Raw genomic sequence first — 72,089 nt, 5'->3', positions numbered from 1 at the left:
AGATTGTCGATTTTGTTGTCTGCTGCTTTCGCCTCTGAGTGTGCAGCTTTCTCTGGTTCATCAAATAGCCGAATGTACTCTTCAAACAAGTTGGATATAGGAACCGAGACTTGTCCTGATTCAGGAAATATTTCCCCCAAGGCACTTTCGCTCCTTTGAACTTTCTTCATGTAATTATCTTCAAAGGTCACATAGTATGTTTCTTCGATTCATTTAGAGCGTTTGTTCAAAACTCTGTATGCCTTTGAAGTGAGTGAATAACCCAGAAAAATTATCTCATCAGCTTTGACGTCAAACTTGTTTCGATTCTCTTTGGAATTGAAGATGAAACACCTCGAACCGAACACGTGGAAAAATTTGACGTTGGGCTTTCGATTGTTCAGAATCTCATATGGAGTGATTGAAAATCGTTTGTTGAGCAAGGACCGGTTCTGAGTATAACACGATGTGGCAACTACATCAGCCCAGAAATATAGCGGAAGAGAAGCGAAGCTTAGCATGGTTCGGGCTGCCTCACACAAAGAACGGTTTCGTCTTTCAACAATTCTGTTCTGCTGTGGAGTATAGGGGGCCGAAAAGTTGTGAGAGATCCCCTTGTCAGCCAGAAAATCCTCAAAATCTTTATTCTTGAATTCCAGCCCATTGTCACTTCTTATATTCCTCACTAGCTTTCTCAGCTGCACTTCCACTTGCTTGATGAACGTCTTCAACTTGGGAGTAGCGTCTGATTTCTGTTTAAGAAAGAAAACTCAGGTGAAGCGTGAAAAATAATCTACTATGACAAGAATGAACTTACTACCACCGAAGCTTTCGATAGCCGAAGGTCCACATAAGTCAATGTGCAGAAGTTCAAGAGCTTCAACAATCTTTGTATTGATTCATGTAGGATGGCTCTTTCTGCTTTGTTTGCCCATCTCACACGCTGCACACAGATGTTCTTTATCAAACTTGAGAAGAGGAAGGCCTCGAACGTGATCACCAAGCACCAACTTATTAATGTCTTTGAAGTTCAGGTGCGATAGGCGTCGATGCCACAGCCAGCTTTCATCAGTGTTCGCCTTTGATAGCAGGCATATTGCTGGTTTTCCTCGAATTGGGTTTAGATTTAAAGGATACATCTCTCCCTTGCGTTCAGACTTCAACATAACCTTTTTAGTTTGCTTCTCAACTATTTCTGAGCCCTCATCATAAAATGAAACCTTCAAACCTGTTCCCACAACTAATTGTGACACACTGATGAGGTTATGCTTCAATCCTTCCACATACGCTACTTTTCGAATCGAGAAGTCTCCGTTGGTTATCATACCATATCCTTTGATTGTGTCATACGAGTTATTGCCATACTTCACACATCCACCATCCTTTAGGGACCGAAACTCCCTCAGCTCTTCCTTCCTTCCTATCATGTGACGCGAGCAGCCACTGTCTATATACCATTCATCATCGAACTGCTCGTCACTAATCACCTTCAAATTCAAGCAGATTTAGGAACCCAAAGTTTCTTGGGTCCTAGTGAGTCTTTCACAGAAAAAGGAATTGCAGTAGAAATATCAACCAAATAAGTTCTTTTTATTAGAGTTGATTGATCTTTTCTTTTGATGGTGTACACCTTGATTTTAGTTTCATTTTGTTTAAATTTTGGTGTATTCGATGGTGTGTTGTTAGATGGTTTTGGTGTTTTCTTTTGAATCCTAGGGTTAGCTGACTTTTTCTTATTATTGAAATTAGAATCAGAATCAAGCTTTCCCTTTCCTTTGACGTCCTTTACTGAATTCGATTTTCTTTGGGAGTTGGAAGGACTGAAACTAGACTTGGGACCGAAAGTAGACGTTCGGTTGTTAGCCTTGACGTATGGACCGAAACTAGACGTTCGGTTCTGCGCGCCAGTTTTGGAACCGAAAGTAGACATTCGGTTATGAGCTTTGGAATAGTAGGTATTTGGACTGAAATTTTCTTTTCCTTTTAGCTTTTCCTTTTCTTTGGCAATTGGCTCTCTCTTAGAAGGAACGTAGTTGGGGTTTTGAGATTGTCAATAACGTCTTCGCTCATTCATATTTTTCATGTATCTTTGATTTCTTTGGCGTTTCTGTTCAGCTAACTCCTTCTGAGATTTGTGGATATTGAAGCTAGCCTTTGGCTTTTCCTTTTGAGTTTCGGTTGTCTTAGTAGGAACAATCGGTGTTCTCTTTGGTTCTTCGGGGATCTCTTTTGTTCCACTTGTGCTCGGTTTGTCGAAACTCGAGGGTTTGTTGATAGGTTTTTCAGGGATCTCTTTTGTTCCACTTGTGCTTGGTTTGACGAAACTCGAGGGTTTGTTGATAGGTTCAGCAACATATTTTCCTTTTACCCTCCAGGAGGTTTGCTCAGATAAGCCGATGGTTTCGTCTGCGTTATCAATAGGGGTTGACCAGAAATAATCGTCGCACCCTTCAGCATTGTCTTTGTCAACCAAGATTTTCAGTTCTGCTGTTTGTTTTGCAATGACCCCTGTAGCAGCATATACCTGATTCGGCACAGTTTGAACCTTATGATAAACCATTGCTTTCTCTTTGAGTTTCTGTGGCTTGTCCTTTGACAGGCGAGCGTATTCAACCGAATTTTCAGAAATGAGGGGTTTCTCATTCTCGGTTTCGCTCTTCATAAACTCAGAGCAATCAACCTCGTCTTCAACTGAGATTTCGCTCATCTCGCTTTCCTCATCAAATTCAGACGAATTTTCTATGTTCATTTTATGTTCTGCGTTAGACGAGTCAAATGATTGAATGGTTTCGGACTTAATTTTTAACCTATCATTTTCATCTATAAGATTTTTGAGCATACATTTATGTTCCTTAGAGTCGATGAAGGTTTCTATTTTGTCCAGTCCGATTTTATAAGCAATGGATGTTTCTTCTAAGGACATAATTGATTCACATTCAGCGATGACCTCATCCTCCTTAAATTCAAGGAAGGGTAAAATCATCTTATGAATCTTTTTCCCTATTTCACAACTTAAATGCAATTGAGCAATATTAGTATATAAGCGCTTAGCAATTAAACAAAAAACATTCCTTTGTTTCAAAAAATTTAAATTGTCTCGTTGCAAATAAATACTTTCATCCCTAGCCCTATTTAACTCCGTCTCCTTCAGCTCAATCCACATCCTTCTCTCTTCACTTTTTGAAGACACCCTGCTGAGTTGGTCAGTTAGGTTAGAATTCGCTAAGCGAGTTTGCATGAGACTACCACTTAAGTTAGAAAATTTAAATTTTAATTCTTTTAATTCTTCTTCATAATCTGTTACTGGAACTTTAAGTGATTCAAGGATGGATTGTACCTTTGTGATCAACCGATCACAGTCGTTGATCTTCTCGCTCACGGGCTTGGCTGCAAAGCTTTTGTCCTCAGTTAGGTTCGGCTCCTTACTTGCACTTTCGGTTGATCCACCAGCTGTGACCATCAAACATCTTCCAGCCGAACCTGCATCCTTTGCCACATAAGCTCTTCCATGAGTGGGCTTTCTCACCTCTTCATCCTCATAATCGGTTGACCGGACTTCAACGCCACCGAACTCATCTTCATCTACATTTTCCTGCACAATCAAGGCATTCATTGAACTGTTAGCTGCCTTCTTTTTCTTGATCTGTTCCAACTTTCGCATGTAATACGCCTCATCGTCTTCACCATCTCTTTTCTCAGCCATCTTCCTCAGCATGCAATCTTTGGCAAAGTGGTTCTTGCCATGACAGTAATTACAGTCGAATCCAGAGTCTCCTGCAAGTTTGCTCTCCTTCTTGTCTTCATCTTTTAGAGAAGTATTCTTCGCTTCATCCTTCACCTTCTCAGAGCTGTAACTTCCCTGCCAGTTTCGGTTCTTATTGACAGGAAATTTTCTTCATGCAAACTTCTTTGGATTGGTGACCATCATAGCATATTCTTCGCTTGTAAGGTCACACTCAGACATATCCGACTCCTCTTCTTCTTCTGCAATACTTTTTCCTTTTGAGACAAGGGCCAACGATCCCACACCCGAAACTACCTTCGCCTCCTTGGTTACCACACTCTCATGGGACTTAAGAATTCTCATAAGTTTCGCTAGTGAGTAAGATTTAAACTGCTCATGTGCTTTCACTGTTGAAACCACAACCATCCATTCTGGTCTTAAACCATTCATGAATGTTACCTTTTGTTCGATCAACTTCCTTTCTATTCCATGCTTGATCATCTTACTTAGGAGATGATTGAACCGATCGAAAGTTTGTATCAGTTTTTCTTCAGGTTTCTGTTCGAAAACTCCAAATTCTGAGAGCAACAAGGTTTGAATAGAGTGTTCTAGATCTTCATCGGTTGAGTAAAGTTCTTTCAACCTATCCCAAATTTCTTTGGCCGTCGTGCATGAACCAACTAACCGAAAAGTGTCAGATTGCAAGGCGAATCTGATCATTCTCATGGCCTTCACATTACACAGCAACTTGTCCTTCTCATCTTGTGGCATCTTGTCTACGTCCGCCACCAGCTTGTTATATTCTTTTTGGGTCTTAACAGTCGTGTTCGTTCCAGAATGAACAAACGGCCCAAGCGTGATGGCTTCCCAAATGAGATAACCATTATCTTCAGATCCGACCACATAATCTTCAAAGTGATGCGCCCATACTTCATAGTCTTGAGTGTAAAGAATGGGAATCCTGGTAGTGGATCCAATGCTGTTAGAGATGTTGATGGGATTTGTTTGAGAATCTTCGTGAGACATGGTGAGCCGCTAGAATCAGACCTGTAAACTTGAGATTAGGGTTTTATCAGAAACAAGAGTTACCGTCGACAGGAAGAAGACGGCTTCTTTATATTCGATAAAAGCGGAAACCCTAAAGAATTCTTAACACAGAAGGGATGTGTATTGATCATACAGTCTCCTGCTCAGATACCAATTGTTAGAACAATGTTCTATTAGGATCGATAGCATATTCTTCGCTTGTAAGGTCACACTCAGACATATCCGACTCCTCTTCTTCTTCTGCAATACTTTTTCCTTTTGAGACAAGGGCCAACGATCCCACACCCGAAACTACCTTCGCCTCCTTGGTTACCACACTCTCATGGGACTTAAGTATTCCCATAAGTTTCGCTAGTGAGTAAGATTTAAACTGCTCATGTGCTTTCACTGTTGGAACCACAGCCATCCATTCTGGTCTCAAACCATTCATGAATGTTACCTTTTGTTCGATCAACTTCCTTTCTATTCCATGCTTGATCATCTTACTTAGGAGATGATTGAACCGATCGAAAGTTTGTATCAGTTTTTCTTCAGGTTTCTGTTCGAAAACTCCAAATTCTGAGAGCAACAAGGTTTGAATAGAGTGTTCTAGATCTTCATCGGTTGAGTAAAGTTCTTTCAACCTATCCCAGATTTCTTTGGCCATCATGCATGAACCAACTAACCGAAAAGTGTCAGATTGCAAGGCGAATCTGATCATTCTCATGGCCTTCACATTACACAGAAACTTGTCCTTCTCATCTTGTGGCATCTTGTCTACGTCCGCCACCAGCTTGTTATATTCTTTTTGGGTCTTAACAGTCGTGTTCGTTCCAGAATGAACAAACGGCCCAAGCGTGATGGCTTCCCAAATGAGATAACCATTATCTTCAGATCCGACCACATAATCTTCAAAGTGATGCGCCCATACTTCATAGTCTTGAGTGTAAAGAATGGGAATCCTGGTAGTGGATCCAATGTTGTTAGAGATGTTGATGGGATTTGTTTGAGAATCTTCGTGAGACATGGTGAGCCGCTAGAATCAGACCTGTAAACTTGAGATTAGGGTTTTATCAGAAACAAGAGTTACCGTCGACAGGAAGAAGACGGCTTCTTTATATTCGATAAAAGCGGAAACCCTAAAGAATTCTTAACACAGAAGGGATGTGTATTGATCACACAGTCTCCTGCTCAGATACCAATTGTTAGAACAATGTTCTATTAGGATCGATAGATTCTATGCAGGCAAACAATTAAGGACGTAAATATGAACACAAGAATGGCTTTAAAGATGTTGTATGATTAAAACGTTAACACCTCAGAAGAGCTCGATTAAGAACTTCGACTGTAGAGGTGCTTAGGGTTACAAAACAATAATCAATGATAATCAATAACGTATCTAATGCATACATGCATGCACTATTTATAACATAACCCTACTAGATAATCACGGATGGACAGGCCCAATCCGGATATACAAAATAAGCCCATGACGCAACACAATAAGACCCAACACAATTCTAATCAATATCTCATTCTTACACAAGCTTCTCTTTCTACTCTTATCTTGGGTAAAATTCCATTTTACCCTTCTCACAACTATGGTTGGCCAACACCCTAAAGTCAGCCCAAAGTCAACTCATGTCACAGGCATGACTCGTCGAGTACACTCGTGTGACTCGCCAAGTCTGATCGATCCTCTGAGTCCTTGGAAACGATTCAACTCGTCGAGTTACCCTAACTCGTCGAGTTATGGCATCGTCAACTCAGACAGGGAAAACCCTAACCGACTCGTCGAGTCAGCCCCTTGACTCGGCGAGTCTATTCAGACTCTTTTCTTATTCAGACGATTTCAACACGGGGAGATCACCCAAACCTTAGATCTATATTCCTTAAGCCCCTTTTTCAAGTAAAGGTGCAACCTTTACTTCTCATGCATGGCATTAATGGCTCAAAATGCCAAATCTCACCTTAATAAAGGCTTTTCTCTCAAGTCACTCACCATGAGTGAGTAAAGCAGGGACATCTGGACTCTAGAGTCTCTATTTGGTCCAGATCTAAGTTATCACTCTCTATGAACTCCTAAATCAACATAGATTTACATAAGAGGGAAAGAGGGAAAACCCTAGGATTCAAAATCTCAAGATCTATATGAAAGGGTTGAAATGGAGAAGTAGAATACCTCTAAATGATGCTCTGGAGTGTACTAGCCTCAGATCCACTCCTTCTTCTTGCTCCTAAGTTGAATCCTTCCTTCCTCTTACTAAAAATCACCAAAATGAATCACTCACACACTCTCACAGCTAAAAACTCGTTTAGGGTTTTCTCTCCAGGGTATGCAGCCGCAAGGAGGCCATAAAGGGTCTTTAAATAGGCCAGAGGCCCAGAAATTTAGGGTTTCTGCCGTCAGCGCTGACTCGTCGAGTCGTCTCATCGACTCGTCGAGTCAGTTCACTAATACACGTCACCAGGTCGCGACTCTACTCGACGAGTCCAGGCACCGACTCGTCGAGTCACTCTTAAAATTCTCAAATTAAATAATGAATATTAATATACCTGGAAACCGGATGTTACAATTCTCCCCCACTAGAATTAGACTTCGCCCTCGAAGTCTCGCCCCACAAACAACTCGGGATGTTGCTCTCGCATCTCCAGCTCCGGCTCCCAAGTCAAATCAGAGCCCCTCCGATGCTGCCACTGGACTTGGACCAGAGGCATCTCCTTGTTCCGTAGAACCTTTACCTTCCGATCTAAAATCGCGATCGGCCTCTCTACGTAATTCAAACTCTCATCAATCTGAATATCTCCCAATGGTACTACTGCCGTCTCATCGTCCACACACTTCCTCAACTGGGACACATGGAAGGTGTTATGAATCTGACTCAACTCCTCAGGTAGCTCCAACTGGTAAGCTACCCTGCCTACTCTGGCGATCACCTTAAAAGGTCTGATGTATCGGGGTCCCAACTTTCCCCGCTTCCTGAATCTGATCACCCCTTTCCATGGGGAAACCTTCAGGAGTACAAAATCTCCGACCTGAAACTCTAACTCAGACCGCCGCCTGTCCGCGTAACTCTTCTGACGACTCTGGGCCGTCAGCAGCCTCTGCCTGACCTTCTGAATCTGTTCGGTTGTCTTCAACACTATCTCAGTGCTGCCCATAACTCTCTGCCTCACCTCTCCCCAACAAATAGGAGTCCAACACCTTCTCCTGTATAGAAGCTCAAAGGGAGGCATACGAATGCTGGAATGATGACTGTTGTTGTAAGAAAACTCAGCCAAAGGTAGGTATGTGTCCCAACTTCCACCGAATTCCATAACACATGCTCGAAGCATGTCCTCAAGTGTCTGAATTGTCCGCTCACTCTGTCCATCTGTCTGGGGATGGTAGGCTGTACTAAAGTGTAATCGTGTCCCCAACTCCTCATGGAACTTCTTCCAGAACCTGGAAGTAAAACGCACATCCCGATCAGATACTATAGATGTCGGCACCCCATGCCGAGCTATCACCTCTCTCACATAAATCTCTGCCAGCTTTTCCGCAGAAGAATTCTCACTGATAGCAAGAAAGTGAGCGCTCTTCGTCAACCGGTCCACAATCACCCAAATTGCTTCCACACCCCGCGTGGTTCTCGGCAACTTGGTGATAAAATTCATGGAAATTTGTTCCCATTTCCAATGGGGAACCTCCAATGGCTACAACTTGCCATGTGGACGCTGGTGCTCAGCCTTAACCCGGCGACAGGTCAATCACCTCTCGACTACCCAGGCAACATCCCTCTTCATGCAGGGCCACCAATAATCCCTCTTTAGGTCCAAATACATCTTAGTGGCCCCAGGATGGATCGAAAATCTCGATATATGTGCCTCTGTCATCAGAATATGTCTAGCTCCTCCTATGTAGGGCACCCAAATTCGCCCTCGGAAGGTCATAAGCCCACGACTATCCGTCACGAACTCCGACACTTTCCCTACCACCCGCTCTCTCTTGCGGTTCTCCGGTCTCAAGGCCTCCGCCTGGGCCTCCCGAATAGTATCCAACACAGGGGTCATCACCGTAATCCTCAAGCATACATCTCGGATCGGAGCACTCTCCGTCCTACGGCTCCGGGCATTGGCTACAACATTAGCCTTGCCCGGATGATATAGGATCTCACAGTCATAGTCTTTCACTACATCCAACCACCTCCTCTGTCGCATGTTCAGTTTGGTCTGGTCCATCAGATACTTCAAGCTCTTGTGGTCCATGTATATGGTACACCGGACTCCATACAGATAATGACGCCAGATCTTGAGGGCAAATACCACTGCCCCCAGCTCCAGATCGTGAGTGGGGTATCTCGTCTCATGAGGCTTCAGCTGCCTCGATGCGTATGCTATGACATGACCTCTCTGCATCAGTACTGCACCCATGCCTGTAATAGATGCATCACAATATACCACAAAATCCTCCATTCCCTCCGGAAGGGTTAACACCGGGGCTTCGCACAACCTCTGGCGAAGAGTCTCAAATGAGGTCTGCTGCTCGAGACCCCAAACAAAAGTAACGCCCTTCCGGGTCAACTTGGTGAGGGGAATTGCAATCTTGGAGAAATCTCTGATAAATTTCCGATAATAACCAGCCAACCCCAAAAAGCTCCTGATCTCAGATGGGGATTTCGGCACCTCCCATCGCATAACCGCCTTAATCTTGGCCGGGTCGACCAATATCCCATTCTGGTTAACGAGATGCCCTAAGAACTGGACCTCTCGTAACCAAAAGTCACACTTGGAGAATTTGGCATACAGCCTCTCCGACCTCAGGATTCTCAAAACCTCTCTGAGATGCTCCTCATGCTGCTCTTTGGACCTCGAATACACCAAATATCATCGATGAACATAATCACCGAACAATCCAACATAGGTCTGCACACCCGATTCATGAGATCCATGAATGCTGCCGGTGCATTGGTGAGTCCAAAATGCATCACCATGAACTCGTAATGCCCGTAACGAGTTCTAAAAGCTGTCTTCTGAATATCCTCATCACGCACTCTCATCTGATGATACCCAGATCTCAAGTCAATCTTGGAAAACCAAGACGCACCCTGCAACTGATCAAACAGATCGTCAATCCTCGGTAATGGATAACGGTTCTTGATCGTCAACTTGTTCAACTCCCGGTAATCAATGCACATCCGGTGTGAACCATCCTTCTTCTTCACAAAAAGAATCGGAGCTCCCCACGGAGAGCTACTCGGTCTAATGAATCCTTTCCCCAACTGATGGGTTTATACATAAGAACTCTCCTATGTGCTCATACAAACCCTAATGCTTGGATCTAGGTTTCTCTATTGTACATGCAATTCATCCAAGTCTCACAAACCCTAGATCTAACATATAAGAACTGAAATAAGGGTTTAGTAATTACCTTTGATTGTTATATAGCAATAACAATCTATTCCTAGCTTCATAAATCTTAGTGCCTCAAGTGTTGCACCTCTAATGGAGTCACAAACACCACTAAGCAACAAGGATGAAGAGGGAGGAGAGAGGAGGCACCAAAAACGGCTGGAAACCCTAATCCAAGTGTTAGCCACGTTTTTGGTTCCCAAGGGTTCCTTATATACTTAGGCTATTAGGGTTATCAAACTAGGAAACCCTAATCTGACTGCTTAAGCCCTAAGCAGCCCATAGACTCCCTCTTTAGAAGCCTTGGACGATTTCTAATGGGTTTCCCATCAGATTTCATCCACTCCAACTTCTATGGAGTCCATTAGCCCATCTATGTAATTATCTTATAATTACACAATAAGTCCCTTAAGTTTAATTAATCTCTTTTAGCCGCAAAATTAATTCTTAATTAATTCTTGACTAATATTAATTAAACATTATGATTTCTCCTTTAATATATTATTCTTATAATATATTAATAAATCATAATTATACCTTTCTCTCCTTAATTCATCCTACAAGTTGTTATGGTGAAGGCAACCCAAAAGGACCATGCTCATAATCGGGTCAAGTACATACCAAAGTTATGGACTTAGACACTAATCCAACAGTCTCCCACTTGGATAAGTCTAATAACTATTTTGCATAACTTCAGAACCTGATCAACAATCGTAGCTTTCAAAAGCCGCTGTCAACTCTGATCTTATCAGATACGTGTGTCCTTTAGATAAGGGATCATATATTCCTCCATTCTCAAGATATCGCATAGACACAAGACATGAATTTTAATCATTCTCTCTATACCGTTTCCCGACTTCCGATTTATGACGACTGACAACAGACTACAATTGAACACATCAACTTAGTCTCGGCTTGGCCAAGCGCTTAGGTGTCATCACTAAATCATCGAGGGGCCCACAGATATCGCTTTTATCCTACTTTGGGTAAAAGGAATGGATAAACTTCGACTCAAATGCTCGCTTGCATTTACTGATTGAATCACACACAACAATAAGTTTTATAACACCAAGTTACTGGTGCGTTTTCTTATTATCAATGTGCAACCGACCAACAAATAACAACTCACACGTCCCGGTTTTAAGAATATACAATATTATCGACTCACAATCACTCGCGATATAATCCATGAAGTGATTCACGTGAGCGTGGGTTTAATCCAATACTCTAATCTTATCAAAGCACTCATGAACTCTGCAGCAAACTTGTGCTATGTCTAAACTCTTTAGACAATCAACAGACTCTTCATGACAGTCTTCCTTCATACCTACTTCCAACGTATGACCGACTGTGGAGGTTCGAATAACCCAGTTATTCTGGAAGTCAAAACATGCAAACTGAAACACAATAACAATACTTAATCTTATATGGCCTCAAAACTTTTGAGTGTAAATAAAACACTTTTATTTAAACACCATATTGACTACTCATTATTCATTGTTTACTGTTTCAGAAAATCAACTTATTACTTGAATTACAACAATAGTTGTCCTATGCACCAAGCATGCACACTATGTTTCCTATGGTCCTTACTTTGTGAAATTGATCAATTGAAAACTTTTCCAATGATGCTCATTTCACAATTCCTAATCCTTATCGTTAGTGTAAGAATGCAAGGTTCTTGCCACTATTAGAATATGTTAGATTCTAACATTGTATGCAATGATCCTTTCGTAAAGTCATAGCCCAAAAGTCACCAAGACTTGGCCAATGAAATTACAAAGTACTCTATCAGAAATTGTTACAAAACAATTCTATAGATGTGATGTCTCTCACTCAAAGTACATTCCTTTGAACATCCTTTTTGCATAAAAGTTTCTAATCTACATAGATTCTGAATATCCAACTCCCATTTATGGAAACATTTCCATATTTGCTATATGACAACTCATTCTAAATAGAATCTTATCTATTTGTAATAATGTCGATATAGTCCATCCAATACTATACTTCCAACTACTCACAAACGACCCATCCTCAGCGAACTTTGGATCGTCTTTTGATAGTTGTGTAATTATTTTAGTCAAATCCAGTTCTAGTCCTTTTTCCCTCTTAATGCCCTAGGCATTTAAAAAATTTTAGAATGGTCAAATATTATAGCATATGCAATCGATCCTATACTCGAAGCGTATGGGACACGATGCATAATGTTTCACATAAAGGCATGATACTTTATCATCCTTCTACCATAATATTTTATGTGCCATGTTCTCACAATTCGAACTATGAAGAGGGATGACGTAATCATAATCGAATTTTGAGAATGCACTATGTATCCTTGACTAAATTTATTAACATTTCTCGATCTAAGCTTTAGATTTTGAAACAAAGTATAATATTCTCTCCCTTAATTATTGCAAAACAACTTTTCAACCCTTGCAATTTTGCAAATTGAATCTTTGTTTTTCTATAATTAATATTGCTAACTTGCAATACTTACCATAATAATCATGCTCCCACTAACATGATGATTATTTCCTTATTGGCATAACACTTATGCTCCCACTAGCTTTGACATACATTCAGAAAACACTTGAACTTCTAGAAAACAATACTTATTGAATTCCAAAGTCTATATTTCTAATACTAGATGCTTTGATAAGCCTTTATCTTGGCTTCTTAACCTCATACACATTTCCTTAGATAGCTCACATGTGCGTCTAAACTAATTCAGAACTTAAGTTACTAAGTCCCAAATGTTCAGACTAATTGCCAAATCTCACAATTCGAACTATGAAAAGGGATGCCGTAATCATAATCGAATTTGAGAATACAATTTTCACAATTGCTATCTTCTTAAAATCTTTCTTAGTGAAAGCATTTCCTCACAATCATTTTCATGAAGTGGAGAGAAAACTTATGACACTTAGATTTTATAGTGTATGTGTTCCTATCCATGTGAATTTGCCAAAACCAAGGTTTGCGACAAATCCAAACTCATATGGACTGAACTTGTTCAATCTCGATTCCTTGCCTCATGGTAACACGAGTGCCCACCATGTCTTCCAAGTAGTTTAGCAACTCACCCTTACATATCAATGTACTTTCCATTGATCAAGGTGCTTGCCTTTATGCATACAAAGGAGAACTCATAGAACTCATATGCATAATTAACTAACTGGAATGGCGTAGAAACAAAATTATGTCAACCACAATAGGTTACAAACCTCAAGTCGTGTGCTAGTAATGATCAACTAGGTTTATTCTTGATTTATTCTTGAAACTTTTCAAGATTATTAAGTCTCCCACTGACTCCTTGGCATATAAGATTCTCTTGTCAAGAAGCATTTCTTGACAAACAAATATTCAAGAGTTAGTGTAGCTTTTATCAAGACAAAACACTTCACAAAATTGGTCCTAGTTGGTCTTTGTCTTATCCAAGACATCACAACTTACCAATTTTAAATGTGCAAGAATAAGAAAACTTTTCCAAATTCCACATTTGATGAGTGTTATAAACCTACTTAAGACTTGTCACTCAATTCACAATCTTGGAGTATAACTCTAAGACTGGATGTTGGAACAAAGTATGATTAACTTCTTGATTTTAACCATTTCCACAATTCTCGATTCCTCTTCCTAGCCATAAAAAAATGCACTAAGACTCACTTAGAGGATCAATTGAGACATGGTTCTTAATCATTAAGATTTATCATAAAACACAATAAAAGATACTCTCCCTTCTTCTTAGAATGGAGAAACTTTTATCTTTCTGCCTACTTGATTCTTCTTATTCGTTCTGCTATTGATTGAAACTCTTTCAATCAACTCAGAATTCTACTTAATCTTATAAGTATAACCATATTTACTAAACTTTAGTAAATCATGACGAATATCTTTATTACTCTTGTGGTGGACTTGATCAACGCACAACCTAGTGTACTCGATCCCCTAGTCCTTCACTTGACACTTTGTCAAAGAATTAGTCTCAATTTCCCAAATATGAAAGTTTTTCATTCACCATACAATACAAGTTGCATGATTCCAAGTTTCTGTCCAATTGAAACTTGTGCGATGAGAAACTCTCCCTATTTGGTAAACTCTCGACATATCCACAAATAACATAATTAAGAATCAAACCCATTATTGCTAATAATAGAAGCAATTAAACATCAATTTTCATACACACCATTGCATGGATAAATAAATAATATAAAATCAAAATTTATTTTATTGCGGAAAAAAATTTGTCCTTACAATGTAGTTCAACTGAAAACTATGCTATTACATATTTCTTAGCAATCTATCCTAACTCTAAAGTAGCAGCTCAAAAATCCGATCTTCGAATCCATGCGATCGAAATCCATTTCCTCATGATCAAATTCAGCACGCTTCTTCCTTAAGCTTCCTTTCTTTTCTTCGATCCTGCAAAAACATCAAAATGTGATCTTATCACATCATGTATTAAGAATCGAGAATAGGAACTTATAGAGTTAGGTAATGGGTTTTACCTGAAGTAGAGCCATTTCCCTTGACTCTCCCATCTCTTAGATCTCTCAGGTAGACAGGGCAGCTTCGTCTCCAATGCCCCTTCTCTTGGCAATAGAAGCAAATGGACTCTTTTGGAATGGCACAAGGAACTATCTCAGAATTTACCTTTTCTAGATTTCCAATGTTACCAATTTCAATGTCCATTGAAGTTTTGGAGTTTGATTCACTAGACAAATTTGCTTGATCATCACGCCAAATCATTGTTGATTCAGCTGCTATAAGCAAATAGGACAAATCAATGAGGGTCACGTCGTGGTCCATCATATAGTACTCTCTAACGAACTCACTATATGATTCAGGAAGCGACTGAAGAACCCAGTCAACAACCAACTCACCTGAAATCTCGACACCCAACATTCTTAACCTGTCAATGTGTGACTTTATCTCTAAGACGTGTGCACACACAGGTTTCCCATCTTTGTGTTTACTTGCCAAAAGGGCTTGAGTGAGCTTGAACTTTTCAAGCCTTTTAACTTGTGGGGTAGGGAGAACAGTTGGAGGAAGTGGAGGAAGTGAAGCATGATTTCTTGTTCCTCGATCATATCGTGGAATATCATCTTCATTTGGAAAACTTGTTCCAAGGGATTTAGGAAAACCATAGTTGTTTGACATCTACAAAACGGGAGAAAAATTCAAGTTAAGTTGATCGAGTCCTTAATAAACACCCAAATGTGATATTAAGGCTAGGATCCAACACAATACTCTACAACCTAGAAGAGGGATGTCGTAATCTAGTTGCAGAATATTTGAAGGTAGGTAAATGACGATTTACCAATTTCCACCATGAAAAACGAAAATGAAGTTTAAGTTTTAAATGAATTGAAACTCCTAGATCTTTTAAGATTCATTGAACTTTTCAATAGCATGTCTAAATCTCGATTATGCCCTTCAAGTTTGTGACAGGGATGCCGAGGATCACAAACAAGGTGTGAATAACCATGCGAATCACGTGGTGCACTCAATGCTACTATCACATAATCAATGTGCCGGTTAGCCACACACGCTCCATTGATCTATAATAAACATCGAGCCACCCTTCATCATCAATGTTAACCCCAAATTAGTGTGTCGGTTAACCACACACGCTCCACTAACGTTCGACAAGGGTATGAAGTGTAATTCCGTGGATTAGCATACAATTTCACATTTTGCCTAAAGTAACTAGATTTGGGAATTTGTAAAAGCATGTAGTTACTTTGTACTTCATTATCCTTTTAATGGAAGGTTTCGTCCTATCCTACCCGTTCGGCTAACGACCCTCCACTAGTTAAGAGTGCGGTGGGTAAAAATGGATACCCAATGGCGGTCATTTTACAGGCCTCTTCCTTAAACACCCCTTATAGACCAGCTTCGTGAATGAGGCCTACTAACGGTGAGACTGACTGTTTACTCATACATATATATAATATTAGACTTTTAATGTTATATATAGTATAGGGTGTATGTTACACTTTTAAAATACTAGGTGGTCTAATTTAATAAATTATACTTTTAATTTAATTAAATGTAAACCAAAACTTTATGGGTTTATTAAATCTCTTTTAATTATACACTTTAATTAATTAATAACACCATAAGGGTGTGATTTGAATTTTTTTCAAATTACTAGGGTTTTAGAATTTAATATTTCAAAATTAAACTTTTAATTAAATTTTATATTCCAAAACTTGAGGACAAGTTTTGAACTTTTCAAAACATTATGGTTCAACTATTTACATTTCAAAACTAAAACTATTAAGTTTAAATTTAAACTATGAAACTTAAAGGGAGTAATTTGAAACTTTTTCAAGAACATACTAGATCAACAATTCAAATAAGGCAATTATCTAATTTTGACCTAGTCCATTTTCTTGCAAGATAATTCACCAAATAATTCAAATAATTAACTTTTATCATATAAGGAAAAAATTATTCACTTAATGTGAAAATATCTTTTATTTTGGCTAGGATAATCACCAAAAAATTGACAAAATCGGATCTTTATCAATCAAAAACACTTTTGGTAGTTATCCTACAGCAAAACAGGCAAAATCCCGAAAATCCCTCTTTCTGGCCCCTGAACTCGCCGAGTAGGGACCTGGACTCGCCGAGTTCAGGCCTGAACTCGCCGAGTTCAGCCCCTAACTCGACGAGTTGGGCAGTTTTTCACCAATTTTTTTTTTCGTTTTCAAGCATGGATTATCAGAATAGCAACCATACAATTGAAACCAATCAAGGCTCTGATACCACTAATGGGTTTTATACATAAGAACTCTCCTATGTGCTCATACAAACCCTAATGCTTGGATCTAGGTTTCTCTATTGTACATGCAATTCATCCAAGTCTCACAAACCCTAGATCTAACATATAAGAACTGAAATAAGGGTTTAGTAATTACCTTTGATTGTTATATAGCAATAACAATCTATTCCTAGCTTCAAAAAGCTTAGTGCCTCAAGTGTTGCACCTTTAATGGAGTCACAAACACCACTAAGCAACAAGGATGAAGAGGGAGGAGAGAGGAGGCACCAAAAACGGCTGGAAACCCTAATCCAAGTGTTAGCCACGTTTTTGGTGCCCAAGGGTTCCTTATATACTTAGGCTATTAGGTTTATCAAACTAGGAAACCCTAATCTGACTGCTTAAGCCCTAAGCAGCCCATGGACTCCCTCTTTAGAAGCCTTGGACGATTTCTAATGGGTTTCCCATCAGATTTCGTCCACTCCAACTTCTATGGAGTCCATTAGCCCATCTATGTAATTATCTTATAATTACACAATAAGTCCCTTAAGTTTAATTAATCTCTTTTAGCCACAAAATTAATTCTTAATTAATTCTTGACTAATATTAATTAAACATTATGATTTCTCCTTTAATATATTATTCTTATAATATATTAATAAATCATAATTATACCTTTCTCTCCTTAATTCATCCTACAAGTTGATATGGTGAAGGCAACCCAAAAGGACCATGCTCATAATCGGGTCAAGTACTTACCAAAATAGTTATGGACTTAGACACTAATCCAACAGTCTCCCACTTGGATAAGTCTAATAACCCTGCTGTAAACTCTGTCTCGCTCGAGCAGCAGAACAGGAAGTTGATCCGGACCTAGTACCCTCGCCATACACTATAAGAACTCCCCCACTAGGATCTCGTATAGTCACCAACTGGCGCTCGCAATCTATCATAGCTCCAAATCGACTCAACCAATCCATGCCCACTATGACACATACATCACCCATAGCTATCGGTACCAGGTCTATCGGAAACTCAACACCGAAAATCTCCAGAGTACACCCACGGATCAGATCAGTAACAAACACTGCACGCTCATCTGCTATGGAAACCCTCAGAGGTCGACTCAACGCCTCACGTCGGGTACTGATATGACGACTGAAAGCTATGGATAAAAAGGATCGACTCGCACCTGAGTCAAATAACACCAAAGAAGGTACAGAATTCACAAAGAAAGTACCTATTCACAACAAAATATAAGCACATAATATATCAAAAGAATAATTAGTACGAATACATACCGGCCACGACATCAGGTGCTGTGCGGACCTCCTCCGCTGTCAGCTGAAAAGCTCTCCCTCGGGCCCTCGACGCTTCGACCTTTGCCGGTCGACTCTCAGTAGCACGTAAAGAAGCAGGTGCAGATCCCTGTGCTGACCCCTGAACAAGCTGGGGACACTCGGCCTTCCGGTGGCCAGTCTGATTGCAGTGGAAGCAAACCGAGAATCCCTTGGGGCAATCCTTCACCATATGCCCCTCCTTACCACACTTGTAGCAAATACCCGCCCGACAAGAACCCTCGTGGTTCTTACCACACCTGCCACAAGTGCGGCCCTTCTGACCTCCACCTCTCGTATCCGCGGGCTTGGCCCGCTTCGCCGCTGGCTGCGACTGTACGGGCCTCCGGTCCCTACCCCGGGACTCCTCCTCCTCCCTGATCTGCAACTCCAGCTCAATCTCCCTCCTCCTAGCGTTGGCCTGGAGCTCGGCCAATGTCTTATACGATGAGTTCGCCACGAACTCTCGTATATCCCTCCTCAGAATGCTCAAAAATCGGCTCACACGCGCTCCTCAGTGGACACGTGCTCGGGGCAAAACATCGCCTTCTTGTGGAACATCCTCGAAATCTCAGTAACCGTCTCTGTCTTCTGCTTGAGAGACAGAAACTCCCGCGCCAGTCGCTCCCTCTCCACTGGAGGAACATACTCATCCCGGAACATCCCAACGACCCTCTCCCAAGTCACTGCGGCATGATCTGCAGTGGTGAAACTGGCGGTCACGAACTTCCACCAGTCCTTCGCTCCCAAGCAAAGCTGGTTCAATGCAAACCGAACTCTCAAATGATCTGGGCATGAACATGTGTAAAAGCACCCCTCCATGTCGGAGATCCATCTCATCGCAGCAATCGGGTCCTATGTCCCATCAACCTTTGGTGGCTTCGTGTTGCTGAACTCCCGCAGCAACAACGAATCACCTCCCTGAGGTCTAGCAGCGGCGACGGCTGCAGTGGCGGCAGCAGCAACAGCCTCAGTGATAGCAGCGTATCGCTCATCAAAGGTCTCAATCAAGGTGGTCTTAATAGACCCAAACATCTCAGGAATCTCGGCTCGGATAGCTGCAGCCACTTCCTCCTGAATAATCCTCTGAATCTCGTCATCGCTAGTCCCACTGCGCTCGGGGTTGTGGCGGGTACTCACCATAATGCCACTGAAACACAACACAAAAATCATCAGAGACTCACTCGAGCATACTCACACTCGATCACTCATTCTTGCTTGTTCCTTAGTTCCCTGAGGATTCTTACTTGAGTTGCATACAGGGCTGATGTTTTCAGTAGTACGGGCCCAATACTACCTTCCACATCCGACCTATAGTCACCCCAAGTCTTCCTCCCAGGACCCCAGTTCCCAAGTACTCTATCCTTCTCAGAAGCAGACCACTATCCTCTTATAGTTCTTACTCTAAGTGCTTCTGCTCACTACTCTCATTACCAGATACTCAGACTCATACAGATAGCAGTGACTCTTAAACAAGGCATCATAATTCAGGCAACCCTAGCCCTAAGATATGAAATACCTAGCTTATCCTCTATCATGCTTCACTAGTATTTCAAAATTTTCTCGTAACATAGTTAAATAACACATTAATAAAAGTATTTTGGGATATCACCGTTCGGGCTCTGGCTGATTGTACACACTGCTCCATCTTGATTCCTTTTAACTCTTTCTCTTTTAGGAAAACTTACTTCTTTTTGAAAATTTCTTTCTCAAATCCTCAGTTTGAGTCCAGACATACCCGAAGGTGTATCCGAATCCCTCAAACCAAGGCTCTGATACCAACTTGTAACGACCAAAAATTTCAAATAATTTTTCTCTTTTTAAAACATAATAAAACGCATCCCATAATTCTCAAAATCACATATGTCTCAATGTCATAAAGAAAACATAATCCCAGAATCACAAAACAATCTCCTGCCAGTGTGTACAATCATGTCGGCGCCTTCCCGCGATCCTCGGAACTACCTGAAACACATAACACATGACACGGTAAGCATAAAGCTTAGTGAGTTCCCCAAAATACCACACACAACTCGTAAGCCACTTGAGGCTACAACTCAGTGAGACCCTCTGGTCAATGTGTCTCAGTAGGACCCTCTGGTCCTACAACTCGGATGGATCCTCTGATCCCTCTACTCAGTACACAGATAAACACAGCAGTAATACAATAATAATTCACAATACAATAAGCAGGATATCTCAATACACAAACAGATACACATAAGACCCTCCGGTCACACATAGGTTAGCACTCAAGGTAAGTATAGTGAGAAGACTCACCTCATAATCGGTAAGAATAGACACGCCCTCAAAGATCCCGAATCACCCTCCTCCTAATACAGTTTATAACAATTCCAATCAATATCTCATTCTTACACAAGCTTCTCTTTCTACTCTTATCTTGGGTAAAAGTCCATTTTACCCTTCTCACAACTATGGTTGGCCAACACCCTAAAGTCAGCCCAAAGTCAACTCATGTCATAGGCATGACTCCTCGAGTACACTCGTGTGACTCGCCGAGTCTGATCGATCCTCTGAGTCCTTGGAAACGATTCAACTCGTCGAGTTACCCTAACTCGTCGAGTTATGGCATCGTCAACTCAGACAGGGAAAACCCTACCCGACTCGTCGAGTCAGCCCCTTGACTCGGCGATTCTATTCAGACTCTTTTCTTATTCAGACGATTTCAACACGGGGAGATCACCCAAACCTTAGATCTATATTCCTTAAGCCCCTTTTTCACGTAAAGGTGCAACCTTTACTTCTCATGCATGGCATTAATGGCTCAAAATGCCAAATCTCACCTTAATAAAGGCTTTTCTCTCAAGTCACTCACCATGAGTGAGTAAAGCAGGGACATCTGGACTCTAGAGTCTTTATTTGGTCCAGATCTAAGTTATCACTCTCTATGAACTCCTAAATCAACATAGATTTACATAAGAGGGAAAGAGGGAAAACCCTAGGATTCAAAATCTCAAGATCTATATGAAAGGGTTGAAATGGAGAAGTAGAATACCTCTAAATGATGCTCTGGAGTGTACTAGCCTCAGATCCACTCCTTCTTCTTGCTCCTAAGTTGAATCCTTCCGTCCTCTTACTAAAAATCACCAAAATGAATCACTCACACACTCTCACAGCTACGAACTCGTTTAGGGTTTTCTCTCCAGGGTATGCAACCGCAAGGAGGCCATAAAGGGTCTTTAAATAGGCCAGAGGCCCAGAAATTTAGGGTTTCTGCCGTCAGCGCTGACTCGTCGAGTCGTCTCATCGACTCGTCGATTCAGTTCACTAATACACGTCACCAGGTCGCGACTCTACTCGACGAGTCCAGACACTGACTCGTCGAGTCACTCTTAAAATTCTCATATTAAATAATGAATATTAATATACCTGGAAACCGGATGTTACAACTATTATATTTGTACACTAACAATATCCAAATCCATAAGTTATAGATATCATGAGTATGTTTAATGATATCTATTACAACAGGATCCTCAACGATAAGGACATCATTGTATGTTTCCATTATATATTTTAGACTTCCATTAGTTGCCTTCATATACCAGATTGCCCATGTGTGTTTAGTTTATATGCATTTAAGCTTTCAGAAATCATAACAACCGTAGATTACACTTAAATACCTAAAAATTATAAGGCTTCCATAAGTTAGAATTTTGTTAATTTGCTAACAACTAAAACTCCCAATATCTGCATAATACAAAATAACAACTATGAATTTAGAAATAAAGCCACAACAAAAATTGATCATTTCTGAGTGTTGAAAATTACCTCTTCGCATTAGGTTACTTTAAAGTGGCCCGTTTACACACTCATTGAGAAATAGGCATTGTAAATGGGTCAAATTCTAAGTGTGAAGTGGTCATTTCTAACATTAAGAAGTGGTTATTTCCCACATTGAAATTTGTTACTAAGAAATGTATTAAAAACTTATTTTTTCAATACTTAGAAATGGTGATTTCCTACATTGAGAATTATTAACTCTCATATAGGAAATTTGAAAGTGGATCAGTGTTTTAAATTAGGGTCGACATAGATTTCAAATATATTTTCATTTATATTTTATTTTAGAACAAAAAAAAGAAAAAAAAACCTTAAAATTTTGCTTTTATACATAAATACTTCTCGGAGTCATTTTGTAAGCCCTACTTGGGGACTCGACCCATTTTCCCTCCAGTAAAAAAAATGGGGAATCTAACTTATATAAATCAGTTTTTTAAAGAAAATAACTATTATTTCGGTTTCTAAAAAATAATCATTTTCTCCTAAATGTCTCATATCGGACTACTGTTCACATTCTGGACTATTTTTCAATTTTATCAAAGAATGCTCAATTTCGGGTTTGATCTTCAAATTCTGGGATTATTTTTTTGTTTTTCTTATATTATTGATGCAAAATTTGGGACTGACATTCTCATGTGGATTTGTGAAGGACTTACATGTTGATGATGCTTTAGAATAGGTGTTTTAGAATAGAATGTTATGAGTTCCATAGAGACTATACATAAAGTATTTTTAACCTCACTCAACATTCAATTTTATATCTCATATTTCATTTTGGTTGGGGCTTACAACACCGACATGTCCAGTCAAGGATATGGTAATTGAAACACAAATATCATTATTTTCTGATAACATAATGTATGTTAAATTTGTGAAATATTATGTTTCTATTGACATGTAATGTAATGAAGTGAACTTGAAAACATTATTAAGAACAACGGTTAGATCTATTATTACCTAGGCACATTAGTTGTATCTAATATTCTAATTAAAAGTTAACTAACTCGAAATAAATATTTTTAAAAAATGAACATAAGTTAATGTACATAATTATTTAATTAGGTGTTATAATTTGGAAGATGCTAAATTTTAGTTTAAGGTAATAGTGTGTATACTAAATATATTGACTGTGTTTTGGTTCTAGTTGAAAAGTCAAGGAGATTACAAAGTTATGACTAGGACAACTTTTATTGCAATAAAAGGTGAGTACAAAGGGTCCCAAAATTTTGGTTCGCTTAGTGCCCCTAAACTGGTTAACCGCCCCTGGTAGTGATGATAGCGGTAGGTGGGTGGTGGTGCTTTGCAGTATGTCACCTTGTCCAGACCAGACTAAACCATTGGTGTTTTGGTTGCTCACTTTGGTTCTAATCTTTTTTTATCCCAACAACAATATATCTTCAATATCTTGCAGCATGTTGGTCTCAATGATGACAATATTGTTTCCCACGCATCTTCCGATTGGTACCTCTCTGTCACCAAGACAGACCCCTATTTGAAAACCCAACTTGTTATCGTCAAGTGGTTGGTGCTTTGCAGTATGTCACCTTGTCCAGACCAGACATCACCTATGCAGTCAACAAAGTCTATCAGTTTATGCATTCACCAACTAACAATCATTGATATGCTGTCAAACGGATCCTCCGATATCTTAAGGACACCATTAACTTTGGTCTATGCATCAAACCCTCATGTGACAACACCATACATGCTTATGGAGATGCGAAATCTCCACTGGTTACTGCTTTTCTTATGCTAATTGGGCTGGTTGTCCAGATGAGCGTTGATCTACCGGGGGATATGCTATATATCTTGGTTCCAACTTAGTTTCTTGGTCAACAAGAAAATAGAAGATTGTCTCTCGGTCATCTACTCTACTGAGGCTGAATACAAAGCTTTAGCTGATACTGTTGCTAAAGTTACTTGGCTTGAAAAACTATTACGAGAGTTATGCGTTCTGTTAACCAAAGCACCGGTATTGTAGTGTGATAACCTTGGTGCCACTTATTTATCGGCTAATCATGTGTTCCATGCACGCACAAAGCATGTTGAGGTTCATTTTTAGTTTGTAAGAGAAAGTGTTGTTGTGAAGAAGTTTCAGTACAATTTATATCTACAGATGACCGATATATTCACTAAGCCACTATCTTCACAAAGATTTGAGGGGTTATGGTCCAAGCTACAAATCCTTACCCAGCCTTAGCTTGCAGGGGAATATTAGATAGTTATTATAGTATAGGGATTAGAGTGTAAATATACATATTATACATATCCCTCTTGTATTATGTTAATGATTAATACAATCACAATTTTAATTCTGATTTGAGCAAACATTGTTTTAATTAACAACCCTACAACAATCATGAAAGGGTACCTTGATTATGAAAGAAGATTAGGTTTGCAAGATAGCACAAATCGAAAACTCAACCACCAGACAATCAGTAGCATATTGTTAACTTTTCCTTTGAAATCATACATACGGTTATAGTGTAACGATTCATTGTTGATAGACACCACTAGTTGACATCACAACTCACAAAATATGTGACAAACTAGAACTCCAACATGAAATAATATTAGAAATTGAAAGTAGCAAGCTAGAAATCGAGAGCATTAACTCTTTACCCGACTGTCTTGTCATGTGAACCCCAGGCTATAGTCGAAAATAAAAACAAAGAAAAGAGTGTCCACCTTAAGAAAAAGGGTGAGTGAAAACTAAATTGTCTACATAATAAGTAGTTAGATGCAAATACACACCACTGGTGATCCTTAACGTCTTGAAAATGTTCTACATATAAGAACTCTATAGTCCACAATCAAAACAAAGATAACTATACTAACAAGTCATCATTGATCTAAGATATTAACATTCAAACAATCACACGGGAAGTACCACATCCACTTTTGATAATAGAACATGCGTTGTCGAATTTTATTAGTGTGCAGGAAGTAATCATAGCTCTTGTAGTGTGTTTGAGGGCCAACCCATGACTCTGGTTTAATAGCAGCAGAAGACTTTTTCTCGCTAAGAAAGAATGCATATTCTTCTATTGTCTTTTTTGGCGACACCCATTTCATTTCACCAAAATCTAGTTCAAAAACCTTGTAAGGTTGTGAAAATAGACTCATCAGATAAATATTTTCACCGGAACTTATAAGTTGTGGATATGATAAGTCCGACTTCGGAAAATTCTTGGTTTCGAGTAACGGCCATTTGTGATTCGAATTCGGATCGAGTCTAAGTTCACATACAGAAAAATCGGTGTGTAGGATATATATCTTACCCTTTAGAGCATGTAAATCAAGGATGGGGATAGTGGAGGAGACATGATTCCATCCTCGTTTACCCGCTATAGAAAATGATATATTTCTATGTAGCACAACAAACACCCACCCAGATGTTGAAGGTGAAAAGAAAAGGATATCCTTGATACTTAATTGTTCAAGAGCATGAACATATATGGGGAAGCCAGGGAAATGAAGTTCATGCCTTGTGATAGGATTCACAAGCCAGAAGTCTTGGGTTTCCCGCCCACCCAAGATTAGGTAACCAGAAGTTAATCCAAAACAAATTCTACCAGCAGAATGGGGAATGAAAGTTTTGAACCTTCGTCTTTCAAAGTCCTCCAGGTACCAATACGAATCTTCATTACTAGCACGGGAAAATACTGACATGGGCGGTTTGGAAGCCATAAATATGTTCCAGTTTGAGAGTGCAAGTGACCTCCATGACCTGCAGACTTCACTAAATGCAACGAAATCAACAACTCCCAGTTGCATCATAATTAGAAAAACCACATCATGGGTAAGATTTGACCAATATGTCACACCCATGTTATCAAAAGTCTCGAACCTCTTCGTGGTAGATGATGATGATGATGATGATGATGATGATGATGCATCATCATCGTGACTCTGGTTTCTGGCAACACTCCTTGTATTGGCCATTCCTACACTTGCAAAAGATAATTAAATACCACATAAGATATAATAGTTGTAAACAATATCAATACTATAAGTTAAACAAACAGATTATAATCACTGATTCACTGACTCCCTTAATTTCCTAGATGAAACTGATTTAAAGAATATACTAGTGACAACTGATTTACGAACAACTTCAATCAAATCACCAAAATCAATTTAATGGATATACAAGTTACAACTAATCAAAATAAATTCAATTCTAGAGTGTATTCATGATATGCATCAGACAACATAGAAAATTCTCACTGTCAAGCCAGCACAATACCACATCAGATTTATGTCATTCTTCTTCGATTAGCAACACCAAATGATATGAAGGCACATCATCAATACTCAATGACATGAAAAACAAGATTTGATGACCGAACAAAGGCCATCCACATCCGCGCAATACCAATTAGTCTTTCAAACATGCTACATCAACTTTTGAAATAACGTCTTTATCACTGCAATATTATTCATCTTTCAAAAGTGGTTCTACTACCACATCACCAATCACTTTATATTTTTTTAACTATAACAATAATGAATAATAAATTAACATAAGTATAATTATTTACAATTCAAATAAATCCAAACATTACAATATTGATCATTAGTCTCTTTAAATTGGTTTCAAATGCATTAGCAATTGAGAAATATATATATATATATATATATATATATATATATATATATATATATATATATATATATATATATATATATATATATATATATATATATATAGGGTTAGGTTCATGTGAGACGACCTAATTTTGTGAGACCGTGAGACATAATCCTAGCCACTCATTTTGTAGATAAAAAAAATTAAAATGCAAAATAATTGAAAATTTTCGAAATTTTTTTTTTAAATATTATTTTCGGAATTTATATTTTCCAAAAAGAATATCAAAAAAATAAAAAAATACATTTTTTTACATATTCTAGTAGAATATTAGAATATTCTACATATCTGACAAATTTAGTAGAATATTCTAACATTCTAAAAATCACATTAGAATATTTACAGTGTAATATTCTATTAGAATATTTCATTTATTTTTCAAAAAAAAAAAAACGGTAAATTTTTTTAATTTTTTTTAGGTAATTAAAGTTCCGAAAATAAGAATTAAAAAAAAAAGAGTTTTAGGATTTTTCCTTTTATTTTGCATTTTAAAATTATTTTTAGATTTGATCTCACGGTCTCACAAAATTAGCATGGTCTCAAATGAACCTGAATCTATATATATATATATATATATATATATATATATATATATATATATATTAAATAGCATTAACCAAATATTAAAACCAATTATATATATATATATATATATATATATATATATATATATATATATATATATATATATATATATATATATATAGAATTGGTTTTAATATTTGGTTAATGCTATTTAATTAAAAAAAAAGTAGTATAAACCAACTTGCATGCCTGCCTTTGAAAAGGTAAAAGACCAAATCGTACACGGCCTCTCAAATTGATGAAGTGGCATTGCAAGTATATTTGTAAGTTATCGGTCTAAAACCAACTAGTATTATACCCCACGAAAGGGTTAATGTAGCTTTCAGTCACCATCATCTCAATAATTTAAAAATAAAAGCTAAAAAAACACCAAAAACATTACTATCAATTAAACCACTTTGTGTTTCATATAGATTGATGCGAGAATATGTTTAAGCTCAATCGGGCAATGGGAAAACAATAGGCAATATGGTCTTTTGTTGTATATCTAATCAAAGAAGCAAACAGAGAAGAAGTTAAAAGTGGTTTTGTTCAGAACTACCGATATGGTTGTATTTAGTTTCCTTAGTTATTAGGAACCCCTCGCCAATTGATTTGGAAAAAATTTAAATCACAAAGCGCAAAGCGCAAAATCAATTTCCTTCAACTGGGACTTGATAATTAATTATTGAGTTGAAGTGAATCATGAATACTAAATTTTATACTGAAATTATGGTTTTCATGTTAGAATCCAAAGTAATAAATGCGTTATCAACTATCATAGTCTCATAGAGATCAAAAGTCAAAACAGCTCATCTTGCAAACTAAATTGCAACTTTACTAACTTTAAAGAGTAAATACAGGCGTTAAAGAAACAAATTAAACTGATTAAAAGATACTGAATCAATTAAGGGCAACAACTCAAATCAGGTCCATTATTAGCTCCGACCAAAATTAACGTAAAATAGTCAGATTATGACAAAAAGATCAAATTTTGTAGGCGGAAATCCATAATATAACTTTAAATCAGAGTTTGTATTACATAACGACAAGGAGTGAGCAATACCTTGTAATGAAAAAAACACGGAGTTGAGCGTAGAGCAGTTCAGACACTTTTCTGAGTACCAGAAAGATCAAAAAAAAAAAAACCATAAAATTAGAGGTGACGGGGAAACCAGGGAGGTCAAACTCAAATGAGAAACTACAATAATGCTCTTAAACTTTTAATTATCAATACCAAATCTCTTTGATGATAAAAAAAAGTCAATACATATACTAATTTCAATTGCAAAATAAACACTAGATTTATGTGTTTTTGATTTGTGTCACACTATTTTAGAATATTGTCATCTTTGGTCCTTTTTTATGTGAATTTATCTTAGCAACAATACTTTTATATGTTGATAGGTTTGGTCCCTATACAGAAAAATAAATTATAAAAACCGTCCCTATAATTTACAGAATATTGCCACCTTTGGTCCTTCTTTATGTGAATTTATTTTACCACAATATTTTTATATGTTGGCAACTTTGATTCTGTATAGAAAAATAAATTAGAAAATCCCTCTTTGGTATACCCCAAACACTCCAAATGATCCATTAGCAAATATTAGTTACATGCAATTGATAACATCTCTAATCCAACAACAACCTCTATTCACCAATCTTTCATACCACCCACACTACTACCAACAACAACAACCACCACAATTCAATCAACCCCAATTTCAAGCCTAACAACAACAACCTTCTCCGCAATTTCAACCTCAAACTTCTCAACGTCAACAACCTTCACAACCATCTCAACCTATAAACCTCGACAATAACTGTGACAACTGTCAAATTCAGGTCATTCTCGGACTTATGCATCTTTTCATTAACCATATATATACATCATGCCATGGCCTAGTAATAGATATTAGGTCATAATCTTGTAGAAACTTGGATCCAACTAAAATCTAGGACTAATATACTTGACTCTTACAATTCAAGTGAATTGTTCAATTACTATAGAGAATGTCAATACCCGAAATAAAACAAAATACAAACATTGATACAATTGAAAAAGGGTATGAAACCCTAAAATAAATTAAAATCTTCTAATTTCACTTCATTATATTTTTAAATAGCTAACAAGGTCCCAAACCCCTAAAAAGCCCTAAAAACCTAAATTTTATAAAATTAACACCTAAACTCCATAAAATTTATTATGAACCTAATAAGATCAATTTAAGTTAAAAAAAATAGTAAATATAATCATGGAAAGAAAATTTAATTATTAACATTTAACCCTAATCTACAAGTTAAATGCCAAGATTTTATGATAAGAAAACTAGGTTAATGCATAGTTATAAAAATATGGAAAATTTTATAAAAATAGGAGAGATTATAATTAGAAGAAATAAGTGAGAGGGAGACTCTCTAATACCCTCAAAAAATTCTGCCTCCCCTCTCCCAATACACCCTTCCCCTTCTCAACACACCTAATCATTTTCACCACATTTACACTCTAACTTCTTTCTCACTCTCTCTCATTTTCTACCACTTCAATCACTCAACACTCTCATTCTCCCTCTCTAACCCACGAAATTTAGCAGCCAAGAAGTTCTTCCAACACCAAAAATCATCTTCTTCAAGTGTTCTTGCTAAGGTAATCACAAAAACCAAGCATTATTCCTTCATTTCTACTCAAAATTTCACTATTTTATGCATTTCTTTCTACTTCTACTCCATTCTATGAAAAGACTTTGAACCACATACCATATCCACGATTTTGATGATGATGGTGGTAGGTTTTCACATAAAAACAACATGCATGTTGAATTTGGTGGAATCCCATGATCCACACCTATGTCAAAATCAAGATAAACCACTTTTATACAAGTTTTGGTGGAGAAATCATAATATTAACCAATGTTTTCTTTTAAAAACGATTTTCAAACTTTTCAAACTCATGCTTGGCCTTAAACCAACATGCATGTGTTGATCTTCAAGCCTAAGATGCTTGATGATCAAAGTATGTTGTTAAAATGTTCAAAGTCATGCATGAAGTGATTTAAATCCATCAAACTATCTAAAACTCATGTTTGACATGAATCCGATTTTTCCCAGAATCTTACCAACAAAATGAGAAGTTCTGTAAATTTTCTGAAAATAATTTATTTTTCTCGAATTAATATAATTATTTCAAGAAAATAGAGCAAAAATTCATATAAAATACTTTTTACAGCCAATAAATTCTGAGAAAATTTTTAGACGACCCATACACTGGTTAAAGACATTGTATGAAATTGCATGAACTTATAGGGTTGTTTTGTGTTAATTACAAATTTGTTTTTGTTAAAGAGAAATAAATAGTAAAAACGTAGTTATAAATGTCCAAAACCAAGTTTTATAATTTTCGCATCTTCTAGAGATTATAAGGAGTTGATACAAAAACTTACAAATTTTTCCATGACAATTTAGTATTTTTCCCGATTTAATGAGTTTTTAAGAGATTAAACTGATGAAAAATAGCTACACTTATCCAAAAATTATGAAACTTCATCAGAATATCATACATTACATATGAAACGCAAATAAAAATTATAGTGAATTTTAACTACTGTTAAATAGTTTTTCACGAATTAATTCTTATTTAAGTGAATAAAACTAAGAAAAATAGTTAAACTGTTTGAAAACTAACTTTGACATTTTTCCTATCTTATATATGTTAAATAACAGTGTCAGAAAATGTTTGGAGAATTTTATAAACATTTTCCTATTTATTTTGATTTTTGCTATAATAAATTCAAGAAAATCATAAAATCACCTTAATCTGTTTAAAAACCAACTTTTATATTTTTCTCAGATTATATATGATGAACAATAGTGTTACAGAAATTTTGGAGAATTTTCTTAACTGGTTGGTATTTTTCATGAATTTGTGTTGGTTTGAAGTATTAAATAAAGGTAAAATACCTAAGCATATAAAAAAATTCAAGATAAATTTTCTGGAAGTCCTTGTCTATAATTAGAATGAAAATGTAAAGTTTGATACTTTTTGGAAACTGTTTGATAACATTTTTGGATTTTAAGAGTTTGAAACACCTTTAAATATATTGAAATACCCTCAAATAATATTATAAAAATCTGGAAAATAATATACAAAATTGTCTTAAATCACTTGAGTTACAAAGTTTCACCATTTCAGAAAAATTGTTACCAATTAATATAAAACCAATATTAGAACAAAATTTAGCATTTCTCTATATGTAGAATTTAGTATATTAGCATTAGATTTAGACATAGAAACTCACTAGAGTGCGTTTGTTATCATAGGATCCCGGTTGTAAGACGTGTTGGTGTATCCCGAGGAATCACTTGTAACTTTGGAAGCATTGTGAGTATTCACCACTCCCCTATTTTCAGTTTTTATGTTTTAGGGTGGAAAAGCATGTCCAAAAACTGTTTTATTATTCGTTGTATTTAATTTGACTTGTATCAAACTTGGTTGCTATATGTTGCTATGTATGTGTATGCTATTGTTAATTCATGAGGCCTTATCGCGTTTAAGTCCCTGAAATCAATTCACACAACTCATTAACTCATTTGAGCCCATGGTCATTATGGATAACGCTATTAGGAGGTAGACAACTCCTCACTCGCACGATTCGCTTGAGTGCATTTTACCATATTTCCCTTTGTTAGCGATAGACATAGAAGAGGGCACCCTCGGTCATTAGGCTTGGGTTGTGAACTCATGATATAATCATTATGCACATACAAATCTTGTATTTCGTTTTAGCAACAAACTTTATTTCTTATGATGGCAACGAACTTATTTACTCATTTTAGCAATATACTTTTTCTTATGCAAACTTCTATCAAAACTTTGATTATGTTTCATGAAACTATATTTTTGTAAACCTGTGAACTCACCAACTATTTTTATAGTTGACACTCGTTTTACATGCTTTTTCAGGAAATAATTAGTAGGTGGTCGAAAGATTCATCATCATAAGTATGCTGCATCAAATGGAAAATGTTTTTGTGTTATTAGCTTTTGAAAAATGATGTTTATTTTGAGACTTGTCTTCGATGTGTGTTTGAAATTGTAATGTAAACTACAAATGTTTTTATGATGGTGATGTATCTTTAACTTTTGCTATGAAACCGTTATCGTTGTCATGCTTCGTGTTTCCGCTTTAGCGGAGTGTGACAATAACGATGACGAAGAATTGGTTGAAGAAACACAACCAAGTCGTAGAAGGCCAAAAAAATCGAAAGATCCAAGGAAAAAGAAAAGTATGCAGCGGACCGAAGAGGAAGAGGAAACTTTAGCTAAAGCTTGGATTTTCATATCACAAGACGGGGATGTCGGCAACGCGCAAACGGGTCAAAGCTTTTGGAATCGTGTTTTAGACCACTTCCACGCGTTAATAGGTAGGCACACGAGCCGTTCATACGACTCGGACAATGCAAAATGTTGTGACCTTCGAGCGGCTTGCACCAAACTTAACGGCGTACTAACAATCTTAAAAATATGAATAGAAGTGGTTGCAACGATTTCAACATTTTATCAACCGCTTTGTACCATTTCAAAATTACCGACAATGTTAAATCATTCGCCAACCAAAAAGTGTGGGAAGTTTGTCGTAATGGTCTAAAATGGGTCATTTATCCGGATACAACGCATTCGGGATCTACCATCGGCTCAACAATAGGGCGAGAACGTCCGAGTCGGACGTTGGTGTTAGCCTCGACCTCAATGATGAATTCGACGTCACCGAGGGGGAGGGTCCACCGGACGTCCAACTTCATCAACCACCGGGAAGGGACAAAGCGAGAAAGGGGGCGTCTTCATGCGAAATATCAACCAACGAGGATGCACTAGCGGATAAAATAGACAAAACTCTAAGTCTTTTAGAAAGAAAATTTGAATCAACGGAAGAATCTCGTCGTCGAAAAATGTCACTCACCGATCTTCAAATTTTAAACACGGTGCCGCAACCGAATTTCGACCCGAAAATTTTTAGGGCGTTTTTAAAAAATTCAGCAAGAAGTTCTCAACAAATATCACAACTAGATTCTATGTTTTTTATGCTTATTAGTAATTTAGGTTTTATTTTCTACTTTTTTTTTACTAATTTAGCTTTAATTTTCTATTTTTTTAGTTTTAATTTTCTATGTTTTTTAATTAATGTAATGTGGTTTTAATTAATGTAAAATATTTTATTATGTTTTAAGTTTATGTTTCTATTTAATTTAATCATTAAAAAAATTGTGGACTGGTAACCATTTTAAATGCCTAGTGGGTTGGTGGGTGAAGCTGACGTGCGCAGAGGTGGAGCGCTTTTCCGGTGGGTTTGTGGTGACCACTCCCCATAGCCTAATGTTTCATTTCATTCTCTATATGGTTACTATATACAAAACACTACCTTTGGTAAACCAACCGGTCCACGCCTATACCACTGGCTCCTCAATTGGACCACCATTAATCAATTAGGCTATCCTGTGTGGTTAATGGAAGATGCATGAGAGGCGGACATAGAGCCCCCCAAGACGTGTGAACACCGCCCCTAGGGCCGGTGCTTTGCTCTGACTATGGCATGGAAGCGAAGACGGATGGAGACGGGTGATTCGATTGGCCATTTGATTTTGACCGTTGGGGAGGAGGGGTTGGACATTTTTGACCATTTACTATAAAAAAAAACTAATCATTCACTTATTAATAAATTTCTCTATATATACACATTCATTTATATTTCAAACACACACACTCTCTTTCAACACAAACACATATATTGAACAAATAAAATACTCTTTCCTCATATATTTTTAAGTATCCAAATCAAAATACACCACCCACCCCAAACACTCCAAATGATCTATTAGCAAATCTTAGTTACATGCAGTTAATAACATCTTCAATCCAGCAACAACCTCTATTCACCAACTTTCATACCACCCACACTACTACCAAAACAACAACTACCACAATTCAATAAACCCCAATTTCAAACTTTTTAACAACAACCTTCTTCGCAATTTCAACCCCAAACTTCTCAACGTCAACAACCTTCACAACCATCTCAACCTATAAACCTCGACAATGACGACAACGAACGGGTTGAAGAAACACAACCAAGTCATAGAGGGCAAAAAAATTAAAATATCCAAGGAAAAAGAAAAGTACGAAATGGACCGAAGAGGATGAGTAAACTCTAGGTAAAGCTTGGATTTTCATATCACAAAACGGACATGTCGGCAACGCTCAAACGGGTCAAAGTTTTTGGAATCGTGTTTTAGATCACTTCTACGTGTTATTAGGAAGTCAAACGAGCCGGACATACGACTCGGTCAATGCAAAATGGCGTGACCTTCGAGCGGCTTGCACCAAATTTAACGGCGTATTTGACAATCTTAAAAATATACATAGAGGTGGTAGCAACGATTTTAACATTTTATCAACCGCGTTGTACCAATTCAAAATTACTAGCAATGGTAAACCATTCGCCAACCAAAAAGCATGGAAAGTTGTCGTAATGGTCCACAATGGGTCATTTATCCAGATACGGTGCAATCGGGATCTACTACCGGCTTGAACAAAAGGGCGAGAACGTCCAAGTCGGACATTGGTGTTAGCCTCGACCTCAAGGATGAGTTCGACGCCACCGAAGGAGAGGGTCCACCGGACGTCCAACTTCATCGACCACGAGGAAGGGACAAAGCGTCAAAGGGGGCGTCTTCAAACGAAAAATCAACCAACGAGGACGCACTTGCGGAGAAAATAGACAAAACTCTAAGTTTTTTAGAAAGAAAATATGAATCAACGAAGGAAGCTCGTCGGTGAAAAATGACACTAACCGATCTTCAAATTTTAAAGACGGTGCCGCAACCGAATCTCGACTCGGAAAATTTAAGGGCGTTTTTTAAAATTCAACAAGAAGTTATCGACAAATATCGCAACTAGATTCTTTGTTTTTTATGCTTTTTAGTAATTTAGGTTTAATTTTCTATGTTTTTTTTAATAATTTAGCTTTAATTTACTATTTTTTTAGTTTAGTTTTCTATGTTTTTAGTTTTAGTTTTCTATGTTTTTTAATTAATGTAATGTGGTTTCAATTAATGTAAAATATTTTATTATGTTTTAAATTTATGTTTTTATTTAATTTAATCATAAAAAAATAAAAAATAATAAAAAAATTATGGAGTGGTAACCATTTCTAATGTCTAGTGGGTTATGGTTGGTTGGTGGTGAAGCTGACGTGGCGCAAAGGTGGCAGCGCTTTTTCGGTGGGTTGCAGGTGACCACTCCCCATAGCCTAATGTTTCATTTCATTCTCTTTATGGTTAATATATACGAAACACTACCTTTGGTAAACCTACCGGTCCTCGCCTATGCCACTAGCTCATCAGTTGGACCACCATCAATCAATTAGGCTATCCTATGTGGTTAATGGAAGACGCGTGAGAGGCTGATGTGGACACCCCCAAGACGCGTGAACATCGCCCCATGGTCGGTGCTCTGACTGTGGCGTGGACGCGAAGACGGATGGAGACGGGTGATTTGATTTGCCATTTGATTTTGATCGCCGGGGGAGTAGGGTTGGACATTTTGGACTGTTTACTATAAAAAAAATAATCATTCAATTATAAATAAATCTCTATATATACACATTCATTTTACATTTCAAACACACACACACACACTCTTTCTATACAAACACACATATTCAACAAAATATACTCTTTCCTCATATAATTTTGTGGATCCAAATAAAAATACCCCCCCCCCCACCCCAAACACTCCAAATGATCCATTAGCAAATCTTAGTTACATGCAATTGATAACATCTCCCATCCAACAACAACCTCTATTCACCAATCTTTCATACCACCCACATTACTACCAGTAACAACAACAACAACCACAATTCAATCAACCCCAATTTCAAGTCTTTCAACAACAACTTTCTCTGCAATTTCAACCCCAAACTACTCAACGTCAAAAACCTTCACAACCATCTCAACCTATAAACCTCGACAATGACGACGACGATGAACGGGTTGAAGAAACACAACCAAGTTGTAGAAGGAAAAAAAATCAAAAGATCGAAGGAAAAAAAGAAAAGTACTTAATGGACCGAAGAGGGGGAGGAAACTTTAGCTAAAGCTTGGATTTTCATATCACAAGACGGGGATGTCGGCAACGCTCAAACGGGTCAAAGTTTTTGGAATCGTATTTTAGACCACTTCCACGCGTTATTAGGAAGGAAAACGAGTCGGACATACGACTCGGTCAATGCAAAATGGTGTGACCTTCGAGAGCTTACACCAAATTTAACGGCGTATTTGAACAAAGTTTTTGGGATCTACTACCGGCTCCAACAAAATGGCAAGAACGTCCGAGTTGAACATTGGTGTTAGCCTCGACCTCAATGATGATTTCGACGCCACCGAGGGGGAGGGTCCACCGGACGTCCAACTTCATCAACCACGAGGAACGGACAAAGCGTCAAAGGGGGCGTCTTCAAACGGAAAATCAACCAACGAGGATGTACTAGCGGAGAAAATAGACAAAACTCTTAAGTTTTTTAGAAAGAAAATTTGAATCAACAGAGGAAGCTCGCTCAGTGAAAAATGGCACTCACCTATCTTCAAATTTTAAACATTGTGCTGCAACCGAATCTCGACCCGGAAAATTTAAGGACGTTTTCAAAAATTCAACTAGAAGTTCTCAACAAATATCGCAACTAGATTCTATGTTTTTTATGTTTTCTAGTAATTTAGGTTTAATTTTCTATTTTTCTATGTTTGTTTTTGTAATTTAGCTTTAATTTTCTATTTTTTTTAGGTCTAATTTTATATGTTTTTTAATTAATGGAATGTGGTTTCAATTATTGTAAAATATTTTATTATATTTTAAATTATATTTTTATTTTATTTAATCAATATATATATATATATATATATATATATATATATATATATATATATATATATATATTGGTAACCATTTCCAATGTCTAGTGTGTTGGTGGTAGGTTGGTGGTGAAGTTGATATGGCGCAGAGGTGTCGGCGCTTTTTCGGTAGGTTGGTGGTGACCACTCCCCATGGCCTTAGTACTAGCAATTTTCGCAACATTGGAATAATAAAAGCTAAATCAATAAAATGGTAATAGATACATGTTATTTATTTTAGCCACCATTTTGAGAATAGGGTAACGGTGAAAATAGGTATCTTTTAAATGAGAATAATAAGAACACGATTAAAATAGTCAATACTAAATTGATATGAAAGCATATTATGTTTTTTCTATAATTTGGCCAATATAGTAAAAGAGTAAACCCCACCCCTTTGCACCCCAGCCAACAGTCCATACCCGGAAACAAGGATACATGAGTACATTGATTCCAACACCTCACTACCAAAGCAAGCATACAAGAGTACATTGATTCCAGCACCTTGAGGAATGAAAGCATATTTTATTTGATCTTTGACATCATACACTAGTTTGCAGTGTATTGATTACTTGTTAATAAACCACCACTAGTTGTCACTAGGGGATGTAAAAAAACCATGAAATCGTGGAAGAATTTGAAACTAACAAGAAAGAAATTGAGAATAATCTCTGTTACCCTTACCCTAATGATCTTATCATGTGAACAGTTGTTATGTTGAATGTTGTATAAAGTGTCCCCCGACCGAGAACAGCCAAGCTATAGTCCAAAATAAAAACAAAGATATAAGTTGCAAGAAGCAAATACCCAAATACACCAATAGTGGTTCTTAATCTCTTGAAAATGTTCTACATATGAGAATTTTATAGTCCATAATCAAAACAAAGATAAAGAGTGGTAACAAGTCACTACTCATCAAAACGATTAACATTCAAACAATCATGGGGGAAGTACCACATCAATTCATAAAAGAACATGCATTTTCGACTTTTATCATCGCCAAGGACGTATTCAGAGCTCTTGTGTTGTGTCTGAAGGTCAGCCCATGACCCGAGTTTAAAAGCAGCAGAATAATTCTTGTTTCCAATAAAGAAAGCATATGTTGCCTTATCTGGCTTCACCCATTTCATTTCCCTAAAATCAAGTTCCATAACCCTTTTCGGGAGGAACCCAGAGTAGCTCATCACATAAAGGTTTTCACCCGAACTTACAAACTGCGGATTAAACAATTTTGGGTTGGGAAAATTCTTGGTTTTAAGTAAAATCCATTTGTGCTTCTGCCTCAGACCGAGTCTTAGTTCACGTAAAGAAAAATCCATGTGTAGGGTATATATCTTCCCCTTGAAATATTGTAAATCACGGATACAAGTGGAGGAGACATGATGCCATCCTTGTATACCCGCTAAAGAAAATGATATTTTCTTGTGTAACAAAACAAACACCCACCTAGATATTGAAGGTGCAAAGACAAGGATGGTCCTTAATTTTTTTATACGGGCAGCTACATATAAGGGGTAATAAGGGAAATGAAGTTCATGCTTTGTGATAGGATTCACAAGCCAGAAGTCACGGGTTTCCCTCCCGAACAAGACCAAGTAACCACATGTTAATCCAAAGCAGATTCTGTCAGAAGAATGGGGAAGGATGGTTTTAAACCTTCGTTCTTTGAAGTCCTCCAGACAACAATAAGAGTCTTCCTTATTATCACGGGGCTCGATACTTATCTTCATGGGAGGTTTGGATGCCATAAATGTGTTCCTGTTAGAGAGTGCAAATGATCTCCATGACTTGCAAACTCCACTGAATGCAAAAAAATCAACAAACCCCAGTTGCATCATGATTAAAAAAAGCACATCATGGTTAACATCCGACCAAGATGCCACACCATTGTGGTCAAAATTCTTGAACCTCTTCCTGCTTGATGATGATGATGCATTATCATCATCATCTCGATTCTTGTTTCTGGTCGTACTCCTTGTCTACTCTTGCCCACTCCTACACTTGCAAAATGAAAATAAATACGCCATTTTATTCAACAGATAGAGTGATAACAAGAGACGTTGCTCTTCTCAAATAAAAACGCTAATATGCCATCATCTCAATAATAATAAAAAACTAAAAAAAAGAAAATCAAAAACATTAATATCAATTAAACCAGTTTCTATTTCAAATAGATGGATGAGGGAGGCTTAATAAGGTCTTTTGCTGGATACAAAAGTACAAAACTAAAACACAGAACAAGTTAAAAAATATATATTGAGAATGTAGAGATATGGTTCTATTTAGTTTCATTAGCGAGGTTTTTTTTTTTTTAGTTATTACTAATTAGGAATTGATTGTTAGTAGGGCTGTAAACGAACCGAACGAACACGAACAAAGGCTTGTTCATGTTCGTTCGTTTAATTTAGCCGAACAATCGAACGAACATGAACGGATAAACGAACAAAGTTTTCTTGTTCATGTTCGTTCGTTTAACAAATTGTCTTGTTCATGTTCGTTCGTTTATGTTCGTGAACATGCTAAACGAACATAAACGAAAGAACATAAACGAACAAAGATAAACAAACACAATTGAACATATATGAACATAAACGAACTATAATATAGTAATTTAATAAAAAACAATTGAAAATATATGAACATAAAAAAACTTAAACGAACGAACGTTCATGAATGTAAATGAACGAACGAGACAATTGTTCATGTTTGTTCGTTTAACTAAACGAACGAGAATTTGTGTTCATGTTCGTTCAAATAAACGAACATAAACGAACTTCCCGCCGAACAGTTCACGAACGGTTCGCCGAACGTTCAGTTCGTTTACAGCCCTAATTGTTAGTTCCTCTAGAAAATGGTCTATATCATACAAACAATATTGACCAACGAGATTTTGGAAACTCAAGATAACTCCGTTTCAGCTCTATCTCCTAAACACCATTGTGAGCTTGTAATTTTTCATCTTTATGTTCCAATAGCTATTTAAAATATGGATAAGAGCATGTACTCTAATTAACTTGGTAATAGTTGAATGATGTTAACCATAACAATACTTGGAAAACTGTAGTATTCCCACATGGTAAAAAATTTGTTATTGTAAATGGGGTACTTACTATTAAAGTGCAACGATGAGGATAGAGTTAATTGAGAGCTATAAGGCAAGACTAGTAGCAACACTATGATGATTAATAAGAGACATTTTCCCTAATTAATTCCTAAAATTTTGTTTGTAATTAGGAGAACAAATAGCCAACTGTTTTGGAAAATAGTCTAATTAATCATGAGTTTACATGATACTCTACATCATTGATAGGGGGTACATGTAACACATAACATATCACTAAATCCATTCATTTAACAGGGACTTGATACTTGATAATTAGTGAGTGAAGTGAACCATGAGTACTAACTTCTAAGTTCTAACCACCCCTAAAAAGATAAGAAGTACAAAATAAACTTCCATTTCAATGGTTATAAGCAGGAAGTTACCCTATGGAAAATTGGAAACTAGGGTTATTATGTGTAAATAACGTGTTAATTAACCATATTAAACTGATTTGAACTTAATTAAGAGAAAAAACTCATATCAAATCGATTAGGTCAGAGCAAACTCACGCAAAATAATCAGATTAGGACAAATGTTCAAATTCGTAAATCCATAACAGCTTAAATCAGATGATGGCATGATGCCTTAGATTTTGTAGCGTGAATGAACATCAAAGCAAATTAGGGTAACTCAACAAGCAATGGTCGAGGAAGGAAGATATACCTGCAATGATAAAGACGCGGCGTTGAGGGATTGCGGGGTTGTATTTATATTTTGAAGTTAAATGAGATGCCGAGATACGAAATGAGAAGTCAAATGGACTTCGATTACATGTATTTACATCGACAAAATTGTAAGTTTGGTCTTATGGTATAGCAAAAATTGGATGTTTGGTCCAAAAATTTTTAGAGTTTATCATGGCCCAAAATATTTCATTTGTTGTAAATTTGGTGTAAGTTAATTGAAAATATTTAAAATAATGAATTTTCCCTTTTAACTTAGTTTTTTATTTTCTTTACAACAATTAAAAAAAATATATATCTCTCTCCACACATGTCAAACCCTAGCAGCCCCCTATCGACCTCCAAACTTGTTCCAACAAGCTTAGACCATGGTTGCTAATATCACCCATGCCGCCACCTGTAGAGCCCAAATCGTCGGTGATGGTTGGATCTGTGAAGAAACCCCTTCACAAACAAAACATCGGACCTGTGAAGAAAAACCTTCTTTCTCGCCTCCAATCTGTCATTCTTTCTCACCTCTAGTTAGGGTTTCAGCCGCCACTCTTCTAGTTTTGTAGGGTTTCAGCCGTCGTCGAGATCTGACATTCCTTCACACCCTGCTTCGCTGACCCCTTGATTTATGCCAACAGCCTCGCCGGAGGCTTAACAGTCGGGAAGAAGGCAACTGGAAGAACCGGATGTCATCTCGTTTCACCGTCGTTCTCAGCTCCCTCAACCATTGTTTGACCCTCCCATCTCCGACAAATCGAACCCAGGTGTCTCCTCCTCGATTTCCAGTCACGAAGATGAAATGTTTTTGTTAGGATTTTCATCTTCGTCGATGTCTTCCTTCTTCACTTAGGGTTTTCGTCTTCGTTCTTCAGTTAGGGTTTTTTGCTTCATATTTGTTCGTCGAGAGGTTCGGGTTTGATTAGGGTGTGTGTTCATCAGATTTTGTGTTCTTGTGTGTGTGTTCATCTGATTTCGTGTGTGTGTGTTCATCTGAGTTCGTGTGTGTATGTGTGTACATCTGATCTGATTTTATGTATGATTTTTGTTTCTGGGATGATTATTTGGCAGAGATGAAGTGGTAGAAAAAGTTTAGGTGGAGATGGAAGTGGAAAACGGTGGTCGAACGGTGGTGGAGGAGGAAGATATTCTTGAGTGTTCTTGAATCTATGAATAGGTTGTTGGGTGTTTATCAAACACAAACAAACACACACACACAGAGAGAATGTCTGTTTATGTTTATGTTTATGTACTAACAATGACATCCCAACGTTTTAAAATGAATAAAAATACATTTCTTCGGAAATGCTTTGATAATGTATTTATCATGTTCTTATGGGAACAAATTCCGCAACCTATTTCTTTAAAAGGGAGACTCTGATTTTCAAATAAGCATAAATAAAATTTTTAAAATGACCGTGAAATTGGGGATGTCACAATAGGCAATATCCGGACGGGTAACTATGAGATAACCAAAATTTCCCACAACAGTGCGAAAAAGATTCGGATCGGACAAAGGAACACCATCAGTATGATAGTACCATGCATTGGTTTCAAGAGAAGTATCAATAGTCTGATTTTCAGAGAGGCTCGCATGTGTAAACAAGTCAGATATTAGTCTGAGAAAGAAGATACCCTTTCTCAGACTAAGCTACCTCAATACCCAAGAAATAATGCAACAAGCCCAAATCATTCATAGCAAATCGATGAGCTAGATCATGCTTCAAAGACTCAATACTACCATGGTCATCACAGGTAATAATCATGTCATCCACATATAAGGACAAAAGAATCTGTCCTGCACTCGAGCATCTAACAAACAAAGTTGAATCATGATTACTCTGAACAAATCCAAGAGTGGTAATCATTGTGAAGAATTTCTCAAACCAAACAGGAGGTTCTTGCTTGAGACCATATAAAGCTTTGCGAAGCCGACAAACCTCACCCGGCTAGTGCCGAATTCCTGGGGGAGGAGACATATAAACCTCTTCATGGATGTCACCATTCAAAAAAGCATTCTTGACATCCATTTGAAATATCTTCCATTGTCGAATGGATGCAACTGAAATCATAGTACGGATTGTCTCATCATAGTCAAAACCATATTTTTGGGAATACCATTTTGCTACAAGTCTGGCCTTGTACCGCTCAACAGACCCATCAACTTTTGTTTTTATCCTGTACACCCAACTACAACCAATCATATGTTTCCCAGGAGGAAGGGAAACCAAATCATATGTACGCGTCTGATGAAGAGCAGTGAGTTCCTCAGTCATAGTATTCTGCCAAAGAGGATCTAATACAACTTCTATATACTATTCAGGTTCAGATAGATTATGGATGTTTGCTATAAATAAAGCAAATGGTCCTGAGTATGTAGAGTAAACAAAATATGGAAGCTTGGTGGACTTGATAGGACGAGTAGACCTCCTAAGGGGTGGTGAAGGTGGGTCATCAATCTTAAAAGTCGAAGGGGCGGACTCAGGAATAGGAGGAGTCAAGGAACTCTTTGAAGAAGTAGGTGTGCCATGAAGTGGAGGATCAGGCGACATAGATGAATCTCGTGCCTTTATATCCTTATCAAAAGGCTCAATATGCAGAAGATCTGACTTCGTTACATTGTGGGCTGTAGCAGCTGTCGAGTAAAAAGGAATATGTTCCAAAAGGTGACATTCCGGGAAACATATAACTTCTGACTCACAGGGTCATAGCAACGATATCCTTTCTGTCCAACACCATACCCTAAGAGTACACAATAGCATATTTCGGTCCCAACCTGTTCCTCTCAACATGCGGACGAAGAACAATACAAGTACATCCAAAGAATCGTAGAGCAGAGTAGTCTGGTAGGTGACCATATAGCTTCTCAAAAGGAGACACTCATGAATTCAATGCAGTAGGGATATGATTAATCACATAAACAACAGTTAAGACTGCTTTAAGGAGTATCAATGCACAATGACTGGTGTATGGTACTATCAGAACCAAATAACTGAGTAAAACCATTAGAGGTATATTCACCCCCTAAGTCACACCAGAAGCACTTTATCACAGCTAAATGTTGAGTTTTAACAAGAGCCATAAAATTGTTGTAAATGCCAAGAAAATCATATTTACGTTTCATAAGATAAACCTAGGTATATCACTTTGCAACCACTACAATAAAAAATATCACAAGTGTTCAAATGAACCAAAACACCACTAGATGCTAGAAAATTCAAATACAGACACATGTCCCAAACGAGAATGCCAAAGATAAAACTAAGACGACAAATGACTCAAATGAAAAGAAGACAAATCAATGTTGGAGGCAACAACAACAAATACTTTGAGAACCTCCAAGACATAAAGTTCTCCCACCATACGACCGATCCCAATCACCTTCTAAGTGTGTTGCACCTGTATAACACAAATGGAATCAGAAAAGAACACCTAGTGTTGTAGCCTATAAAAACGCAAGAAATACTTCTTGGAGCCATAAATACAAAATGTAATGCAACCGATTTTCTAACAACTTGGATATAGTCCACAATATATTCATCTTATCGTCCTCGTCTTCATCATTTTTTTAAAGGACGTTGATTTAGAAAGGAAATATCGCATATAATGCATATTAACATAGCCTTCCATCGATTTGCCTACAAATACAAAATTTTGTGTGGCTCACGAGACCTTAGCGAGCTCACTTTGATGCGGATTAGACGTAAAGGAAGGTCACCAAGAAAATAATATGTTTCTCGACGAGCCTTTATAGAGCCAACTTAATGGGGAACATAATCATCGCGTTATATTTACCCATACTTTAGATGATGGTTTTGTAATAAGCTACACACATGACTTTGTAGGTATATTGAGCATTCTCTATATGGTCGGTCTTTTAGTAATGAATATATATATATATATATATATATATATATATATATATATATATATATATATATATATATTATCCCTAAATGCTGAATTTTAAGATGTACAACTTCTAATACATCATATACAACAAATTTATGAATAAATAACAAATTAGATCTTATTCGGCCAAACATTGAAGAAGTCAATCAATCTCATATCGTCCCTGTTATTAAGGGTTATTGTTTTGACCTAGCTCTTTTTGTTATTTGAATTCTATTTTTAGCCATCATTTGAGCCATCATTTGAGCCGTCATTTGAGGAGAAATTTGAGGTCTAAGAAGGCTTATATCCCCCAATATCCTTTTCATTTTCATCATCCTCATTTCATACAAAATTTGGATCGACCCCTTCTTAATTTACAGAAGTAAGTGACAACTATAAAACTAGAGGACGGACAACTTTGAAGAAGGAGATTTTGATGAAACCACTTCCATTTTCTGGTGGAGTCTCAAGCAAAAAAGGTACGTAAACCCTTATTTGATGATGATCTCTAAGTTTATGTTCTATTATATTTTTATATACCTGTTTGTCCCTAATTATGTTTTTCCCTAATTATTTTCATCTGATTTCATCACAAATGTACGTGTGGGTTAGAATCTAGAAGTTAACAACGTTGATTTTGTTGTTGGATTAGGGATTGCAATTTAGATCAATTTGTGATGGCGAGTTTGATCGACGCTGTGAGAGAACCTATTCCGACATCAGCGGCGACGGCGTCGAAGCACATAGAGACTAGATGCAGAGGTGAAAATATTGCCTTCCTCAAGTGCAAGAAGGACAATCCCAATCCAGAGATATGTCTCGAGAAAGGCAGACAAGTGAGTTGTTATGTTATGTCCTTGTAAGTATACATCTTTCTGTTCATCTTGTTCGTTTTTACACATTTTCTTTCTTTTTGCTTCTTATGGTTCAACTGAAAGGGCTTTATCTTTTTAGATTCTTGATGGTCATCCTGCATAATCTTGAGAAACTCTCAATTGTGTAAGATAATTAACTCATCACTGAAGATTTGGTGTTCATCAACAAAGCTTTTCATTCGTTCCATAGTTACTCTGTTTAATAGCTCAAATAAGGTTCTTGTACTTAATGAATCTCTTATCTTACCTTTTCAAAAATTATACAGTTTAGTTTGTGGCAGGAACTAATTTATTTGGCTGTAAGAGATGACTCCATGTAATGCATCAAAGAATTATAGGCAATGGTACAAATCGACTTCAGTGGATGCTACATCTGGGTGAAGGTATTTGTTATGGCTTTGTAGAAATGTAATTGTTATCTAACGAAAAAAATTACTAAAATGCCCCTAGGTGAGTACATTACACCTTCTGTTCTTTCTTCTCTCTCTCTCTCTCTCTCTCATAGTATGTTCATGAAAACATTTTCTCTTTTGCTTTTTATGACTCAATTAGAGATTTTTCTCTTTAAATTTTATGAGAGACATCTCTCATCTTCAGTTCTTTTGGGTTCCCGTCTAGAATTATTCTACATCGATAGCTTGATATCAGGTAACTATTGATTTTCGGTTTTCATGGTTTTTCTTTCTTTTGTTTATATTTTCTAAAGTCGATTTGTGGTTAAAAAATTATTTATGAAATTGATTGGTTGATGCGCTATCAAGTAGGATATTACAGAGGATTTTTTTTTTTTTTTTTGTAGCTGATGATAATGACGTTTGTTAGGGAATAGGGAATAGATGATGATGAACCAAGGTAAACGGTCTGAGGTTTTGTTGCCTTTCATCCTAAGTGAGATAAAAAAAAGTCACTTTCTTCATTCCCTTATGTTTTTCTTCTTGGATCATATGTCAGTCATCTCCTTTGTCTCTCCCTCTATCCCTCAAACAAAGTAGATGAAATTTGACTCTCGATTCAATTGATATTGGTCTGCTCTCTATATCGATCGATTCCATTTGGTTTCAATATAAAGGCTATTTTTTTAATCATAGATTAGGGTTTTTGGTTTGGTACTTCAGATTTATGGAGACGGAGGAGGATTTTATCAATTGATACTTTATTTACTCAACAAAACACCTATATATCAAAAGTTAATATGCCAATTAAGGTAACCATCTTTTCCTGATCATGAAGCACAAGAAAATACATATAACATGTCTTTTGATTGGATTTTAGTCTAACTAAATAATTTTAGTCTTGAAGCCTTGAATCTTGATGGCAATGGCTAGAAAATGTTTTGTGTTTGCAATGGATGTTGAACAATTGACAGGGACGGTATGTATCTTTTTTTTCTTTAAATGTTTCCCTATTTACCCTTACTGTTTTTACCATTTGCTTTATTATTATTATTATTATTATTATTATGTAATTGTTGCAGGTTATAGGTTATACAAATGTCAATTCACTTAGGATGAAATCAGGTAACAACAACATCAATAAATAGAAGTGTATATTGGCATAATGCTATTGGAAAGGTGCCATAAATTGCAGGTCAAAAAAAAAGTAATAAGGAAAGTTTTTTATTATTTGAAAAAGGAAAAAAAATTGCCATACAGTAGCCATATTAGTGCAAGTATGGAAAGAATAAAACAAAAAAACGAAAATGAATGCTATTATTTAAACTTGAACCAGGAAAATTTTGATAAGTACGAACATGAACCAGGAAAACTTTGATAAGTACGATTTGCATCATTTTGTCTATATTTATGATTATTGTATGTGTTTTGCATTGTTTAATGTGTTGGCTACGTTAAGGTGGTTATCAAAACATTGAATAAACAATTATCAGAGTTTTAATCCCAAAGATCATATAGTGCGGAAAACATGGTGTGATGCGTTGCATTCGCCCCGAGCTCCTTCCTTGAAAAACATTAGTACCTGAAACAAAAGCTGAAAGTCATAAGCACAAAGCTTAGTGAGTTCCCCAGATACCACATACCATATATATCAACTGATTCATACATGCCATACATAACCATGAGCCATACATATATCATAACCAAATAAGGTGCTATGTGTCACGCATAGTCTTGCCATAGTGCCACGAGCCGCCACGTGGTCTTTCTTGCCAAGTCGGGGGCCATCCCCTGGGTCTTACAGACAAGTGCCAAGGGCCACCCCCTGGTCTTCCATGCAAGCATCACAAAGACATCTAGCATACATACTACTCTACTAGGCTAATCAGTATACAGTGTGCCAGGAGCCACCTCCTGATCTTTCATACATAATAGCATATAGTGTGCCAGGAGTCATCTCCTGGTCTTTCATACATACTACATAGGGCTAACCCCCGGGTCTTCCTACCATACATAATAACATACTGAGTGCCAGGAGCCTCCTCCTGGTCTTTCATGCATATTGCCTAGGGCTAACCCCCAGGTCTTCCTACTCATGAACTACATGGGCCGGCATTGTGGCCTTAGACCCATTCACATAGTGAGGAGACTCACCTCGAATGCAGAAGCCCTGCTGGTACTTCTCTGGCTGTTAACTGACAACTCCCTGAACCGCTACCCCTTCGGCTCCCCGAGCTATCAATACCAAATATTACTTAGTCCAACTCATAATTCCTTCTTAGGGTAAAATTACCATTTTACCCCTGATCTAATTGGTCCATGCCTAAAGCCCAAAACCATAAGGTCCAATAAAGTCCATCAATGGCCCAATTTTCCAAATTTGGCCCAAACCCTTACATGGGCCTTTTCCTAAAGCCCATTTACCTTTCTAAACCAATGACTTTCTGATGAACCAAAGGTCCAAGCCCATTGGGCCCAACCAAGGCCTAACCACATTGGGCCCACTAAGGCCCAATTCATCATACAAGGCCCATTAGGGCAAGCCTAGCAAGGCAAGCCCAACCAAAAGTCCATTACTCTAAAATCCTTAGCCCATTATGAGCCCAAACCAAAGGACAGTCCAAAACCACGCTACCCCACCATCAAAGAGTCCAAAATTTGCACAGGGGTTGTTCACGTCGTGAGCCCTTCATGCTCACGTCGTGAGGTCGTGGTTTCAATCCAGGAACTTTCTCGAATACGTAGTCACGTCGTGGGGCTTCATTCCTCACGTCGTGAGTCCAGATCTGACCAAAAATGAGCATTAAGCTCCTAATCCATTAAGCCATAACATGGGACAGTCTAGAGGGTCTTCCTTAACCCCAAGGACCATAAAAATCGAAGCTTTTTAGTCACATGTGTCCAATACATGGCTTGAATACTAGTTAGGTCAAAGGATGGGTATAAACATCAAGATTCAAACTTGAAGCTCATAACTTGCACCAAAATCTAGATCTAAGGGTTCTAGCATGGCAAATGACTCAATGGTCCATAAAGTTGCTAACTTTATGGACCCCATGCATGATACTTCAAGATCCCATGCAAAGAAGGTCACCATAACTTAGATCTAGCAAGATTGAAGGAGAAAGGTTGGATCTTTGAGACTTACAGAAGCTTATGGACTCAGAAGTGCCACTAGGAGGAGCTTATCTTGCCAAAAGGAGAGTTCCCAAGAGCTTCTTCTTCTTCAAGGGAAACAAAACACCATTAGCACCAACAATGGCTCAAGGGCTTCAATGGAGGCTTAGATTAGGGTTTCCAGAGGTCTTGGAGGTAAAAGAGGCGGAGTAGAAGCAACCCTAATCATCCCATACCTTTAAATACCCGAAAATAAGGGTTTTGGTGCATCAGGTGCGTCTCACGTCGTGAGCCCTTATTGCTCACGTCGTGAGCCTTAAATGAACTTGGTCAACAAGTCAACGATCACTCACCCGGACCACTCCAACTTCAAACGGCCATAACTTCTTCGTTTCAACTCCGTTTTTGACGTTCTTTATATCCACGGAAAGGTGGCGAGAAGCTCTACGCATCTATCAACTTATCCTCACCTCCAAACATTCCGAACGGAAATCCAAAATTCATAAAGAGCTCGAACTGTCACTTTACCGATTTGCCCCTTGGCTCCAATGCACCACCCAACTCCCGGATTACCTCCAATACATCGTTCGTACCTAAATGGGTCTAGATTTCTCTCTCCCAAAGGCCCTAAGCCTTATGATAACCCATCTTCAAGCCACAGTCCCGAATTAGAAAAACGATTCGGAACACGGCGTTACAAGTCACCTTCTAAACTACAGAGCCGGAGACTATGCAATTAAAGTGACCATTAGTGTATATTTTGCAAAATATGTTGAACGTTTTGGTCAATTTTATTTAACCTATTATAGCATATCTAATTTTATGTTAACCTATTGGAGTTATTTTTTACTATTTTTGTAATACTTTGACAGTTTATCGTCAAATTTTTGTTAACCTGTTGTTATTTGTTAAGGATGACTTAAAGGGTAATGTTTTTTTGTTTGAATACTACATGAAATATGTGTGTTTGTGTGTGTCATGTATAGTATGTTTAAAATAGTCTGATAGTAGGTTAGCAACTGTGGTCCTCATTTGGGCTTTTTATTAACAAAACATAGAAGTGCTCTTCGATTAAAAATGACATGAAGTGCTTTCTAATTTTAAAATGCTCAAAAATCTCCATCAAGAAAAAGTTGATAATTTGCTATTAAAAAATAAAAATAAACCATGTCTAAAGAAATCCAGAAAATACAAAGTAGATTGTTATTTTGGTAAATTGTTTGCTGATATTTCAATTAATAAGTTATCTGTATTTATTTTCCATATCATGTCGTAGTCTTTCTATTTAACTATTTTGTTTATTATTTGTCTATTTCAGTAGGGTTTTTTTATCAAAGCAATGTAGAGTGTTATTTGACAATTTTTGTATTTTTTTGCAAAGTAGGTTGCTATTTTCTAAAATTACATTTTTTATGCAAAATAAGTAGTAATGCTGCTATTTATTGCTTTTTAATCTATTGACAACATATTGGCTTCAGCATAATTTAGTAAATTCGTTAATATAGTCTAGAAGTGTCCTAAATGCCCGAAAAATATCTTATTTCATCCAAAGCCATGAGTTTTACTTATTTTCCATTCGTATTGAAAATAATCCAATCTGCAAGATTACAAGACAAAGTGGTAATGCTCAACTACTACGGACTACAAAAATAATCATATCGTATGAAGTGTCGATGGCTAAAAGACATGCATTGGAGGTGTTTGACCGTACCATGAAACATAACTGGTGTGAGGCTCCCATTTGGTGGAAAGATAATGGTTTTGGGAGGTGATTTCAGACAACTGTTTCCGGTCATGAGATGTGGAATACATGCACATACTATGGAAAATTGTTCATACGTAGTAAACTATATGTGCAAAAGAACTAATTGCTTCTAAAACTAATTTCCGAAAAATAACTATTAACACCCGTCGCTTGGCGCGGGTAAACGGCTAGTATGTATATATATATATATATATATATATATATATATATATATATATATATATATATATATATATATATATATATATATATATATATATATAACCTACCAGCCTACCTAAGTTAATTCTTAGCCCATTTTCTATAACAATCGTGAAACTCTTTACAAACCCTATGCATATATAGTCTTTGTAAAATCGTGAAACACGTACGATACAAACCTTGAGCAGACTCATTCTTGAAGAATTGCAGAAAGAGACCAAGGTCTCGGCAAAAACAATTCTTAAGAATTGTTATTAATAATCGACTGAAAACTTCATCGCTTCTAGCTATATTTTAAGTAATAGGTATTTATGGGATTTTTTCTCTTCAAGTTTACAAGTCCATGTCAAATCCCAACAATATTTTAGTTTACCACCATATGAGTTGTCTTTTCAACATGTTTTTATTTTACTTCATATCCGCTTTTGATAAAAGTTTTTGTTTTAATTTTTAAGATGACATGTAATGTAGTGGGCTTGTCAAGAAATTTGTTAGAGAAGAATCATAGGTCTAAATATACAAATGCCATAATGACGCTGAAGTATTTATATGGACCTAATGAGTGCAGGAATCAAATGGGTGTACAAGAGTTGCTAGTTGACACATTAGCATACAAAAACACTACACAATAAGACTAAAAACACAATAACAATCATGTGGGTTTTAGCTCTTAAAATAACCTTGTTTTTATCAATTCTCAGTTTTACGTAGATTCCAGGAGATGGTTTTGCAATAAGTTACATATGACAACCATGAAACCATAGCCGAGAATAATGCTATAAATAGTTTTAGATGTACCTGTTCCTCAGGTTACATTACTACTAATTTAATTACTTATAATCAGGTTCATCATTTGCATTGCGTATGGATCAATCTTCCAATTGTGTTGCTATTAGTTCCTGATTACGAATAGGAACTATTAAGGAAACTAAATAAAATCACAGCGCTTACATCCACTACAGGACCACAACCCTCCATCCTCAAGGTGATTTGTAGATCGATATCTCTCTCTCTCTCTCTCTCTCTCTCTCTCTCTCTCTCTGTAACAGTACTCTGTGATTAAATTATCAAAGTGCTTCTATGGTTATCATTTAGGAATATTTATCATAAGATAACTAGAGTACATGTTTTTTAATCTTTCACTGCTAATTAATGTCCACTCTCGCTCATCTAGGAATTCCTTAATCTTTTTAGGCACAATTCAGATGCATATCTTGGAGGCATAAGCTTTATGGTTTTGGGACAATTATTAGTACGATAATTAGAGTACATGTTTTTATTCATTTTATATAGTTGCTGGAACATCAATATCAAAAATAACAGGTGTACAATGGTTTGTAGGAGATAGAGCTGAAATATTGTCCCTTTAAAATAGTCATAAAATGGTCAAAACAATCGTAACTTTAAAATGAGCGTTTTGACTTTTTGACGGTCCCTTTAGTAAAATAAACATTTGTCCATGAGTCTTAACTAAAAAAGTTAACACCGTTAGATAAAAGATCTCTTGTGTTTAATTTAAACATGAAACATGAAAAGGACCTGTGTCCAAAATTCCTCAAAAGGACCTGCAATGCAATGGTCTTTTTGCCAACCACAAGAACCAAATGTGTAATTTTGTTAAAAATAATAAAATCCGCCTAAAATATATTCAAATGCAAATTAACTTGTGTCATTTTACTTAAAATATTAAATGATTATTGTAATATTGTAATAATATTTATTACATTAATGGAAGTCAAATAAAACTTTAATAATATTAACAGGGTATGGTCAATCCAACCCAGTTTGACTCAAACTCATTTTAACCTGTTATTCGACACATACACCTTATTTTTCCGGGTTCTTGGTTAAAATATGAATCATGGTACAAGAAAGCGAATGCGAAATTCTTGATTGTTTTGGTGCACCTTAAACCCAAGAAAGTTAGCAAACATGTTTTATTTAACAACCCTATAACAAGCATGAAAGGATACCTTTGATTCCAGTGCCCCGAGGAATGAAAGAAGATTATGTTTGTGAAATGGCACAAATCAAAAACTCCTCCACCATTAAGAGATCATTAACTTGACCTTTGAATCATACATTTGTGTTACAAATCATTGTTAGTTGATATTGGGAGAGATGGAACAAACCAGACATTATATCATATTAGAATTTGAAAGTAACGAGATAGACATTGAGCACATAATCTCTTTATAGAGTGTCCCCGTAATATAGTCCATAATAAAAACAAAGATACGAGTGCCCACCCTAAGTGAAAGGGGAGGTGACAACCAAACCGTTTACATAATATATTGCAAGATGTAAATACACTGATGGGGGGTCTTTAAATTTCTTAAAAGTTTTTTACTTATTGGAATTCTAAAGTCCGTCCATTCAAAACAAAAGATAAGAGTGGTAATTAAGAAGTCATCACTAATCATCTAAGAAATTAACATTCAAACAATCATGGGGGAAGTACCACATCTCTTAGTAAGGGAACACGCTTCCGCTTCGTCGACTTTCATTAGCATAAAGGAAGTAACCATAGGTGTCAAGAGATTGACCATAGCCCTTGTATTGTGTTGGAGAGCCATTCCATGATGCTGGTTTAATAGCAGCAAAAGACATTGACAGCCAACAAAGAAAGAAAGTGTATTCTTGTATTGCCTTTTCTGGCGACACCCATTTCATTTCACCAAAATCTAGTTCCATAACCTTGTGTGGTGCATTCAAAATTCTGAACAAGACCAAGTAACTAGAAAAAGCACATCATGGTTAACATCTGACTACAGTGCCACATCTCCCTTATCAAAATTCTTGTCATGATTCTGGTTTCTGGTCATACTTATTATTTGGCCCATTCCTACACTTGAAAAAGGAAAATAAATGCTACATAAGATACAATAGTTGTAAACATACACATATAAACATCTACTTTGGTTATCTTGTCCAAGACATACATACATTTGCTTGTACACAGAAAGATTAAGAAAGTCCTAGATGATCGAGTATTATAACCAATAAATGGATACCCTCCAAATAAGCAAGCAACAAAGCGAGAAAACAGTCCATTGAACATTCATTTATCAGATGTACCAATTAATAAATGGATACCCACACAAGTGTTTCAAAAGACAATCAATATTCTCTTCCATAAGGAAGAGAGGAAAAATGACCAGAAAGGAAAAAGATAATTAGAGACCAACTGTTCAATAGTTCACTGGGGCATTTTGTCAAACACCTAATAGGCAATACAACTAGTCGCTTGAAAATGAAATCAAACACGTATAGGCCAGTCATTTTAGGGCTAACTGTCTAGGTTCGGGCCCTAACCCAACTCAATGTGCACCAGCCTCTAGGTTTTTGCTTTTAATTTCACCGGGCGCCAAATATTTATGATAAACAATTTTTTTTTTCTGTAAATCAATCATATTTCATGAATCATGGTCATAAAATTTTTTTACCTGGTGACCAGAGACTTTTTTCATGTTATAATTCAGTGACCACCAATTAAGTTGTCACAACGTGTGGGTTTAAAAAAGAAATACCACTTAATGACCACCAGTAACGACTTAATATATAGTCAATGATCATATTAGTGACTAAATTTTTTGTTGTCACTAAAAAGAACTTCTCTTGTAGTGAACACAGTCATCCGTTGATTTGCCTATAAATACAAAATTTTGTGTAGCTCACGATATGAGCCTTCCGGATATGGTCTGGTGTTTAGTAATGAATACCTATATATTTTATAAGCCCATACATAATAAACACACGTTAGTTAATTCTTGGCCCATTTTCTATAGTGAAGTAAAAAATTTAAAAAACTAATAATAATTCCAATAAAATTAATACTATAACAATTCGTGAAACTCTTTACAAACCCTATGTATATATAGTCATTGTAAAATCGTGAAACTCGTACAATACAAGCAGACTCATTATTGAAGAAATGTCGTTGATAATCGACTGAGACCTTCATCCCCTCTATCTATATTTTAAGTAATAGGTATTTATGGGCTTCTTTCTCTTCCAGTTTATTTGTCCCTGTCAAACCCTAACTATATTTTAGTTTACCACCATATGAGTTGTCTTTTCAACATGTTTGTATTTTACTTGCATACGAAGGGTTTGATGAAATGCCTAAATTAAATCTGCTTTTGATAAAAGTTTTTGTTTTAATTTATAAGATGACATGTAATGTAGTGGGCATTTCAAGAAATTCGTTAGAGAAGAATCGTAGGTCTAAATATACAAATGGCATAATAACGGTGAAGTATTTATATGGACCAAATGAGTGCAGGAATCAAACTGGTGTACAAGAGTTTCTATTTGACACATTAATTAGCATACAAAAGCACGAATACACCATAAGTCTAAAAACACAATCATAACCATCATGTTGGGTTAGCTCTTAAAATAACCTTGTTTTTATAAATTCTCAGTATTACGGGATTCCAGAAGATGGTTTTGCAATAAGTTACATATGGCAACCATGAAACTATAGCCTAGAATAATGCTATAAATACTTTTAGATGTATGTTAAATTGAAAGAGAATTGAGAGAATTCAACATATTTCTCATTTCTGAATTCGTTCATATATCCAAATCGATACAATACATACTGTATAAATAATCACCAGCTAACTAACAACTTTCAAAACAACCAAATGATCAAAATGACCCATATGCCCTTGCTACAGTAAAAAAGACAATTCTACCCTTACTGTTGAAACTGTTGAAACTAACACCCCCCCCCTCAAGCTGGAGGATATGGAAGTAGACCAAGCTTGGAAACAGCATCTTGATGACGAAGACCAGATAAATTCTTTGTAAAAACATCAGCTACTTGATCATTTGTATGCACATGATGTAAAGATATAAGTCCAGCTTGTAACTTTTCACGAACATAGTGACAATCCAATTCTATGTGTTTAGTTCTCTCATGGAATACTGGATTGGTTGCTATGTAAATAGCAGCTTGATTATCACATTTCAAAGGTATAGGAGTGACACCTTCAACTTGAAGTTCACTAAGTAAACGACTTAACCAAGCAAGTTCTGCACATATGCGACGCATTGAGCGATATTCAGCTTCAGCTGAAGAAAGAGAAATTGTGACCTGCTTCTTTGACTTCTATGATATCGGACTGTCGCCAAACATAATGAAGAATCCACTAACAGATTTTCTTGTGATTGGACAAGCAGCCCAGTCTGAATCACAAAAAGCTTGAACTTGATATGAAGGGGTATCATTGAAAAACAAGCCTTTGTTTATTGTGCCTTTGAGATATCGAAGGACATGTAAAGCAGCATCATAATGAAATTGAGATGGTTTCTGATTGAATTGACTGAGATATTGTACTGAGAAAGCAATATCTGGTCTGGTATGAACCAAAAAATTCAACTTTCCAATTAATTGTCGATAAATTGTGGAATCTTCTAAGGGAATGTCCATAGCAGATGAAGATGACAATTTGGATGGTAAAGGCATTGAAACTGAAGTACAATCAGATAAGGAATATGATTGAATAAGTTCCTTTATGTATTTTTGTTGATGAACGATCATACCATTTGATATTTTGTTAAATTCAAGTCCCAAAAAATAATGAATTTGTCCCAAATCCTTGATTTGAAACTGAGTATGAAGAGAAGATTTGATATCTGTAATTTCATCCTCATCATTCCCTGTAACGAGAATATCATCAACATAGACTGCAATCACCACCATCTTCTGATTAGTAAATTTTAGAAATAAAGAGTAATCATTAGCAGACTTATGATACCCTTTGTTGAGAAGTGTATGAGAAAGCTTGTCATACCACTGTCGTGAAGCCTGCTTTAATCCATAGAGGGACTTTTTGAGCTTACAAACAATTGATGAAGAAGAAGCAGCAGGATGGCCTGGTGGAAGTTTCATATACACTTCTTCATGGAGATCACCATGCAAGAAGGCATTATTAACATCAAATTGATGGATGTTCCATTTTCGTTTGACAGCTAGAGATACAAGGCATCGAATAGTGTTGAATTTCACAACAGGAGAAAATGTTTCATGAAAATCTACTCCCACTTGTTGTGTAAATCCTTTAGCTACTAATCGGGCTTTATACCTTTTAATTGTACCATCTGTTTTGTACTTGATCTTGTAAACCCATCGACAAGCAATTGGTTTTTTACCCTTAGGAAGTTTGACAAGTTCCCAAGTGTTATTGGCATCGAGAGCATTGAGTTCTTTAGTCATTGCTTCTTCCCATTCTGGGATTCCTATTGCTTCATGATAAAAGGCTGGTTCTTTGAAATTAGAGGTCACATGAAAAGCAAATGAAGTAATTGGAATCTCGGAAGTATTATGAAATGATGGAGTGGAAATACAAAGATTAGTGAGAGTATGAGTACAAACATCTTATTTATCTTGGGAATTAACATGATTACAAATGTAATCATGTAATCGTGTAGATGGTTGTCTAGTGCGTGTGCTTCTTCGTGGCAAAGTTGATGACTGAGAATCAGAAGATGTATGAACAGATGAAGAGTTTTCTGAAATATGTGAATCAACAGAAGATATTGGTAAATATGAAGGTGGAGAAGAAGGTAAAGGAATAGATGAAGAATGTAATGGAAAGATGTTTTGAAAAAATTTGACATTTCTTGAAATGATAATCTGCTTTGTGATTAAATCCATTACTTTGTATGCCTTTTGACCATAAGGATATCCCAGAAAAATACAAGAATTTGACCTGGGCATAAACTTATCCCTTCCTTGTAAACTTGTTGAAACATAACACAAACACCCAAATGCTTTTAAAAGGTGTAAATTTGGTGACTTGTTATAAAGAACTTCAAAAGGGGATTTGTTGTGAAGAACTTTTGAAGGGATTCTATTAATCAAATGAATAGCAGTTTTGACACATTCACCCCAATAAGCAATTCCAAGTCCATATTGAAAATATAATGCTCTAGCAGTCTCCAAAATGTGTTTATGTTTCCTTTCCACTATTCCATTTTGTTGTGGGGTGTAGGGTGTTGATTTCTGATGAACTATGCCCTTAGACTGAAAATAAGCAACACCTTCTGTACTAGACCCAAGTTCAAAAGCATTGTCTGTCCGAATGATTTTGACAGCAACTTGAAATTGAGTTTTGAATCAATGAAACAAATGCTTTAATCAAAGAAAAAGCATAACTTTTGTGTGTCAACAAGTGAATTCATGTATGTCTGCTGTAATCATCAACAATGGTTAGAAAGTATTTGATACCATCATAAGTTGCGTGTTTATAAGGGCCCCAAACATCAATGTGTATAAGTTCAAATGGTGCATTAGAAACAGATACACTTGTAGAAAATGATGACCTTTGCTGCTTAGCTTTAGAACAAATCATACAACTTTGAATAGACGAATGATCAGAATGATCAGATTTTATTGACATCATTTTCATCTTATGATATGGAATATGGCCTAAACGATTATGCCACAATTGAGAAGATGAATTCATTACAGAAATGGAAACAAAAGATTTAGAACTAGAAAAAGATGAAAATACAGAAAAACTGTAAGAAAGATTATTCTGAAGATAACTATGATCAAAGATATACAAATCATTGATTCTTTCTGCAAGAACTCCAAGAGAGAAGCTATTCTTCAATGAAGGGTCCTGCAGAAGGCAGGCTTCATCAGTAAAAATAGCAAAGGTATTGAGTTGAGACGTCAATTTTGAAATAGAAACAAGATTATACTTGAATTCTGGAATATACAATACTCCATGTAACATAATGGAATCATGTAATTTGACATCTCCAATATATGAAACAGATGTATGTTGACCCTTAGGCAGACCAATCGTGTGAGTCTGAGTAATTGGGTCATAGAAACAAAAAAAGATTTATTAGAGCACGTATGATCAGTTGCTCTAGAATCAACAATCCATGAATGATGTTTGTGAAGAAGAAATGATGATTTGTAAACATTTGCAGCAAAGGATTTAAATGAAAAAGAATTACCCTCTGGATTCATGGCATTATCAGCAATAGATGTGTTGACATGACTTGTTGAAGATTGAGAAGTATTATTGTTGAACAATTGAAGTAACTGCTGATATTGCTCTGAAGTAAATGGAAAAGAGGTAGCATTATGAACACTGGACTTGGATTCCTCTTTCTTTGCTTTAGTAAACTTGAAGTTGGACGGAAAACCAACTAATCGATAACATTGACTCTTGCTATGACCAGTCTTTTTACAGTGAGTGCAGGTTAGAGTTTTCTTGACTGAATTTGGGGATGGATCAGAAGACACATGCATAGCAATAGCCTCAGTGTTGACAAAAGATGAAGCAGTAATATTGCGTTGTCGTTCTTCTTGGATGATCAATGAATATGCAGTAGAAAGAGATGGCAAAGGCTGCATCATCAGGATTTGTCCTCGAATGATCTTGTATGATTCATTAAGTCCCATGAGAAGTTGGATTAGGCGTTGATCTTCAAGGAATTTCTGTATTTTAGCAGAAGAGCCACAAGTACAAGAAGGAATATCTTGAACGACATGTAATTCATCCCAAATCTTAGTCAATTTCGTGAAATAAGTGGAAAAGTCATCCGAATTTTGAGCAACAGAATAAAGTTGTTGAATTTGATAGATCAATGCATTATTGGACTGATCATACCTCTGTTTTAATTCTTGCCAAATCTCGTGTGCAGTTGGTAAGAAAAGAACGCTTTCAGCGATGTTCTTGTGTAAAGAATTGAGGATCCAGCTAATTACCATTGAGTTAACACGATGCCATCCAGAATAAGTTGGAGAATTGACAGGTGGTCAGTAATCGTGCCATCAACAAATGACAATTTGTTCTTAGCTGAAAGAGAGATGATCATCGATCTCTTCCAGGCAGAAAAACCGACGCCATTAAAGACTGTAGTAACAAGAACTTGACTCGGATTACCAGAAGATCCAAGGTAATAAGGACTTGTGATGTCAACAGTTGACGATTGAGAAGGAATCGATGATGATGAAGACATTGAAACAAAAGAAATTGAAACGATTTGAATGAAGAACAGTGAAATCAGCGCAAGAAGAACGAAGGATCAGACTGATATCATGTTAAATTGAAAGAGAATTGAGAGAATTCAACATATTTCTCATTTCTGAATTCGTTCATATATCCAAATCGATACAATACATACTGTATAAATAATCACCAGCTAACTAACAACTTTCAAAACAACCAAATGATCAAAATGACCCATATGCCCTTGCTACAGTAAAAAAGTCAATTTTACCCTTACAGTTGAAACTGTTGAAACTAACAATGTATATGTTCTTCATGTTACATTAGTACTAATTTAATTACTTATAATATTGCTCATCATTTTCATATTTCGTAATTGTTCTTGAAGAGTTGCGTATGGATCAATCTTCCAATTGTGCTGCTATTAGTTCCTAATTACAAATAGGAACTAATTAAGGAAACTAAATAAAACCAAAGCTTTACATCCAGAAAACCACAACCCTCCATCCTCAAGGTGATTTGTAGATTGATATCTCTCTGTGTAACAGTAACAGTACTCTGATTAAATTATCAAACTGATTATGAATTTGGGACAACTATTAGTAAGATAAGTAGAGTACATGTTCTTAATCTTTCACTGATAATTAATTTCCACTCTTGCTCGTCTAGGAATTCCTGAATCTTTTTAGGCACAATTCAGATGCATATCTTGGAGGCATAAGCTTTATGGTTTTGGGACAACTATTAGTACGATAATTAGAGGACAAGTTTTTTATTCATTTTATATAGGTGCTGGAGCATCAATATCAAAAATAACAAAGTGTACACACTACTAGAAAAAGGTTAATGTAATACGGTTGAAAGTATGAGTATAGTACAAACATAGAGGGCGTATTAGTAGAGGGGTGTATTAGATTACATGCCTAATAGAGTACTCTATATGTATCCTATCTACTTTTACAACCATCGCATACAATCATCTAATACACCATATATACACATCTAATACACCATACACAACCGTACTTGATGTCCCCATTCTTGATTGCATTCCAGCCCATTTGGCTTTGCATTCCAGCCTTATTCATCACCCAATTCCACTCCATGGATGCTGCTGTGGAACACATGGATCACGATTCCAACTTAAACGAACTCTACAATTTCTGCAAAGCATGTGAGTTTTCCATGTGAGTTGTGACTGAAGGATCAATCTCTACAAAATACAAACCTACTATATGATTCCATTCCCTCCCTATTAAATATGATTCCATTCTAACCATAAGAAAATTAAAGTGCGACAAAATTGATCCTGTTTTCATTTTCAGAACAGAGAAAAAATTATAATGAACTACTTAGTTCATTAAACATAAAAACATTAATATTCTTTCAGACTTATCCACAGTCTATGCAATGTAAAAGACTATACCTAGTTCATTAAACATAAAAACATTCTTAAATTTGTTGAATGTCACTCTTTCCCCCTTTGTGGCTGATTCATTGCATGCCTACAAAAACAAGAAAACTTAGGATTCAAAATCCCAAATAATTTTTAATGATGAAAACTCAAGTTATAAGACCTTCTTGCTATTAACAACTTCATAAGTATAGAAAAGGTCTATACATTCATCTATAGCAATGCAAGGGTGAAAACTTCTCAAGAACATAAAAACATATGAGCAAATACAACATGAAATACAAGGGATGTCTGTGTACCTTATAAAAACTTTTATGCAAAGCCTCCATAACAGAAATCTGCAAACTTCCACAATAAAACACAAAATAAAGCATCCTACTTTTATATATCTCATTTTCCATAAAAAAGAAAAAAACTTTCATATATTTATCTTTTATTCGTGAATAAAAGATAAATATATGAAATATTTAAATTTATCAAGATCAGCCTTATCCTCAACATTTATAGCAATCACCTGAAGCAAATATAAACTTAGTTTTAGTACTATAATCTGATCACTCAAAAGAATTGACATCAAAGTAAGATATGAAATGTTACCTCGCCAACTTGGATTTCTTTTGCTCCATCTCCATGTATAATCTTAGCTAGATATCCTTCTTCCATACATTCCATTTCTACAGTGCCTTTATCCTGTAACGAATACCAAGTCAATAAAGCTAAACTTAAAGAGTAAAGACAGAGTTGAAGATAAAGGAGACATACTGTTTCTTCACAGAGTACTTCACCAGGTGCAACTTGATCTCCTTCTTTCTTTAAACATCTTGCTATGTTAGCCTGGATGAAGGAATCAAAGGAAAACTTTCAGTAAACATAGCAATGTAAAGAAGTGTATTGAGATACCCTTGAATTTAGAATAACACTGGCCTCTGTTATTGTGGGTGAAAGAGAAGGCATCTCAATCTCTTGGTTGAGTCAAAAAAAATAGCAGTATCCTTAACAAAACCAAGTTTTCTTATCAAGTCAACTGCTACAAATTGTCCATCTGGTTTAAGTCGGTCAACCATTGAGTCAACCACTTCCTGAACATCTGGTTGAAGCTCAACTGTTCAATAAGTGGCCAAGCATCCGATTGAGTTATCTTGTTCGATCTTGGTCTTGCTCTTTTTCATGTTGACATATGCGAAGTATGTTGCTAGCATTTAGGCTATTTACAAACTTTTCAATGTCATATAACCTGGAAGATGCATCGAGTCAATTACAACAAAGTTGCTAACAAATAGCCAAATAGTAAGTGGAAATGTGGAATATGAGAACATGAAGAGTAAGTAGTCACCAAGTTCACTTCCAAAAAAACACAACCCATTTAATAAATAATAACACGCATAATTAAATAATCTATAATTCAAATTTCACCACTTACTTCTTCACAAACAGGAGTCAACCTAAGATGGGAATAATTCCTTATTGCTTTCGGGGATGCAATATCTTCAGATTCTAATCCTGACTATCACTTCTTCTTAGCTGCTCAAAAAAATTAAAAAACTAAAATAAAATTTTCAACATTTTCTAGGAAAATAACATTAACAAGATTAAAAAACACTAACCATGGGTAATTGAGGCTTAGCATAAGCAACAAACTTTCCTTCATTGTTTAAAACTTCAACCACCTGTCTTGCACGTTTTGCTTCACTGTTAAAACAAAACTCTAGGAATATATAAAACACAGTAAAAATAAAAAATATAAAACCTTCATGATTTCATGATTCTTCCATGGCCCTTTATCAGATAGAAGACACCCCCCTTGATCTGCACAAGTACACATGCCACCCAAAAATTTAGGCAATTTACTGTAAAAAAGAATATGTTAAATGAAATATTTTTTTAAACATTTATGTTATATAATAATTATAAAACATATATGATTACCTGGAATCGATAATCTCAACTCAGACAATTTATTCTCGTTTTTGCATCCAAGAACCTGAGAAATCACCCAACAGAAAGATTAATTCCTAAAACAGTTATGAAGAAAACAATGAAATTCTTTTAAGAGGTGGTACAAAAACATATGTTATGACTTATGAGCTACATACATGAATCTTTGAAGTTGTTTAGGTATCAGCAATCTAAGTTTGACAATCTGCCATGGTCAAACATCAGACTAAACAGAGATCCAGAAAGGAGAAAAAGCAACAAGATGAAGTCAACATGCCTGGGAGACATGATATTCTTGTCCATTATTCAAGGAGAAAGTGACAAATCCTTTGGATTCTTCTGCCTCTTCTGCATAATTTGATGCAAAGCTCTACTCCGAATCATTATTGTCATCAAAATGTTGAGTCAATCCGGCGTGGTTCACCTATAACAAAAAAATAATCCCCTCAATTATCATGAATGAGAAAAGGAGTGCACTATAATATGAATATTTTTAGATCCAATAGCAGAAGGATGTTAGAGATATACTGAAGCGAGTTAGCAAATAATGGATCAGAATGTATAAGGAATGGATTCCATGATTGCTTCCGAATATGTATATAGTGATTAAGCAAGCAAGAGTGAAGAAAAAAACATATATGATGAGAAATGGGAGCATCAAAGTGATCATGCTTAATCATGTTTCCAAGCATTACAAACATTGTGACTGTAAGTACACCCCTGTGAGGATCTACCTTGGATATATCCCCATTTTACCTCAGATCCATTTCTTCTGGATTCCTCTATAATATTTATTCTAATTCTAGTTCTAGTGCTAATGCAGCAACCACGAAAATGCTGAAATTTGATGTTTTTTATGTCAAACCTAGTTAGCATTCACATTATCTCACTTTTTCTACTTGAAGTATAACAATTTCTTAAGATACTTTCTGAATTCAAAATGTAAATCTGGAATAGAGACACTGGCAAAACAATTTTGTGCCATTGCAAATGATGTTTCTCGCGTCAAATGTTCATAAATCAAAATGAAGAACGAGATTCAACTTACTGTAAAGAGAATAAATCAAAATGTGCTTATAGTATGTGAGGATTCCCCCAAATTGAAAATGAAATCGACGTACAGGGGCAGATTCGGGGGAGAGAGTGAGAGTCACGAAGGACAGGTCAGAAGTAGTAGGAATTGACGGCCCACGACATTGGTAGCAAAATAATCCAAATATGAAAAACATACGAGCGTAACCAACAGAATCTTGCTCCGACAGCCCCAATGATTCATCGATCGTAGACCACTCAGATCGCGATGATGAAGCAGTACTAATAGGGTTTCGGTTTGCGTTCCGATCGTCGCGTATGGAATCGGTACGAGGAGTTATCGGTATTGTTGATTGTCGTCGAACTTGTCTTTTACCAGATCCTTGAAACTCTCGGCTGACATAAAAACCCTAGCTAGTAGAAATTGGATTTAGAGACGATGAATTGGAGATTGGGGAAGGTTTAGGGCTTGCAGATGGTGGAGGAGAACGACGGTGAAACGTTCGGAGATATTGGTTTGCATCCTTTTATATGTGCAATGGTCTACGTGTCTTGTATCTGTCACTCATATTTTAAGGTAAATCACATTTTAAATCTTGTGGTTTGTGGTTTGATGAAGTGTATTGATTTGATCTAATTTTCTATTACTGATATTTTCATCCATATAAGGTTTATGTTTTTTTGTCATTAGGTATGAGCGTATTTGATTTAGGAATTAAGCCGTACTTGATTCAAAATGGAGTATATTTGACTTAAGTGCTATTTGTTTTTTTAAGCAAAAATCCATAAAGTCTGCGGACCACCTCTACAACCCTCTGCAGAAGAGGTGGATCAAACGGCTGCAGACTGAAATAAGAAGCATGTTTGTTTTTTTAACATCTGCGTGCTGCTGCAGATATTAAAAAATTAAAATAAAATGATTTTATAATCCGAAAATAGTTTTTTAATACCGAAAATTTAATAATGTATGACATTTCGGCAAAAATTTATGATATTTCAACAAAATATAATAATATTTTAACAAAAAATAAAGATATTTTAGCATAAAATTAAGGTTATTTCAACAAGAATAAACAAAAAAACGAAAAAAGAATGTGAAATAAGATTTTAGCAATATATAATTAATATTTTAGCAATAAAAAAAGAAGAAGAAGAGGTTGGAAGAGGTAGGAAGAGGCAAAACAAGTGTTGCGCCAAGAAGAACACGCGCAGAGGTTTTTTAATCCGGAGACTTCTGAAAAACAAACAGCTGCGAGATGAAAAGTGTTGTGCGGAGCACACGCGCAGCAATAAGAGGTCTGAAGAGGTTTTTTCCAAAAAACAAATAGCACCTTAGTTTCTAGTACGTCTAATTAACAGTATTAGATGTTGTAATTGTTTGTATTAGATTAATTTAGCCTTTTATAATACGGTTTATATTTATAACCGTATTAGATATGGGTGTATTATATTATACCCATTTTCCAGTAGTGACAATGGTTTGTAGGAGATAGAGCTGAAATGGGTTTATCTTGAAACTAAGTCAAGATAAAACAAACAAACAAACTAACTAAAAAGTAATTTAACGTGTTTATAAATTTTCAAAATTTTATTTAAAACCCATAAGGTAATTTTCATATTTTCTTTAATGCCTTAATATAAAATTTAAAAAAAAAATCAAAGATTTAATATAAATACAATGTTTAAAAACAAATAGTAACTTACTTTCAAAAACAATGTGACGTCCCTGCACACTTTTGCATGTCAATAAATTTGAATTTAGTACTTTATGTTTTACTGATGTATTGTCTGTTGATTGGACATGTCGCTATTGTTTTGATAAACAATTTTGGAAGTTTTAAAATATATTTTGCTAAAGTTTTTATGAGAATTAATATTTTTCAAGCATAATTATATTTTCAAACCGGGCCGAATTTAAGCGAAGTCACATTATGAAAAGTTTTTTGCTTTCCAAAATTAAGAGAACAGTATCAAAATGTTGTGGAAATGTTTGCTAAAGAGAACAAAGAAGACCATATATATTACTAGTTCTCTAAGTTATCAAATGGTAACTAATGGAAAATAAATAGCTATCTAAGGTTTCATATTCATAGTAAAGTTTATTTTCGGACTTGTTTTTCACCTTCCATATATGACTTCAACATTTCGGATTCTGGCCTTGGAATTTTAACTTTCTACTCCATAAAACCAATATTATCTTATCTTATCTTATCATATCATACTATACTTATTAAGGAGACATTTTTCCTATCACTTTATACATTTGAAACTTCCACACAAATTTCCAAGCACCTCATGCATTTGAAACCCCCATACATTTTCACCTTCAAAGTAATTAATCACACATCATGAAAGGTTTTATAACTTATATAATATGTTTAATAAGCAATTAATGGATAGTCTACTATAAAAATGTCAATCTCTTTGAGTAGACACACAAATACAAATCACATAAAAAATTCACAAAGAAAACAAGTTTAAAGGTTTTGTGTTGGTTTAAGGGCTTTGGACCATTTTTCGAGCCATGCTATGTTAAAGTTTTTAATTTGTAAGTTTGTTATAGGGATAACTACAGTAAAGTCCCTATATTTTTGCAAAAGTTTCAATAAAGTCCTAAAAAAAATTGAATGAAAAAGCCCAATAAACCGGATAAACCGGACAATTTAGCCCTTATCATCCGGTGACCCTCATTTTGCCGGTTACAAAAGCCTACGTGGACTGGGCATGCTTAGGTGGATGGTGAGTCACTTAACGAAACTTAAATATATACATCATTCATTCGTCTGTGCCCTAAAATCGGACCAGGAAAAAATCGAAGCAGGAGGAGGAGCCACAAATGTCGTCTTCATCTTCTGTAGGAAGCAGAAGTTCAAATCGAAGAGTGGTGAATCGACTGAGAAGCAGGTGCTATTGCGGTGATGCCGTTGGAAAATGGACTTCGTGGACTCCGTTTAACCCAGGAAGAAGGTTTATAGGTTGCCCAATTTACCAGGATGTACTCAAAGACTGCAAATTCTTCCAGTGGGTGGATCCTCCTCTACCAAATCAGTGGTATGCAAATCTCTTACTAGAATTTCACAACAATGTTAATTTGGAGAACAATGCAATTTCCGGGGACTTTCGACAACAACAAGTTGAAGGGAACTTTTTTGAGGACATTGTGGAACAACCAGTGGCACAACCACCAGTGGTAAATCAACCCGTGGACGGAGTGGCCATTCAAGTCTAGAATGGACAAGAAGGTGGAAAATGGAAATCTTTTTTTTTATGTGTTGAGGGTTTCTTTTGTTTTTGTGTTGGTGATGTTGAAGGATTTGTAGGATAGATAGAAGATGTATGAAAAGTAATGTTTTGGTGTCTTAGTTGGTGTGTGTAGTATGTATTATGTTGTCTCCTTTTGTCAAGTGAAATGAATTAACAAGTTTATGTTTATGTGTGAATTAACAAGTTTATGTATAAGTGCTTCCAATGTAATCATGAGTGAATAGAATGGATAAACAATCAATGGAATGAAACATGAATGGAACCTTTGGATTAATGAATTGAATCAATAAACAATGGTTGGAATCATGCATGACCGGAATGGAATCATTAATAAACAATGGAATCAATAATGATTGGAATCATTTATGAGTTGAATAAATAAACAATGGTTGGAATCATGCATGACCGGAATGGAATCATTAATAAACAATGGAATCAATAATGATTGGAATCATTTATGAATTGAATCAATAAACAATGGTTGGAATCATGCATGACCGGAATGGAATCATTAATAAACAATGGAATCAATAATGATTGGAATCATTTATGACTTGAATCAATAAACAATGGTTGGAATCATGCATGACTGGAATGGAATCATTAATAAACAATGGAATCAATAATGATTGGAATCATTTATGAATTGAATCAATAAACAATGGTTGGAATCATGCATGAACGGAATGGAATCATTAATAAACAATGGAATCAATAATGATTGGGATCATTTATGACTGGAATCATGCATCATGCATGACCGGAATCAACTATGGTTGGAATCATGCATGACCGGAATCAACTATGGCTAATTAATCAATCACCACATTAACATACACAATAGAATCAAATCAAACACAACATAAACATACACAAGTTAATCAACTAAAAGATACATTAACCATGTTTATCATAGAACATGTGTTGGATTAGTGTCTAAGTCCGTAACTATATTTGGTATGTACTTGACCCGGTTGTGCATGGTCCTTTTGGGTTGCCTTCACCAAAGCAACTAGACAAGGTAATTTAAGGAGAGGGAGAGAGGATATTATGGTTTATTAATATATTATAAGAATAATATATTAAAGGAGAAATCATATTTATTTAATTATTATTAGTCATAAATTAATTAGGAATTAATTTGGTGACTAAATGAGATTAATTAAATAAGGGGCATAAACTGTCAAATGTGTGATAGTTGAGTTTTGGGCTGAACAGCCTCTTGGACAAGGCATGGACGAAATTAGGGAGGTGTCCATCCTAATTTCGGCCAAAGAAGCCCTATTCCAGAAGCTTCCTGAGCTGCTTAAGGCCTAAGCAGTCCATTAGGGTTTTACCTGAAACCCTAGCAGCCTGCACTATAAATAAGACCCCAAGGCTCCAATTTTCAGCCACTTGCTTCCAAGAGAAACCCTAGGGCCGAAAATTAGCATCCTCCCTCCTCTCTCATAGTTGCCTTCTTGCTTGTGGTGTTTGTGATCCATTAGAGGGGTTACAATTGTGACTCTAAGCTCAAGAGAAGAAGATTCAAGCATTATTTGAAGAGGTAAACATCTAGATCTGATGTAATTAGCTAATTTCGAAATTATGTATGCTAGATTAGGGTTTGTAAGTCTTGGATACATTGCATGTACAATAGAGAAACCTAGATGCAAGCATTAGGGTTTGTATGAGCACATAGGACTGTTCTTATGCATAAAACCCATCAGTGGTATCAGAGCCTTGATTGGTTTCTGTTGTATGTGATGCTATGATCGATTATTTGCTGAAAATAACTTTTTTGCCCTCTGCCCGACCAGACTCAGCGAGTCAGTATCTGGACTCGGCGAGTCAGCCCAACTCGGCGAGTTCGGGTGCTGAACAGAGGGATTTTCGGGATTTTATTCTGTTTTGCTGAGAAATAATTAGCCAAATCGTTTTTATAAGATAAAATACGAATTTCCTTGATATTATCTGATTATTCTTGCCAAAACAAAAGATAATTTCAAATTATTTGAATAATAGATTCCTTATAAGATAAAAATTTGATTATTTGATTATTTGGTAATTATCTAGTGAATAAAATTAAATTAGGTCAAATATAGATAATCACTAAATTAATTGTTTAATTTATATTATTTGTTATTTGATCCTTTGTGTTTTGAAAAGTTCAAAACTTGCCCTCAAGTCTTGAAATTTAAATTTTGATTAAAAGTTTAATTTTGAAAAAGTTTTAAATTTCAATCCTTAGATTTTTACAAGTTTAAAAAATCAACCTTATACTTTATTTATTACAAGATTAATATATATATGTATAAGAATAAGCTAGTCTTATCGCTAGTAGGCCTCATTCACGAAGCCGATCTATAAGGTAGGTATAAGGTTCCTGCCTATAAAATGGCGTTTAATGGGTGTACACTCACACCCACCGCTTGCTTGATTGGTGGAGGGTCGTTAGCCGAACGGATAGGATAGGGCACTTAATTCCTCATTATAAGTATAATGAATATTGCAAAGAAACTAAAATGTTTTTACAAATTCCCAATCTTAGTTACTTTAGGGTAAAATGTGAAAATGATGTTATTCCATGGAATTACACTTTGTACCCTTGTCAAACGCTAGTGGAGCGTGCGTGGTTAACCGGCACACTAATTTGGGATTGACATTGGTGACGAAGGGTGGCTCGATGTTTATCATAAATCAATGGAGCGTGCGTGGCTAACCGGCACATTGATTAGGTGATAGAGACATTGAGTGCACCATGTTGATTCGCATGGTTATTCACAACTTGTTTGCGATCTTCGGCATCCCAGTCGCAAATTTGAAGTGCATATCGAGATTTAAACATGCCATTGAAAAGTTCAATGAATCTCAAAAGATCTAGGAGTTTTCAAATACATTTAAAACTTAATTTCTTTTTCGTTTTTTTTATGGTGAAAATTAGTGAATCGTCATTCACTTACCTTCAAATTATTTACTTTTAGAGTACGGCATCCCTTTCTAAGTTGTAAATAATGTTGTTGGATCCTAACCCTAATTTCTCATTTGGGTGTTTAATTGGGATTCATTTCTAATCAAACTTTGTTCCTTTCTATTTCAGATGTCTAACGCAAACGCGAACAACAATGCTCCTGGTTCATTCTCGCTAATGAGCCTATGTCAAAAGGTGACATTTGATGGGTCAAATTTCAAAGAATGGTTGAGATACATTCGAATGATCGCTCGTTACGAGGACAAAGAATATGTCCTCAACGAGAAGCTTGAAAAGATTGATCCAGATGTTGCTACTCCTGAAGAGTTGGCCGCCTTTGAGGCCCATGAGCGTGATGCAACGAAAGTTCATTGCATTATGCTAGCCACTATGAATCTTGAACTCCAAAAGTCCTATGAGGACATGTATCCTTATGAAATGCATCAAGATTTACTGGAGAGGTACCACCAAAGTGCAAGGCAAGAGCGCTATGAGATCATCACCAACATGATCACCGCTAAGATGGGGAGTGGAGAATCCCTAACTGTCACAACTAGGAATTCTGATGCTTTGTAGAACCCTTAACCAAGATAACATTCTAGCTAAAACTTGAAAACATGTATGATGCTTATTCAATGACAACAAAATTCCATCAAATACTCTATACAAACATTCAAATAGTCAACAAAAGGTTGGAAACCCTAAAAATCCCAGATTAAGTCCATTTTGGACTAGGACTTTCTTATTGGGCCTAACGGACCAATAAGCTTCCAATTTGACTATTTTGGGCTTAGAACCCTTAAATGGGCTCTAATTGGACCCACTTTCATAAAATTTAACATTTTAGGCCATAATGGGCCTAAAATAAAATAAAATTTTCTAATAAGCCTTATTGGGCCATAACTAACCTAAATAGCTTTAATGGGCCATAAACCCCATTCCTTCATGCAATTGGGCCGTGAGACACCCTAGAGGCCCAATGGGCCGAAAAATATTATTTGAGCCTCATAAATTCGAGCATGGGCCCAAAATGACTCATTTCTCTCTTCTATAACCCAAATATCGGCCCATGTAAACAAAAAAAAAAGGGAGAAAGGTAGAATTATGAGGGCAAGACACCTCATAATTATCCATTGGAAACCCATTCACCAATCTCATACTCCCATGCATGTCACCTCATCTCTCACCTCCTCTCTCTTTATCTCCTACTCTCGGCCGAAGGAAGAACACACACACACAATTCACTTAAGTTTTCTCTCAAGAACTCACAACAACTTCTCCTCTTCTTCATCAAAATTT

The 72,089-nt window shown here is 36.4% G+C and overlaps 2 protein-coding genes and 2 long non-coding RNA genes across 31 annotated transcripts; 1 reads left to right on the top strand and 3 right to left on the bottom strand.

Annotated features, from left to right (window-relative positions):
- Positions 1–24,696: 24,696 nt before the first annotated feature.
- On the bottom strand, positions 24,697–28,469 carry LOC145123914 (uncharacterized). The gene is made up of 2 exons (XM_079059098.1): positions 28,315–28,469; positions 24,697–25,980 (listed from the first exon to the last, which is right to left on the bottom strand). The coding sequence occupies exon 2, from the start codon at positions 25,976–25,978 to the stop codon at positions 24,878–24,880; it is 1,101 nt and encodes a 366-aa protein (XP_078915224.1). The 5' UTR covers positions 25,979–25,980; positions 28,315–28,469; the 3' UTR covers positions 24,697–24,877.
- Positions 28,470–45,109: 16,640 nt separating this feature from the next.
- Positions 45,110–52,800, top strand: LOC145125992 (uncharacterized). Of its 18 annotated transcripts, none has more exons than XR_013716256.1 (7): positions 45,110–45,340; positions 45,514–45,720; positions 45,816–46,119; positions 46,536–46,588; positions 46,852–46,940; positions 47,028–47,107; positions 47,211–50,160. It is a non-coding gene; the product is annotated as an uncharacterized LOC145125992 (long non-coding RNA). The 18 variants fall into 18 exon arrangements; XR_013716251.1 differs by adding an exon at positions 46,334–46,384 and having other exon boundaries at positions 46,536–46,940; XR_013716252.1 differs by having other exon boundaries at positions 45,816–46,384.
- A 678-nt stretch (positions 52,801–53,478) lies between these two features.
- LOC145125843 (uncharacterized) lies at positions 53,479–54,902 on the bottom strand. Of its 2 annotated transcripts, none has more exons than XR_013716172.1 (2): positions 54,658–54,902; positions 53,479–54,061 (listed from the first exon to the last, which is right to left on the bottom strand). It is a non-coding gene; the product is annotated as an uncharacterized LOC145125843 (long non-coding RNA). The 2 variants fall into 2 exon arrangements; XR_013716173.1 differs by having other exon boundaries at positions 53,479–54,056.
- Positions 54,903–61,028: 6,126 nt separating this feature from the next.
- On the bottom strand, positions 61,029–65,135 carry LOC145124512 (dihydrolipoyllysine-residue acetyltransferase component 3 of pyruvate dehydrogenase complex, mitochondrial-like). 10 transcript variants are annotated; one of them, XM_079059877.1, is made up of 13 exons: positions 64,666–65,132; positions 63,822–63,968; positions 63,703–63,749; positions 63,536–63,590; positions 63,357–63,456; positions 63,214–63,276; positions 63,030–63,130; positions 62,534–62,843; positions 62,372–62,443; positions 62,207–62,299; positions 61,909–61,947; positions 61,622–61,700; positions 61,029–61,358 (listed from the first exon to the last, which is right to left on the bottom strand). In XM_079059877.1, the coding sequence occupies exons 8-13, from the start codon at positions 62,561–62,563 to the stop codon at positions 61,339–61,341; spliced, it is 333 nt and encodes a 110-aa protein (XP_078916003.1). In that variant the 5' UTR covers positions 62,564–62,843; positions 63,030–63,130; positions 63,214–63,276; positions 63,357–63,456; positions 63,536–63,590; positions 63,703–63,749; positions 63,822–63,968; positions 64,666–65,132; the 3' UTR covers positions 61,029–61,338. The 10 variants fall into 10 exon arrangements, 8 of the variants coding, with proteins under 8 accessions (XP_078916003.1, XP_078915997.1, XP_078915998.1 ...); XM_079059871.1 differs by having other exon boundaries at positions 63,357–63,415; XR_013715646.1 differs by having other exon boundaries at positions 61,909–62,123; positions 63,357–63,415; positions 63,703–63,968; positions 64,666–65,133.
- Between the last annotated feature and the right edge of the window lie 6,954 nt (positions 65,136–72,089).

This window comes from Lactuca virosa, chromosome 7, assembly GCF_052849685.1.
Source record: "Lactuca virosa cultivar CGN04683 chromosome 7, Lactuca_virosa_CGN04683_v6, whole genome shotgun sequence".
Lineage (NCBI taxonomy): Eukaryota > Viridiplantae > Streptophyta > Magnoliopsida > Asterales > Asteraceae > Lactuca > Lactuca virosa.
The sequence above is the reverse complement of the archived record's forward strand: the minus strand, read 5'-3'. Positions and strand labels throughout refer to the sequence as shown.

Coding starts and splice junctions, on each gene's coding strand:
- LOC145123914 (XM_079059098.1), bottom strand. CDS start 25,978: ATGGCCAATACAAGGAGTGTTGCCAGAAACCAGAGTCACGATGATGAT.
- LOC145124512 (XM_079059872.1), bottom strand. CDS start 62,563: ATGCCTTCTCTTTCACCCACAATAACAGAG. Junction 62,444..62,533: donor TTTCACCCACAATAACAGAG/GCCAGTGTTATT, acceptor TCCTTCATCCAG/GCTAACATAGCAAGATGTTT. Junction 61,948..62,206: donor AAGAAATCCAAGTTGGCGAG/GTAACATTTCAT, acceptor GGAAGTTTGCAG/ATTTCTGTTATGGAGGCTTT.